Raw genomic sequence first — 71739 nt, 5'->3', positions numbered from 1 at the left:
ACTGATGGTGGAGCACGATGCCCTCCTACACCCAGTTAGCTATAAAGAAGGCTGGATGCTGCTGTGGAGGCCATACAAGATGAATTTCCAGAAGTCCTCGAGCAGTCCTCTTTCCTTGCCCTATGCGAGTTCCAGAGCTTGGGGGTGTTACTGAGAAGCTTGCTGATATGATCAAGGACGCCCTTCAGGGAGCCAAGGTCACAAGAGAAAAGAGCTTGGGTCCAGCTCCGGAGGGAGGAAGATTCTTCTGAAGAGGAGTTTGAGCCTGCCACTAAGAAGGTCAGGGTGGAAGAGCTTCCAAGAGCAGCGCCTCAGCAACCAACATCTCCCGCAGAGGGAACCTCTACAGGGACTTCGGAGGGGACGACCGAGACGTCCGAAGGGACGACTGAGACATCCGAGGAGACTTCGGATAGTGGTTCCGAGGAATCCCAGCCTTCCAAGGCCTAAGTTTTTTATGTATATCTTCTTTTTGAACTTTATTCATATCGGAACTTGTTACCCTTCGGGGTTATATTTCATATGCTGCTTTTCTTACTCGCCTTTCTTTCCAATACTTAATACGCGTTTAGGCATGAATTTTTGTTATACCCACAAAGGTATTATCATAACTTAAACATCCAAAGGTTGAAATAATTTCAAACTCTTTAACATGAAGTCTGGTTTTTCAAAACCTTACATGGTATGGGTTCGACCCTTAACAATAATAACTCGATAATGTAAATTCTACTGGAATATAAAATCCTACACAAGCAAAGCTTCAAGGTGCTTTTAAACCTACTTGTCATATGACAAGTGAGAATCGTACTTCAACTATCCTACATAGTAAACCTTCAGGTTTTGCGCATGCCAAGTTCTCGGGACTTCAAAACCATCCATAGTCTCTAGCTTGTAGGTTCCTCTACCCTGAACACTCTGACTCTGTACGGCCCTTCCCAATTCGGGGCAAGTTTCCCTTTTTGTCCTACACCAGATGCTTCTATCTTCCTCAAGACTAGATCGCCTTGTTTGAAAAACCTTTCTTTAACCCTTAGGTTGTAGTAGAATGAAGCCTTTTTCTGATATTCTACTATCTTTGCATGTGCCTTATCTCGCACTTCATCGATTAAATCCAGGGCTAACCTCTGCCCTTCTTCATTTTCTTCTGCATTGAAAGCCTGAATCCTTGGAGAGGAATGTGATATCTCTACTGGAACTACTGCTTCTGCCCCATATGCCAACATGAAGGGAGTTGCTCCTGTCGTGACTCTACAGGTAGTCCTGTAGGCCCATAATTGGAAGTATTCATCCACCCAATTATTTCTTGACTTCTCGATCCTCTTCTTTAGTCCATCCAGGATTATCCGATTTGCTACCTCCGCTTGCCCATTGGCTTGGGTGAGCCACAGAGGTGAACCGTAACTCAATTTCATTTTCTTCACAATATTCTTGAATTCCTCATTGTTGAATTGTTCCATTGTCAGTGACGAGGATACGGGGAATTCCATATCGGCACATAATGTTTTCCCACAGGAATTGTGCAACTGCTTAGTTGTGATCTTGGCCAAGGGTTTGGCTTCGATCCACTTGGTGAAATAATCAATGGCTACAATCAGAAACTTCCTTTGTGCGTGGCCATGGGAAAAGGCCCAAAATATCCATTCCCCACATAAAAGGAATGGGCGAGTTGATAGAGGTCAGCATCTCGGGGGGTTGTCTAACAACAGGTGCATGCTTCTGACAGCGGTCACATTTCTTCACGTATTCTTTGGCATCAGCCATCATTTCTGGCCAATAAAAGCCTAAACGAGTTATCTTATGAGCCAAGGCCCTGCCCCCCAAGTGTTGTCCACAAATACCTTCATGCACTTCTGCAAGAGCCAAGCGTGCCTCATCGGGCCTGAGACATCTCAAGTAGGGAACCACAAAAGATCTTTTGTAAAGAATCCCATCTATCAAAGAGTACCTTAGTGCTCGAACAGTTAACTTCCGTGCCTCAGTTGCATCACTTGTAACCAACCGGTTTGAATGTGAGCCTTGATAGGATCAATCCATGACGTCCCCAGGCCTATGGGAGCCACAAGCTTAACATCTATGCTTCGTGTCTTCAAAACACGGAAGTACACACTTCCTGAACTTTCTTCAATCTCAGATGAAGCAAACTTTGATAGCGCATCTGCCTTAGCATTTTCTTCCCTTGGAATGTGTTCAACATGGCATTCATTAAATTGGGTCATCACAGCCCTTACTAGGCGGACATACTTAGCCATCGTATCATCCCTTGCCTCAAATTCTCCCTTTACCTGGGATATGATCAGCTTCGAGTCTCCACGGACCTTTAAGTTTTTGACTCTAAGTGTCCCAGCTAGACCAAGGCCAGCTATCAGGGCTTCATACTCTGCCTCATTGTTTGTGGTTGGGAAGTCTAGCTTCATAGCATACTCAATTAAGAACCCATCAGGGCTTTGCAAAACCAACCCTGCTCCACTGGAATTTTTTTTGATGCTCCATCAAAATAGAGAACCCAATATTCTTTCTTATCATCCTTCTCCTGTCCCCATTATCGACTCCCTTGTCTTGAGGTATGGTATCTTCCTCCCCCGACTTCTTGGTTGGGTATGGTACATTCCACCACGAAGTCAGCTAGTGCCTGGGCTTTTATGGCCGTACGTGGCTTATACTTGAGATCGAACTCTCCCAACTCTATTGCCCACTTAATCAATCTCCCACTTGCCTTGGGACTGTGAATGATATTTCTCAGTGGCTGATTGTTAGCACCTCAATCTGATGAGCCTGAAAGTAAGGACGCAGTTTTCTCGAAGCCATTACCAAGGCTAGAGCAAATTTCTCAATAGTTGAATAATTAATTCAGCACCATGCAGAATTTTGCTGACATAATACAGGGTTTCTGGACTTTAGCTCCTCCTTAACCAACACCGCGCTCAAGGCGCTCTCTGAAACAGCCAAGTACAAGAATAAAACTTCACTCAGAACTGGCTTGGCCAACAACGGGGCCTGGGCCATATACTTCTTTAACTCTTCAAATGCCTTCTGGTTTTCCTCACTCCATACAAAGTCTTTGATGCTCTTTAGTGACTTGAAGAATGAAACACTTCTCCCGACTTGGAGATGAATCGTCCTAGCGCAGCAACCCTTCCTGTGAGCTTCTGAACATCCTTGACAGTTTTTGGTGGTTCCATGTCCAGGATCGCCTTTATTTTATCAGGGTTAGCCTCAATTCCCCTCTTTGAGACCATCAATCCCAAGAATTTTCCAGATCCTACTCCGAAAGCACACTTCGTAGGATTCAACATCATCTTGTGGTACCTCAGGACCTCAAAAGCTTCCCTCAAATGGGTTATATGATCAGTCTTTACTAGACTCTTGACTAACATGTCATCAACATAGACTTCCATAGTCTTACCAATAAGATCCTTAAAAATTTTATTCACCAACCTTTGATAGGTGGCTCCTGCATTCTTGAGACCAAACGCCATAACAAGATAACAATAAACACCAAAGTCAGTGATAAATGATACCTTTGGAATGTCATCCTTATGCATTTTGATCTGGTTGTATCCGCTAAATCCATCCATGAAACTCAGCATCTCATGTCCAGCAGTGGCATCAATCAAAGTATCAATTCTTGGCAGCGGAAAACAGTCTTTGGGGCATGCATCATTCAGATCAGTGAAGTCTATACACATCCTCCACTTTCCATTAGCCTTCTTCACCATTACAGGGTTTGCTAACCACTCCGGAAATTGAATCTCCTCAATGAAACCAGCCTCTAAGATTTTCTACTTCCTTTTATAGCCTCTTGTCTTTCTGGGGCAAAATTTCTTTTCTTTTTTTTACTGTCTTCCGGCTTGGATCCACGTTTAACCTGTGAGTAATCAATTCCGGGTCTATGCCTGGCATATCAGCTGCTGACCATGCAAACACATCACTATTTTCTTGCAAAAATTTCACCAACTGCCCTCTAAGGGGCTCCTCTAATGTGGCTCCAATGAAAGTCATCCTCTCAGGATTTTCGGGGTCTAAAGGAACGAAACCAAGTCTTCTGCTGGCCTTCCTCTATTCTCATCATTTTCTCGACATCCATATCTTCAATAGGAAGAACCTGCCCCCCGACTCCATCTGCTCAAAGAGGCCACATAACAGCTTCTAGCCATTTTTTGATCTCCTCTCTCTTCTCCAATCCCGTTTCGGGTGGGAAACTTCATGACTGAATGGTAGGAAGAGGGGACTGCCTTGAAGGCATGTATCCCTGTTCTCCCCATGATAGCATTATAAGTTGAACTAGCCTTTACCACCACGAAATCCAGCATCTGCGTTGCTTGCCTTGGTTCCGTACCTATGGTGGTTGGCAATTTGATTATCCCTTCCACAGGACATTCTACTCCAGCAAATCCATATATCGGCATGTCGGTTGGTGTCAACTGGGAGTCGTTATACCCCATCCTTAGAAAGGTGTCGTGGAGCAAGATATCCACAGAAGCACCATTATCCACAAGGACCCTCTTAACCGGGCTATTTCCTATTATCGGTGTTATGACCAGCGGGTCGTCATGAGGGAACTTCACACCCTCTAGGTCGGAATCATCAAAAGCCAATGTTACTTCTGTCCTGGCCCTCTTCGGGGCTTCTCCAACAATATGCATAACCTCCCTAGTATATGCCTTTCTGGAATTTTTGGACAATCCAGCAGCAGTTGGACCTCCAAAGATCGTGTTTATCACAGGTCCTCGAGGGCGTCGCGGTCCTCCAAAAATTGCATTTATAACCGGCCCTCTAGGTTGGGGATTCCGCCCCTGATCGTCTTGGTCCCTCCTACGATCTTCAAAGTTCTTCCTTCCATTATTATTTCTGTCCCCTCCATCTCCAGTATACTTTCAATCTTCCTTTTCGAATCAAAAACTCAATTTCGTCTTTCAATTGCCTACACTCATCGGTGTCATGGCCAACATCCTTGTGAAACCTGCAATACTTGCTCTTATCTAGCTTGGCGGGATCAGCCTTCAAGGGCTTAGGCCAGCGAATATCTCTATCTTTCTCAATCTCCATCAAAATCTGACTTCTAGGAGCATTCAGCTTAGCGTATTCAGTGAACTTTTGCCCAGGTCCTCCCTTCTTGGGGGTTGAATCAGGGTTTTGTTCGGTTCTAGGATATTTGTCCTTTGCAATATATTCTAAATCAGTTTTCCGCTTCTTGCCTCCAGTGGGCTCATTACTTACTACGGTCTTCCTCATACTTTCTTCAACCTTGATATACTTCCCTGCCCTCTCTTGGAGCTGCAACATGCTTTCAGGGGGACGTTTGGCCAAGGACATCTTGAAAAACTCGTCCCTAGTTCCTTGTTGCAGTGCTATCATGGCTACCTTATCATCAAGGTCCGGGACTTTTAAAGCCTCCTTTGTGAAACGATTCAGGTAATCTCTCAAGGATTCCTTAGCTCCCTGCACAAGACTCATAAGAGATGCTGAACTTTTCTCATGGACTCTTCCACTGATGAATTGCTTAATAAAAGCCTGACTTAATTCTCTGAACGATCCAATAGAGTTTGGGGGCAGCGACTGTACCATCTTTGAGCCATACCCGACAGGGTTTGAGGGAAGGCCCGACACTTTATAGCATCATTCACGGGTTGCAGCAGCAGTGCATTAGAGAATGTCCTAACATGATTAGCGGGGTCTCCCGTGCCATCATAGGCTTTGATAGTGGGCATCTTGAATTTCCTTGAGATATGGGCATTCATTATCTCTTCTGTGAAGGGTGGAGTTGGATCATCAGGATCTCCAAGGGGAAGGAGATTGCTTGGATCAGTTCTTGGGACGAAGCCCTTCTTCGTACCGGACCATCCAGGTCTATGACAGGAGGAGGATTTCTCCCCTAGGAGGTATCTGGGGTCTGGTGGCCTGGTGAGCCTCCAAATCACGCCTCAGCCTTTGGATCTCAGCCTCATGAGCCCTGATCCTTTCCTGCACTTCTTGGGGATTCGCCCCTGGGGTGCTTTGGGGCGTTGCCTTCCATCGGCCATTGGCTCTTTCCAGGACGCCTCCTTCTCGGGGCCACTTCATCATCCGAAGATTCGGAGTCTCTCTCAGTGTAAGGACCAGAAAATTCCCGATCCTGGGATAGGAGCCAAACCTCGTATATAGGGGGGCGACTGCCCTCGTGCTTCACTTCGCCCAGCATATCCACTTCCTCCAACCTCAGGGTGAAGGGGCATCCCATAAGGGGGGTTAGTAGTAACAATAGTTGAATATTCATACCCGACGGGTCGAGAATTCACAGGTATATGTACTTGTTGAACTTGAGGATTCGTACCTTGAATAGTCGGGGGAGTTGTCCCTTGTGGCTGAGGTTGAGTTGCCCCTATCTGGGCTTCCCCTTGAGTAGATGCATAAGTTGAATGGGGAGGAATCTCCACGGTTGACGAAATCACCTGGGTTGTCCCATGGTGTTCCTTCCTCCAGAGCTCTATTGTTCTCCGTGTTCTCGCCATGGTTGTTGTTGTGCTTCCCACAGACGGCGCCAAATGTTATGGATTAAAACTAATATATATAATTGCTGTATTAATAAAAGGAACGTGAGCTTCAAGGCTCGATTTGACTGCTTGTGTTTCGTGACTCAATCTGCCTTAACAAGATGCCTACGTACCTTGCTGATTGCCAAGGATCAAGTCAAAAAACGTAGTTCTGATGTGTGGGGTGAGGCCCCTTATATAGATGTTGGGAGTCCTTGAATTGGACTTGGTATAGGAGACTTGGTGGGCAAGTCTCATAATTAGAATGGACTTTGGAGTCCTAGATAGTAGGAAACTGATTCCTTATCCTTTTAGGTCCCCTTGAGGCTAATCTGTAAGGATTTATATCCTTATCGGGACTCTTCTCAATAGCTGATTTTTCCCTTATTAATTAATTACGAAATTAATTAATAATCAGGGTTTTTGGGCCTTCTTGTTTCATCAGGCCTGATCTGGTCCATCAGGCCTGATCAGCATGTTAACCTTTCTGGTCTGAATGTCATACATCTTTTTATTGGGCTCAGCAGCCCATACCTTGTATATTAATGCAATATTTAATTATATAATCAGGATTATTTATCCCTATCAACTTCAATTCAATATTCATCAATGGTTTGTTTCCAGGTAGTGGAGGAGTCACATCGGTCTCGCTTAAAACCCACAGCCTTACAAGTTCGATGAACCCGTTTTTGACAAAATCGCCCCAAATCAAAAATAAAGAAAATCCGTATTTATTCCTTTTAAAATTTATTAATTTAAGAAGTTTGTTCTAGTAATTTCTATAACATTCTAGACACCATAAATTACATGCCACGATGGGTGACGTATATATAATTTATATTCGTCTTTATGTTAACATTACCTACAACCAATAATGGAGACCAGGGATTTAATTTCATATTAATTCCTTCTCCCACTTAAATTTTTTTTATTAAAATTGAGGAATTTTAAAATTAAATGGGGCCCTATGTTGTTATAATTATGTCTAAACATGCATTCAAAATACACACATAATTTAGCAACATAAACATTTAATTAAAGCAATAAATAAAATTTATGTCCATGTCGTCCTAATTAAGTTAAACATACAATTTTAAAAGAATTACACACATAATTAACGACACACATAATTAATAAATTAAAGCAATAATTAAAATTTAATGGAAAAATTAAAATAAATTTTCCACTATTATGGCCCTTGAAAAAAATCCAGCTCTAAAAAAAAATCTGCCCCAAGCGTGCCCGACGCCCCCAGCAGCCCCAGCAGCCCCAGCAGTCCCAGCAGCCCCAGCAGCCCCTAGAGCTCCTATGGTTTTGTAAATCTTGCACTTCTCTCCATACAAGTAGTGCCTCCAATCTTTAGGGAAAAACTATTGCCACGAGCCCAAGCTCATGGGTGGGGATATCGAATTTTATATTCCCTTAATTATCTTGACGCGTACGCGATTACCTTGTTGTGCTGTATAAGAAGCACCCTAATTCCTTATGCGAAGCGTCACTACATTTCACAAAATCTCATTTTCCATCCGGCAACGCCAACATAGGGAACGTCACCAACCTTTGCTTCGGTTCTTAAAAGTTGTTCTCGCATTTCTCTGTCCATTCGAACTTCTCAGTCTTACGAGTAAGCCGCGTTAAAGGGGCTACTATCTTTACAAACTTGAACGAACCTCTGGTAGTGACCGGCCAATCCTACCTCTGGTAGTCGACCCAACCAGGGTCATCAATTCATCAGTGGTCCTTTATCCAATCTCGTCAGGATCCTCCTCAGCAACTATCCCTTCTAGGACAACATCCTCAACCGCTACATCCTCAATATCAACATCATCCGGTCCTGCGTTAGGACGCTCTATTGGATCCACAATCTGATCTCCAATTAGTAATAAAACATCATCGCGTTGATGTTCCTCAACTTCAGGGTTCGGAGTCCCGCTACCATATACGATAACGAACTACGCTTCTATCGCTACATTTATAAGGGTTCCCATAAGGGTTTTAACTGTCAGTACTACGTTAGGTAGTCCGACTATGAACTTGGCAAGAGTTCTTATTATCTTAGTGAACTTATATCTTAACGTCCCATCATCTCTGAGGTTTATAACGCTTAGCTCTGATACCATTTCTGTAACACCCCCAGATCCGGGGTCGGGGATCCGGGTCGTCACGAGTTCCATTCCCTTAATAACACCCAATCTTAATAATTACTCAACTACTCTGTACTATGACCCCACAATAAACACACACACCACACGTTATAGTCTCAGAGATGAACATCCAAAAATAACCACAAGTCATTTTATTCACAATTATCTGCCAATACACCTTAAAAGGTTTTCTGAATAATTTACATTTCTTTGCCATTATTACAATTCATAATATAATAAATCTGGTACATCAAAAGTTGAAAGCCTAGCCTATTGGTAGTTCCTACCTCAGCTACGGCGGCATCAATGCTTCTAGAAAACTGCGGACGTCTCCTAATCGCTTGCGAATCGGGAGCTTGGTTCTGTTCATCTTTTCTATCTGTTGTTGTGTGATGAAAGAAGAAAGCAAGGGTGAGCAGCAAGCCCACCAAAATAATATGTATAATGATTAATAGTATATGAGCCTTCTCATAGTACTCATGAAAGTCTTGGTCAAAAGAAATGAACCAAGTTGATATCTTAATGCGATGAAGTCGCAAAATATTCAGTATATATACATATATACTTTTCAAAATCTTGGAAGTCCTCTTTCATACATAATATACACAGAGTTCCAGTTTATAACTGTATAAAAATATTGTTAGCAAGGTGATCTCATATATCTAACCTTGTCTCAACAGTTTTTTTTCTGAAAATCTTTGTCATGCATAAGATAATCATTTACTAGATATAAGTTTAAAAGATGAAGTTACAAGATACTCCAATATACTTATATCTTTTCCAAATACTACTTGAACTACCACCGTTCAAGTTATAATTAGTTTCAAAAGTTCATCACGTAGATGAGACTACAAGACCAGATTTGAATAGATTAAATCTTTAAAATATCATCAAAATAAAATGAAGTTACGAGATACTTCATTTGATGCAAACATCATTTTGAAAACTTGACCCTGCCAACACTCAACAATCGCCCAGCCGTAGCCTTTCTATCGAAGTGCTCTGGGTAGTGTTGCAGAAATATCCAATTGGATGATGAACTCATTACGGGAGTTTGCCGCGCCAGGAAGACCACTTACGATGATCAGTCGTAGTAGTACAACCCCACCATTTTCTACATGTAGAGGAGAACCTGTCGGATTTACTTGTCAACCGAACACTGAACTCCTAAGGAATGGACCGCCTTAGCGAACTTCCAGGCCATTTGGGCCAATATAATAAGGCTGGGCCGGCGCCACTCGACCACTTACGCCACTCCTAGTTCAGATGAAATCCATGACTCTGAAACGTAAAGCTCGTTCCCCCTTTCCCCAAGTAGAAACTTGTTGATACGGCTCCACCAAGAAGTCGTATCTAGTTGGAAAGGAAAACTCACCGATATTTCCCAGGCGATGCCTGTTAATGGATTAACTTGTTCCAAGAATTTTACTTCCCGAGTGTTGGGTAAGTAATCGATTCATTTAACAAAACAGCAACCTTGTTGCGAATATAAAATACACCACAGAGCCGGATCCCTTAGGTTTTTGAGCGAGTATTCAAGTTCCCTTAAAATGGAAGATCTTGAATTTGAAAACAAGTTTTGGGATCCGCTCTACCTTTTAAATTCATTTTGAAGACTCGAAAACATTTTTAAGAATGTTTGGAGTAAAGCTGATTTAATGAAGTAAATCAGTCCCCATTATATTTAGAAAATGTCTGAATATTATTATTTAAATAATATTCCCATAAAGAATAATCTTTATAAAAATAATCGAAGTAGAAGTATTAAAACTTATACTTGAAATGGATATCAAATAACCAAAGATATACTTATATGAAAGTACTAATCTTTATTTGAATAATCGAAAATCAGTTTGACTATTGACACCTTATTCTTTAATAAAATAAGGAATATATTTCAGTAATAAGCGGAGTCATAATATCTCGAATGAATATTATAAATAATATTCATTAAATAAAATAAAGGAGTCATACATCCTCAAATGAATATTCAAATAATATTCAATAATAAAATAAAGGAGTCATAAGTCCTCGAATGAATATTCAAAATAATATTCATTAAATAAAATAAAGTTATCGAATAAACCTTATTCGATTAATAGTTTTGAAAACTAAAACCATATATTTATATAAATATATATGTATATATACATATATACAAAATCTACTCGGGATCCTCGACTCCCGGTTTAAAAATATTTCCACCTTTTGGGTCCCTATACTAAGGGTATATGCAAGTTACCGCTATCCTCTAGCATAGGTATTATCAACTGAATCAACAATTATATATGGAAAGAATATGAAACAGGCATGCATATATATACCATAGCAGCATGCTTCAATATATTGCAACATTTGCTAATATAAACATCATGCATCTATCGCAAGATAATGCATATACATATATTACATCACAACAACAGTTATAACGGGTAGAAAACTTGCCTGAGCGACTGGGGGTTACGAATGGCTCGGGACGAGTCTGGTAACCTATAAACAACAAGTAAGTTGGAATTAAACCAAAGTCACTTGTAAATCTATACTTTAACTAACTTAGACTCTAACGCTTGTTTTGCGCTTACTGATTCTCTTAAGTCACTCGAGTACCCTCGGCTCCACCATTTTAATAATTTAACCTTTACGAGTTTTAAGGCGATTCCTTCGCGAGTGTCTTACCAACTGCCTAACACACTTACCATAAATGTTTCATACATTAATTAATCCTTTTTGGTCTTTAACCTATGTTTCAAAGTAAGGCGAGGGGAAAAGTTTCGTTCGCGAAACGCCATTACTTGAAACGGTCGTTTCTCCTAAACCGTGCATCGGAATCGAATGAACTACATATCAAAACGAAGCTCGTAACATGAGCTATCTAAACATGGCAGTGGTCATAATCTAGCAGGGGGTTCTCGGGTCCTAATGTTATGCACAAAAACAGTCCAAAGAAAATCGGACGTTACGACGGCTATGTTTACGCGATTACCAATGTTTAAACTACTCCAATTAACCACCAACCAACTCATAACCATCAATACAACAAAACTTCACCTAAACCATACCACATCAGTCCATAATCTCCAAGGTTTTCAACTCAAATAACCACAATCAAGACCTATGAACTATAATCAAGCTTCAATTACCAAAACACTTCCAAATGAAACCAAACTACTAATAATCACAATCCATGCTTCTCATTTCACAACACCAACCATTAAACTTACTAACAAATAAAGTAAAGGCTAGGGTTTGAAGTTTATACCTTCCTTGGGAGGTGTTAAGTTGCTAGGAAGCCTTAGGGAGCCTCCTACAAGCTTGATCTTTCCAAAGAAATCAAGAACACAAAGTTAGGCTTTGAAGTTTCTAAAAGTCCGATTTAAAGAACTGTAAAAATGAGGGTCTTACCATACTTATTTGGACGAGACTTGTGAACAAGAGTTGTAGGCCATCTCAATACCTTTCAATGAGCTATAGAACATAATATTTGAGTGAGAAATGAAGGAGATACAACAGTTTTAGTGTTCTGGTTCTGTTTTGGCCGAGAGCATGAAGAACAATGCCTTGGTTTCTTTTTGATTTTGATGAAAAATGATTTGCTTGGCTTGGTTGGTCTGATTTTTGTGTTTGTTTTAGTAAATTACCTAGTTGCCCTTGATTTTGTGTGGTAAAAAAGCCACCACATCTCCTTCCTTCCCATGTCATGCTTGTGTCATCCTCATGATGTCATCCTGCCCTCCTTGTCCTCTTCTCATTGGTTGGGTGACATCATCCTCTCTAATCCCTTTGATTAACTTCCTAATTGTTTGCCTAATGACCGCTGATCTGTTATACGGTTTCGCTTAACTTTCGTTTTCATTTATCGTTTGAAGGATCATACCCGGGATCTTATTACTTAGGTTCCCTTAACCTTTCTCAATATATTATATTCCTTTTATGATCCTCTCCTATAATCCTTTAATTTAAATCTTTTTATCCTGTTACCTTTTTCTCAAGTCTTTCCGTATCTAGTGTATTTCCGGGAAAAATCAAAGTGTTTGGATTTGGATTCTGACGATCTTTACATACACTTATATCCCATATAAAGTACTAATAAAATCTCAGAATATCCATATCAGAACCCCTACATAGTGTGGCATGAAAAGTTTTCTCATTTAGCAAAAACACTATTCATAAGGATTTCAAAAATTTCCCAAAAATTGGGATTATTACAGTCTCCCCTCCTTAAAAGGATTCCGTCCCGGAATCAGATAGAAAATGAATAGGGATACTCTCTTAGCATTGCATTTTCTAACTCTCGAGTAAATTTTCCCACATTGTGGTTCTACCATTAAACTCTTACTAGTTTGATAACCCTTCTCCTAAGCACTCGTTCCTTTTTACTCTATACCCTTCCTGGTTGCTCCATATAGGTTACGTCTGGTTGCATGTCTATGCGCTCATATGCCCCTATTTGTCTGGCATCCGAATTACACTTCCTTAACATTGATACGTGGAACACGTTATGAACTTGCTACAGGTTCGGGGGTAGGGCTAGCTCATATGCTAACTTCCCAAACGTCTTAATATATCCAAGGGTCCAACAAATTGTAGACTTAGCTTTCCTTTCTTTCCGAACCTCATCAATCCTTTTCAAGGGTTTCCAAGGGGATACCTATAACATTACTAGGCCCCCTATTTCATACTCTTTGTCCTTTTTGAGTCAAATCAGCATACCTCTTATGTCCATCTTGGGTTACTACCAGCCGTCCTCTGATTAGATCTATTATATCCCTGGTCCTTTGGACTACTACGGGTCCGAGCATCTTGCGCTCTACAACTTCATCCTAACATAAGGGAGATCGACATTATCTTCCCTCAAGGATCTCATAAGGTGACACCTCGATAATGACATATGATCTATTGTCGTGATATAACTAAATCCGCGTTAAGTGATCATTCCAAATTCTTTCAAGTCTATTGCACAGACTCTCATTATAGCGTTTAGCATTAGAGCTTTTGCTTCTCAATACCCATTCTTTTCTAGTTCGTAATCGCTACAACCTTCCGTTCCTAATATTATACTAGTTATACTTTTGCTCGTTAGCGTTCTATAACCTTTTAATGACCACGACAATCTTAGTATCACGAATATGTTTCCATTCCGCATACTACCACCACTTTATTACTCCTTTTTCAGTTGTTTCTATTTTCCAAAATTTGATCAATCAAATAGAAGTAAAGGAATTTATTGAGAGATCACTATGATCATGAACACTTGTTATATTGCATAGTTAGTACAGAAGGTGGCCAGCCTTTAGTACTTGACAAGCAATTAAACAATAGATGGTATCCTACTAGGCTTCTATCACACAGATAGATAGTCATTCGGCAATACCTCCCCTTCTGGAAGGGTTGTTCTTCTCAGATTACATGAAATGAAAAGAAGAGAAAAGAACGAACTGAAGAGAATTGTATATATAAAAAAAATATATATACTGCCACAAAATATCTGGCTTGGAACCTACCTCTGAATTATAGAAGTTTGTCATAGGAGAACAAAACATAAACGTATTTATATCAGCATCAAGTATTATAGCATCGTATTTCCCATGCCTAAATATTTCTATTCCGTTCATCATTCTATGGACCCATGCTCTTCCTCGAGCTTATACACAATCACCTTTGAAACTCCCTCGACATCGAAAATCGAATCTGGGATCTCATTCTAGACCTCATCGTTACTAGAACCCATTTCTATACCGCAACCTTCTTCGTATAATAATACGACTCTCTATTGATAAGAAAGAATAAATATTCACTAGGTAGATACTCTACTTAATTAGTCTATCAATGATAACTTATACACTACCACGACCCGATTAGTGGTACTCAATCTCAACATCCATTCCAATACAACTCTCACGGATGTAATCAGCTCGTTACTCGCAGAATCATTGCTGCCTTACTATGGTCCACCACTGACCCACTGTCATCATTCACTTTCCATGAAATCTTAATAGCTAACCATACGGAGTCCATACATGTCATATCAAATCCTTCTAAGGAGGTAACATAATCACCATTCATGATTCATGGAGTACACTCCTGATTCTGACATACATACATGACATGAAGCAGATAAAATTTGCAGAAGAGTTTCGCTCAAAGCAACGATAGCAGGTTAATACCATTCTTAATCATATGCCTTCAATAGAAGACTTAACTCAAAGGTTTGTTTAGTCCTTTTTGAAATATGGTCCTGGCTTATCTCAAGATAGTATCTTCTGAGATAGATAGCCCGCTCATGGCGATTACACGAATTAAACCTTTACTAACTACTATTACGGCTGGGTATTGCACAGTCATCAGAAGGAATGTCAATCTTCCAAACCATAATACAACCTTCAGCTTTTAACCATCATCACTGTATCCTTTGGCACAAGCGCCTACAATTATCCTTTTACCGTTAAAGTGTCGGCCACCTCTTTGGCCTTTCCTGATAGTAATAGTTCCTTACAGTCAATGTCATTTTAACCACCTCCAAATAAATTTTCTACCTTATTTCAATCACAGCTTATGTGAAAATGCTTTTCTTTAATATCTGATGAGTAAATAAAAAAAAATATCACCATTTTTTCATAAGTTATTGCCTCAATCTTTAGAGGCTAATCACTGTCAAGACTGACTCTTAATCATACTTAGAACATCTTTTATCTTAAGTCCTAATTGCCCTGAACAATTTTGACCATTACTGGTTCGATCCATACTTTCTCGTGGTTTAACATGTGCCCCACTTGGCAACATTATAATTACGTCATATTTTCTTTATCAACATTTCTATTCTTGAGAATTTTGAATATTACCTTTCTCCTTGTAAAACCTCTAAGGTTATCCTTCAATCGTTCCTCCTGTATTCCCTAGATTCAGGGCATATCAAGATACCATTTATTAATACCAGAATCATTGTCTATATACTTCTGAAAAATTTCTCCACTGATTCTTAAAGGTTGTTGTTACCTTAACCCTTTCCCAATCATTCTGTCAAAACTCATACTGTTCCTATTAAGGGTGAAATGCCAACCTTTATGCATTCCCCTAGGATTCATTTTAAGTTACCGATGTTCTATCCTTAATTCCACCTTTAAAAGGTACCTGCATCCTTCCATGGATAAATCAAGTCATATATCCCTGATAAGGGTGTCTTATTCAATCATTCCCACCTCGATTGTCTATACCTAACTTCATAATAGCATCCTTATTCAAATTAAGGTCAATCCATATGGCCTCCAAAAGATAACAATGGTCATCCGCTTTTCTTTCCTGATTTGGTAATGATAACATGGATGTTCTGGAAGATATTGGTCATGTTCAACGTGAACTTCTTCTTAATAATTCCTTATTTACTTTTGTTGTTTATCTCAACAGTCATCTCAATGTTGGGATATCTTTCATATCTGGCGTCTCCCTTTCTGGGTATCATGCCACCGGTCTTACACTTTACCTTCTTGAAGGTCACTTCCTTCACTCAATTTTCTTAATTTCTTACTTTCTTGTCTCCTCAGTCTATCCGCGTCTCATTATTTATCCTTCGAATTATCTCAAGGTTTCCTCGAATCTTCCCAACTTATAGGGGATAAAATATATGTATCTCTTATACCTTCAACCATCAATTTAACTCATGGTGAATCACTCTCATCGGGACGATTACATACTTTTCTATTTCTATTTCTACGAGTCTTTAGGGTTTCCTCATACCCAACTCCCTTATCATTCCTCAAACTCTCTTGCCTTTATATTCCTTTCTCTTATCGTTATTTCATGAACCAACACAACATAAGCATTGATTTCAAACATCCCGTCATTCTGGATTCATGTCTTCAGAATGAATCTTGATAACTTTTACAACTTAGATTCATAATTCATCATACTCGTCTGCCTTTGTTCTGGCTCTTAAGCTTTTACACTATCTCCATAACCTTGGGAAGTACTTTCCTGAAAACAATTGACTGAACTTAAATCAGTTTATTATAATCTCTTGCTCCGTGCCTTCCTTGGCCTTTCACCAGCGGGTGGTCTCTCTCTTAGGAGGGTAAGTGACAAAACAGTCTTTTGTGATTCGTCAATCATTTAGAATCTCAAATGATTCCTATATTTCCTTTAGCCAGGCTCTTGCCTCGACTAGGTCAACCTGTTCCTTGGAACTCTGAGAGCTTAGCGACTTAAAGGTCATGAAAGAATTTTCCACCGCACTGTCTCCTCAGGGTGGTGGTTGGGGATAATAGTCTAAGTTCTCTTTAGACAGGTCCATGAATTGCCATATAGGGGTACCATCTCGGGTCTCCTGTCCTTACTCGACTTTTGTTTCCTCAGTCTAAATATTTCTTCCTACTCCCCATAATTGGGGTCATCTTACATAATTTAAATCCTCATTTTCCACTTCATCATGTTATGGGTTCCTTTTGTCTTGGTGGCAACCTCCCTGACTATCACGTTCAGGGTTTGCTCTAACTCTTATTCCTCAAACTAGCTTTCATCTAAGATTTCATCTTTAAGCTCTTAAACATTTGGAACCCAAATTCTATAGGAATACCTCATTATTCCCTTATCATCTCTCTCGGTATTAATCTCATACCTATTTGTTGGCTCTCTGCCTTCATTCATCACTTTTACTGGCACAATATGTTCTTTTCCAATAATTCGGGCTGTATTGCTATCTCAAACAACTTTTCGGTACCGGCTCCGGTTACCTTCACTACTATTTCCATTTTCTCAAAATCTCTTATAAACTCTCCAAAAGACATTATCATCTTGAGTCTCTCCTTTTTACTAAGGGCATCAGCCACCATATTGGCTTTCCCCGAATGATAAAGAATCTCCGAATCATAATTCTTGATTAGTTCTAACCGCCTCCTCTGGCGTATGTTGAGCTCTTTCTACGTAAGAATGTACTAGAGCTCCTATGGTTTGTGAATCTCACACTTCTCTCCATACAAGTAGTGCCTCAAATCTTTAGGGCAAAACTATTGCCAGGAGCCCAAGCTCATGGGTGGGGATATCGAATTTTAAATTCCCTTAATTATCTTGACGCATACGCGATTACCTTGCTGCGCTGTATAAGAAGCACCCTAATTCCTTATGCGAAGCGTCACTACATTTCATAAAATATCATTTTCCATCCGGCAACGCCAACATAGGGAACGTCACCAACCTTTGCTTCGGTTCTTAAAAGTTGTTCTCGCATTTCTCTGTCCATTCGAACTTCTCAGTCTTACGAGTAAGCCGCGTTAAAGGGGCTACTATCTTTACAAACTTGAACGAACCTCTGGTAGTGACCGGCCAATCCTACCTCTGGTAGTCGACCCAACCAGGGTCATCAATTCATCAGTGGTCCTTTATCCAATCTCGTCAGGATCCTCCATGGGATCCTCCTCAGCAACTATCCCTTCTAGGACAACATCCTCAACCGCTACATCCTCAATATCAACATCATCCGGTCCTGTGTTAGGACGCTCTATTGGATCCACAATCTGATCTCCAATTAGTAATAAAACATCATCGCGTTGATTTTCCTCAACTTCAGGGTTCGGAGTCCCGCTACCATATACGATAACGAACTACGCTTCTATCGCTACATTTATAAGGGTTCCCATAAGGGTTTTAACTGTCAGTACTACGTTAGGTAGTCCGACTATGAACTTGGCAAGAGTTCTTATTATCTTAACGTCCCATCACCTCTGAGGTTTATAACGCTTGGCTCTGATACCATTTCTGTAACACCCCCAGATCCGGGGTCGGGGATCCGGGTCGTCACGAGTTCCATTTCCCTTAATAACACCCAATCTTAATAATTACTCAACTACTCTGTACTGTGACCCCACAATAAACACACACACCACACGTTATAGTCTCAGAGATGAACATCCAAAAATAACCACAAGTCATTTTATTCCACAATTATCTGCCAATACACCTTAAAAGGTTTTCTGAATAAATTTACATTTCTTTGCCATTATTACAATTCATAAATATAAATAAATCTGGTACATCAAAAGTTGAAAGCCTAGCCTATTGGTAGTTCCTACCTCAGCTACGGCGGCATCAATGCTTCTAGAAAACTGCAGAACGTCTCCTAATCGCTTGTGAATCGGGAGCTTGGTTCTGTTCATCTTTTCTATCTGTTGTTGTGTGATGAAAGAAGAAAGCAAGGGTGAGCAGCAAACCCACCAAAATAATATGTATAATGATTAATAGTATATGAGCCTTCTCATAGTACTCATGAAAGTCTTGGTCAAAAGAAATGAACCAAGTTGATATCTTAATGCGATGAAGTCGCAAAATATTCAGTATATATACATATATACTTTTCAAAATCTTGGAAGTCCTCTTCCATACATAATATACACAGAGTTCCAGTTTATAACTGTATAAAAATATTATTGCAAGGTGATCTCATATATCTAACCTTGTCTCAACATTTTTTTTTTCTGAAAATCTTTGTCATGCATAAGATAATCATTTACTAGATATAAGTTTAAAAGATGAAGTTACAAGATACTCCAATATACTTATATCTTTTCCAAATACTACTTGAACTACCACCGTTCAAGTTATAATTAGTTTCAAAAGTTCATCACGTAGATGAGACTACAAGACCAGATTTGAATAGATTAAATCTTTAAAATATCATCAAAATAAAATGAAGTTACGAGATACTTCATTTGATGCAAACATCATTTTGAAAACTTGACCCTGCCAACACTCAACAATCGCCCAACCGTAGCCTTTCTATCGAAGTGCTCTGGGTAGTTTTGCAGAAATATCTAATTGGATGATGAACTCATTACGGGAGTTTGCCGCGCCAGGAAGACCACTTACGATGATCAGTCGTAGTAGTACAACCCCACCATTTTCTACATGTAGAGGAGAACCTGTCGGATTTACTTATCAACCGAACACTGAACTCCTAAGGAATGGACCGCCTTAGCGGAACTTCCAGGCCATTTGGGCCAATATAATAAGGCAGGGCCGGCGCCACTCGACCACTTATGCCACTCCTAGTTCAGATGAAATCCATGACTCTGAAACGTAAAGCTCGTTCCCCCTTTCCCCAAGTAGAAACTTGTTGATACGGCTCCACCAAGAAGTCGTATCTAGTTGGAAAGGAGAACTCACCGATATTTCCCAGGCGATGCCTGTTAATGGATTAACTTGTTCCAAGAATTTTACTTCCCGAGTGTTGGGTAAGTAATCGATTCATTTAACAAAACAGCAACCTTGTTGCGAATATAAAATACACCACAGAGCCGGATCCCTTAGGTTTTTGAGCGAGTATTCAAGTCCCCTTAAAATGGAAGATCTTGAATTTGAAAACAAGTTTTGGGATCCGCTCTACCTTTTAAATTCATTTTGAAGACTCGAAAACATTTTTAAGAATGTTTGGGGTAAAGCTGATTTAATGAAGTAAATCAGTCCCCATTATATTTAGAAAATGTCTGAATATTATTATTTAAATAATATTCCCATAAAGAATAATCTTTATAAAAATAATCGAAGTAGAAGTATTAAAACTTATACTTGAAATGGATATCAAATAACCAAAGATATACTTATATGAAAGTACTATCTTTATTTGAATAATCGAAAATAAGTTTGACTATTGACACCTTATTCTTTAATAAAATAAGGAATATATTTCAGTAATAAGCGGAGTCATAATATCTCGAATGAATATTATAAATAATATTCATTAAATAAAATAAAGGAGTCATACATCCTCAAATGAATATTCAAATAATATTCAATAATAAAATAAAGGAGTCATAAGTCCTCGAATGAATATTCAAAATAATATTCATTAAATAAAATAAAGTTATCGAATAAACCTTATTCGATTAATAGTTTTGAAAACTAAAACCATATATTTATATAAATATATATGTATATATATATACATATATACAAAATCTACTCGGGATCCTCGACTCCCGGTTTAGAAAATATTTCCACCTTTTGGGTCCCTATACTAAGGGTATATGCAAGTTACCGCTATCCTCTAGCATAGGTATTATCAACTGAATCAACAATTATATATGGAAAGAATATGAAACAGGCATGCATATATATACCATAGCAGCATGCTTCAATATATTGCAACATTTGCTAATATAAACATCATGCATCTATCGCAAGATAATGCATATACATATATACATCACAACAACAGTATAACGGGTAGAAAACTTGCCTGAGCGACTGGGGGTTACGAATGGCTCGGGACGAGTCTGGTAACCTATAAACAACAAGTAAGTTGGAATTAAACCAAAGTCACTTGTAAATCTATACTTTAACTAACTTAGACTTTAACGCTTGTTTTGCGCTTACTGATTCTCTTAAGTCACTCGAGTACCCTCGGCTCCACCATTTTTAATAATTTAACCTTTACGAGTTTTAAGGCGATTCCTTCGCGAGTGTCTTACCAACTGCCTAACACACTTACCATAAATGTTTCATACATTAATTAACCCTTTTTGGTCTTTAACCTATGTTTCAAAGTAAGGCGAGGGGAAAAGTTTCGTTCGCGAAACGCCGTTACTTGAAACGGTCGTTTCTCCTAAACCGTGCATCGGAATCGAACGAACTACATATCAAAACGAAGATCATAACATGAGCTATCTAAATATGGCAGTGGTCATAATCTAGCAGGGGGTTCTCGGGTCCTAATGTTATGCACAAAAACAGTCCAAAGAAAATCGGACGTTACGACGGCTATGTTTACGCGATTACCAATGTTTAAACTACTCCAATTAACCACCAACCAACTCATAACCATCAATACAACAAAACTTCACCTAAACCATACCACATCAGTCCATAATCTCCAAGGTTTTCAACTCAAACAACCACAATCAAGACCTATGAACTATAATCAAGCTTCAATTACCAAAACACTTCCAAATCAAACCAAACTACTAATAATCACAATCCATGCTTCTCATTTCACAACACCAACCATTAAACTTACTAAAAAATAAAGTAAAGGCTAGGGTTTGAAGTTTATACCTTCCTTGGGAGGTGTTAAGTTGCTAGGAAGCCTTAGGGAGCCTCCTACAAGCTTGATCTTTCCAAAGAAATCAAGAACACAAAGTTAGGCTTTGAAGTTTCTAAAAGTCCGATTTAAAGAACTGTAAAAAATGAGGGTCTTACCATGATTATTTGGACGAGACTTGTGAACAAGAGTTGTAGGCCATCTCAATACCTTTTCAATGAGCTATAGAACATAATATTTGAGTGAGAAATGAAGGAGATACAGAAGTTTTAGTGTTCTGATTCTGTTTTGGCCGAGAGCATGAAGAACAATGCCTTGGTTTCTTTTTGATTTTGATGAAAAATGATTTGCTTGGCTTGGTTGGTTTGATTTTTGTGTTTGTTTTAGTAAATTACCTAGTTGCCCTTGATTTTGTGTGGTAAAAAAGCCACCACATCTCCTTCCTTCCCATGTCATGCTTGTGTCATCCTCATGATGTCATCCTGCCCTCCTTGTCCTCTTCTCATTGGTTGGGTGACATCATCCTCTCTAATCCCTTTGATTAACTTCCTAATTGTTTGCCTAATGACCGTTGATCTGTTATACGGTTCGCTTAACTTTCGTTTTCATTTATCGTTTGAAGGATCATACCCGGGATCTTATTACTTAGGTTCCCTTAACCTTTCTCAATATATTATATTCCTTTTATGATCCTCTCCTATAATCCTTTAATTTAAATCCTTTTTATCCTGTTACCTTTTTCTCAAATCTTTCCGTATCTAGTGTATTTCCGGGAAAAATCAAAGTATTCGGATTTGGATTCTGACGATCTTTACATACACTTATATCCCTTATAAAGTACTAATAAAATCTCAGAATATTCATATCAGAACCCCTACATAGTGTGGCATGAAAAGTTTTCTCATTCAGCAAAAACACTATTCATAAGGGTTTCAAAAATTTCCCAAAAATTGGGATTATTACATAACTCTAACAGTTTTATTTGCCCTATATAATTAAAAGGAATAACTTGAGCTTAAATTGTTGTGTTGTCAATTTCTGTAGACATATAGGAACTCAACATAATTGATGACTATTCAACTTCTATCTTAATTGTGGATGCTTGGTAGAATGGTATTAGTACAATGAAAGTTGGCTTTTATCAGTTTCGTGTTATTCGATTAATATCATCACTGTCACATGCTAAAGGTAATAATAATGGCTATAGAAGGTAGTAATAATGAAGTTGTGATCTCATGAGTGTTTTATTATTGATAAATTGAAGTGTTAGTTAAGTGGTTAATTAAGTAGTTAATTATAGTTAATATTTAATCAACAATTTTAAGTGTTATTATCTTAACATTGAGAAGTAATCATACATTGGTGAGTGAGTTTAATTAGATAATAATTTAGTCTGAGTCTCTGAGGGAACGAACTAGAAAGTATTCTATATTACTTGCGAACGCGTATACTTGCGTGAATATTAGCGCGTGTTTTCGCCCTAACAAGTTTTTGGCGCCGCTGCCGGGGACTCGGCGTATTTGTTTAGTTTATGTACTTACCATCATTGGTCATTAGGACTCAGTTATTAGGACGTAGTAGTTACTTACTCTTTTCGGTTGTGTTTCAGGTACTTTAGCAAGCGTTTATGCAAACTCGTTCTCGTGCTCGCAAGAGGACTTTAGACACAGCTGAGGAGACAGACGAAGTTCTTGATATTCCGGAGAAGTTAGATTTTGAGGATTCGGATTCAGGAACTGAGCAGAAAGAACCAGTAAACATGGGAGATCGTATTGTTCAAGCTGATCCAGCTCTTATGGATTTTTCTCGGCCTAAAATTGATGACATTCAGTCAAGCATCCTTCATCCGGCTATTCAAGCTAACACCTTTGAAATCAAGCCGGGCACTATTCAGATGGTGCAGAATTCTGTTTCTTTTGGAGGAGCGGCAACTGAAGACCCCAACATGCACATAAGGAATTTTATCGAGATCTACAACACTTTTAAGTATAATGGCGTGACTGATGAGGCTATCAAGTTGAGGCTTTTCCCATTCTCACTAAGGGACAAGGCTAAAGACTGGTTACATTCTGAACCAGCTGGGTCCATCACTACATGGCAAGATCTTGCGCAAAAGTTTCTGGTGAAGTTTTATCCGATGGCAAAGACTGCTGCTATGAGGAGTGCTCTTACTCAGTTTGCGCAGCAACCTACAGAATCTATGTGCGAGGCTTGGGAACGCTACAAGGAAATGTTGAGAAAATGTCCACATCATGGAATGCCGGATTGGATGGTGATCACTGGTTTCTATAATGGTTTGGGGGCCCAATCTCGGCCCATGCTCGATGCAGCAGCTGGAGGCGCCTTATGGGCTAAAAGCTATACTGAGGCGTATAATCTTATCGAGACGATGGCTGCAAATGAGCATCAAAACCCAACTCAGAGGATGATGTCAGGCAAGGTAGCAGGTATTCTGGAAGTTGATACAGCCACCGCTATTGCAGCCCAGCTCCAAGCGCTATCAATGAAGGTTGATTCTTTGGCTACGTATGGAGTTAATCAAATAACTATGGTTTGTGAGCTTTGTGCAGGTTCTCATACTACGGATCAGTGTTCTCTTGTCAATGAATCTGTTCAGTATATGAATAATTATCAGCGACAACAGCAGCCTGTGCCAGCGACCTATCATCCTAATAACAGAAATCATCCAAATTTCAGCTGGGGGAATAATCAGAATGCTATTCAGCCACCATATCAGCAAGGAGTGAGTAAACAGTTTAACCCACCTGGATTCCAGTAACCACAGCAGTATGCTACAAGGCAATCATATCCTCAACAGGGAAGTACAGCTGCACCCACTAGTGCTGATTTTGAGGAACTTAAGCTGTTGTGCAAGAGTCAGGCGGTTTCTATCAAGACCTTGGAAAATCAAATCGGTCAATTAGCCAATGCAGTGCTCAATCGTCAACCTGGCACTCTTCCCAGTGACACGGAAGTACCAGGCAGGAAGGAAGCTAAAGAGCAAGTCAAGGCTATTACCTTAAGGTCTGGAAAAGTAGCTGATGCTGAAAAGGCAAAAGAAGTAGAAGCTGAAATTAGAGGTGAAGAATCTAAGCAAAAGGAAAAAGCGGCGGAACCAAGGAAGACTACTGTTGAACACACTCTGCCTGAGGCTAATACAGGGGAGAAACAGCTCTATCCTCCACCACCTTTTCCTAAGAGATTGCAGCAACAAAAGCTGGATAGACAGTTCGGGAAGTTTCTGGAGGTGTTCAAGAAACTTCACATCAATATACCTTTCGCTGAGGCTCTGGAACAAATGCCTAGTTATGCGAAGTTTATGAAGACTATTCTTTCAAGGAAGGTGAAACTGGATGACCTTGAAACCGTTGCTCTCACGGAAGAATGCAGCGCTGTTCTGCAGCAAATATTACCACCAAAACTGAAAGATCCAGGAAGCTTCACCATTCCTTGCACCATTGGCAATCTAACTTTTGACAAGTGCCTTTGTGATTTGGGAGCAAGCATTAATCTGATGCCGTTGTCGATCTTTAAAAAGCTGGATCTGCCTGATCTAAAACCCACGTACATGTCACTACAATTGGCTGACCGTTCCATTACTTACCCAAGGGGCATAGTTGAGGATGTGCTCGTCAAGGTGGATAAGCTCTTCTTTCCTGCAGATTTTGTTATTCTAGATTTTGAGGAAGATAAGAAGATTCCCATAATCTTGGGGAGGCCTTTCTTGGCTACTGGCCGTACCTTGATAGATGTGCAAAAAGGGGAACTTACTATGCGGGTCCAAGATCAGGATGTGACCTTCAATGTATTCAAGGCAATGAAATTCCCTACAGAAGATGAGGAGTGCTTAAAAGTGGATGTGATTGATACTGCGGTTACTTCGGAACTCGATCACATGCTAATGTCTGATGCATTGGAAAAGGCCTTAGTGGGGGATTTTGACAGCGATGATGAAGATAGCAATGAGCAATTACAATATCTGAACGCTTCTCCATGGAAGCGAAAGCTGGACATACCATTTGAATCTCTTGGTACTTCTGACCTCAAGAACGCTGAAGGGAAGCTCAAACCATCAATAGAGGAAGCACCTACCTTGGAGCTCAAACCATTACCTGAACACTTGAGGTATGCTTTTTTAGGTGATTCGTCTACGTTACCTGTTATTATTTCATCTGACCTTTCAGGTAGTGAGGAAGACAAGCTCTTAAGGATTTTGAGAGAATTCAAATCGGCTATAGGATGGACCATAGCAGACATCAAGGGGATAAGTCCTTCATATTGTATGCATAAAATTCTGCTAGAGGAAGGTAGTAAGCCAACTGTGGAACAGCAGCGACGACTGAATCCCATCATGAAGGAGGTGGTGAAGAAAGAAATTCTGAAATGGCTAGATGCAGGCATCATTTATCCTATTTCTGACAGCTCATGGGTGAGCCCCATACAATGTGTACCTAAGAAGGGAGGTATCACTGTGGTCGCAAATGAAAAGAATGAGCTCATTGGAGAGTATGCATGGATTATAGAAAATTGAACAAAGCCACAAGGAAGGATCACTTCCCCCTTCCATTTATTGATCAAATGCTTGACAGATTGGCGGGTCATGAGTATTTTTGTCTTCTGGATGGTTATTCCGGGTATAATCAGATTTGTATTGCACCAGAGGATCAGGAAAAGACTACCTTCACTTGTCCATTTGGCACATTTGCTTTTCGCAGAGTTTCGTTTGGGTTATGTGGCGCACCGGCCACCTTTCAGAGATGTATGATGGCTATATTCTCTGACATGATTGGAAATAACGTCGAAGTGTTCATGGATGATTTCTCCGTCTTTGGACAGTCATATGATGAATGTTTGAATAATCTGCGCACCGTACTCAAAAGATGCGTGAAAACTAATTTGGTGCTTAATTGGGAAAAATGTCATTTTATGGTGCGTGAAGGCATTATCCTTGGGCATAAGGTCTCTAGCAAGGGTCTGGAGGTGGACAAGGCCAAGGTGGGAGTCATTGAAAATCTTCCCCCACCTAATTCTGTGAAAGGAATCCGTAGTTTTCTTGGTCATGCGGGTTTTTATCGGCGATTCATCAAGGACTTTTCAAAGATATCTAAGACGTTGTGCAATTTGCTTGAGAAAGATGTGCCTTTCAAATTTGATGATGAATGTTTGGCAGCATTCAAGACTCTCAAGAAGAGTTTGATCACGGCACCAGTCATTACAGCACCAGATTGGACAGAACCATTTGAGATGATGTGTGATGCGAGTGATTATGCGGTAGGTGCAGTTCTGGGACAGCGCAAGAAAAATCTCTTCCATGTGGTCTACTATGCGAGTAAGACTTTAAATGGTGCCCAATTGAACTACACCACTACTGAGAAGGAGCTTTTGGCTATAGTCTTTGGTTTTGAGAAATTTCGATCGTATCTACTTGGTACGAAAGTAACAGTATTCACTGATCATGCAGCTATTCGCTATCTGGTTTCTAAGAAGGATTCGAAGCCGAGACTCATTCGTTGGGTGCTTTTACTTCAGGAATTTGAGTTAGAGATCAAAGATAGAAAAGGTACTGAGAATCAAGTAGCTGACCATCTCTCTAGGTTGGAGAATCCCGATTCTACTTCACAAGATAGGACGTTAATCAATGAATCTTTTCCGGATGAGCAGTTGTTTGCAATTCAGGAGGAAGAACCATGGTTTGCAGATATTGTAAACTATCTCGTCAGCAACATAATGCCTCCTAATTTAACATCCGCCCAAAAGAAGAAGTTTCTGCATGAGGTGAAGTGGTATATGTGGGATGAACCATATTTGTTTAGACAGGGAGCTGACCAGATCATCAGGAGATGTATCCCGTTCTGTGAGACGGAGGGGATATTACGAGACTGCCATTCCACGGTTTATGGTGGACACTATGGAGGTGAGAAGACGGCAGCTCGTATTCTGCAAGCAGGTTTTTTCTGGCCTACTTTGTTCAAGGATGCTCATCAGTTTGTTTTAAGGTGTGATCGTTGCCAAAGAGTGGGAAATTTGTCAAGGAAGGATGAGATGCCATTAAATGTGATGCTTGAAGTCGAGGTCTTTGATGTGTGGGGAATCGATTTCATGGGGCCTTTTATCGCATCTTGCAATAATCAGTACATCTTGCTGGCAGTCGATTATGTCTCAAAATGGGTCGAAGTTAAAGCTTTACCGACAAATGATGCAAAGGCAGTGCTAAATTTTCTTCATAAGCAAATTTTCACAAGGTTTGGAACACCTCGGGTAATCATAAGTGATGAAGGATCGCATTTTTGCAACCGTAAGTTCACTTCTATGATGCATCGTTATAATGTGAATCATCGAGTAGCTACTGCCTATCATCCGCAAACAAATGGTCAAGCGGAAGTGTCTAACAGAGAGATAAAGCGTATTCTAGAGAAGGTTGTTTGTCCGTCAAGGAAGGATTGGTCTTTAAAGCTCGATGAAGCTGTTTGGGCTTACAGAACAGCATATAAAACTCCACTTGGGATGTCAACGTTTCAGTTGGTGTACGGTAAGGGATGTCATCTACCGGCGGAGCTTGAGCATAAGGCCTACTGGGCATTGAAGAAATTGAACCTGGATTTAGATGCAGCTGGTAAGAAAAGAATGCTTCAGCTTAATGAACTTGATGAATTTCGACTTCAAGCGTACGAGAATAACAAAATGTATAAGGAAAAGGTGAAGAGGTGGCACGATAGGAAGCTACATCCTAAGTTATTTGTGCCAGGGCAACAAGTTCTTTTATTCAACTCTCGGCTCCGACTTTTTCCTGGAAAGTTGAAATCAAGGTGGTCTGGACCTTTTATTGTCAAAACTGTGTTTCCACATGGAGCGGTGGAAATTTTTGAGAATGATTCGGACCAAGCATTCAAGGTTAACGGTCAGCGGTTGAAGCACTACTATGGGGACATGGCAAACCGAGAGGTGGTTAGTGCCATTTTATTGACTACTTGAGAAGGGTACGGAACGTCAAGCTAATGACAAAAAAGAAGCGCTGCGTGGGAGGCAACCCATGTATTGTTGTTACAGGAACCCTTAGAAGTTAATAACCTATCCAAAAACACAAAAAACTCAGAAAACAGGGGCTGAAATTTTTTTTTTCAGAGACCCTCTGCGCGCCCGCGCAGGGGTCGAGTTCCAGAAAATTTTTTATAGTTCAGAAAAAAAAAACAAAACAAAACAAAAACAAACACAAAAATAGTTTTAGCCCATAAACCCACGATTTGTTCCCACTACCCCATCATTTTATCCCTTAATTCCCAAACCCTAATCTAATCCACACCCTATATATACATACACCTATCCTACATATCTCCCACAAAACTTCCTACACTTAAACCCTCTCACAAACATCAAAAATCAGTTCTTACACACTTTTATTCACGAATCAATGGCACCCAAGAGAGCACGCACTATTGACAGCAGCAGCACAGTTCCTACTGCTGATTCATCGAGGGGTACTGCTGCAAGGCCTCGGTTAACTGACAGAGCTGCGGAGGAGGAGTACACTAGGCTGTTGGGGAAGCCGATTCTGAAGGAGAGGGGGTTTTTACCATCAGGGAGGGATGGTGAGTTGTTGCCCATGATTGCAAAGAAGGGGTGGATAGCTTTTTGTGAGTCACCCGAGGCAGTACCGATGAGCGTTGTTCGCGAGTTCTACGCGAACGCGAAGGCTGAAAAGAATGGGTTTTCTGTAGTCCGTGGGCTGACGGTTGATTATCATCCTGCGGCGATTCGCCGTGTGATTGGACAGCGAGAGAGAAAGCCCGAGGAGGAGAACTGGAATGAAAAGACTGCTGAGGATTTTGACTTGGATTTGATTTGTGCGACTCTCTGTCGACCGGGCACAGTTTGGACCCGCAGTACAGGCAATAATGAGTATCGTCACTTTTCGGCGATCGCCATGAACAGGTATGCCCGTGCATGTAATGCATTTATATGTGTTAATATTTTGCCTTCTTCACATGCACACGAGGTCACAGTTGAGAGAGCACAATTGTTGTGGGGAATTCTGCATGATGAGTACTATGTGGACCTTGGTGAGTTTATCTACCAAGGAATTCTAAAGTTTTTGAGGGGAGCAAAGCATATGAACATCCCTTATGCATCCACGGTTACGAAGCTATGCCGAGCAGTGGGAGTGAACTGGCCGGCTCATGAGCAGTTGCAGTTGCCAGCCGCTCCGATTGATTCTGGCACTCTGAATGAGATGCAGGAGTGGACCGGTGGTGAGCCTGAGGAGCATGGGCTGGGTTATCGTCTTCCAGGAGGGCGTCCAGCACGAGGTGCTACTATGGCTAGGCCAGGGCGTGGTGAGGCTGGTTCTTCGAGAGCTCAGGAGGGTGCTGGGATGGGTGATGCCCAGTATAGGAGGCTTTCACGGCGGATGGATGCCATGTAGGAGACGCAGAGCAGGTTTGCTCAGGAGCTCATCCTTGCGTTAGGGACTGCTTTTCGAGGCCTTGGAGCTGATATCCAGTGGCCAGTTTTTGGTGAGGACTCTGCATACCCGCCGCCTGATACTCCACCCACTGAGGGTGATGATGATGATGACTCCGAGTAGGTATACCCTGTGTTCCTTTCTACTACTTTCACTGAGGACAGTGAAGATTTTTATTTTGGGGGTGGTAGTTAAGGAATATTGTGTGTGTGTCATTTAGTTGCATATTCATGATAGTTTAGTTCATATAGTTGCATAATTTATGCCATTTAGTTTTTTTTATGAATGTCATGTAGCTCATGCATTTACCATGATCCCTTTTGCAATAAGTTATTGACTGAATTGTGATATTGATGCGAGTGTAGTGATAGCATTAAAGTGATATTAAGTTGTGTAGGTTGATATGCATGCTAGAAACAATTGTAAGTCCACTAAGTCTTAAAGAATGCGTAAGGGCTAGATTGTTGTTATGATTTGGTTGTTTTCAAGGTCAATCTACTTATTATGCTTAGAATTCGATTATAGGTTCTCAGTGATAAAGACATGAAAAAGAAAAATTTTGGAGAAAAAAATATGGAAGTTGTTGCTAGTTGTGGCTAGGCGTCAAACGGCTAGTAGTCGGCTCGCATATGTTGCGAGTAGTCTAGGGTTGAGCAAGATGGAGTGAAACGCACTTGCTCAGAAGTTATTAAAAAAAAAAAAAAAAATTTTGCATAATTGATCAAGAGTGGGCTCTTTGGTATTCGAGTTATTAAGTTCTTAGGGGACTTTGTGCCTAGTGACCTAAGGCTTTTAGAGTCTGGGATCCACTAACCTAACGCTCGTTACATGGATATCATTGTATAAGTCTTTTGTGGACCTCACTCATTGCACGGTCAAATAAGCATTTGAGTTGTAAATAAAAAGCACGATTCCGTAGTAAGCTCCAGAGTTCTTGTAGTGTTGTATATCACTTTGTGCCTAGAATTTTTATTCTTTGTATAATCGTAGGATTGCCTTGAGGATAGTCTAGTCATAGTAATTGGTCTAGTTCCGAAGCATATCTGTTAAGCATTTGCACACACCACATTTCTGGCTGTATGTTCGTTTGCATGAGTTTATTGATCTTTAGTTGTCTAACTGCATTCGTTGAGATGTGGCAATTTGGTTGATTAATTGTAGTAAGGGGGATCGTTGCATTTTCATATAGATTGCATTCATGCATATTTTTATTTGTTTTTGAGTCTGTGACGCTTGAGGACAAGCATCGATTTAAGTTTGGGGGTGTGATAAGTGGCATTTTATACCACTTAGAACGTCTTAAAATGGCTTAAATTGGTGTCATGAAATCAAGTATTTTGTGTATTTGATGCATTTTTCTAGTGTTTATGCATTTCAGGGTATTAGTTGCATTTCGGGGGAGGAATCATCAAGAATAAGCCTTGGCATGTGTTCACCATTGCGAGAGGAAAGGAATGGGCAGATTACGGCGAAGAAACAGAGCAAACCTGGATTTTTTCCAGTAGAGGCCTGCGCGCCCGCGCAGCAATGCTGAGCGGCCGCGCAGCAACCTGCGGACCCGCGCAGCTATGCTGAGCGGCCGCGCAGGGTCGGGGAAAAAGATAAATTATTTTAGACTTCTACTTCTGTTTGGCTTCCAACTTCTATGTAATCTGAGTTTTATGGGACTATTATATAGGTAGATTTGAGACGTTTTCACAGAGAGTATTAAGGGGATTATGTTTTAGATTGTGTTTTACGCAAGAAGCGAAGGAGATAAGGAAGAAGACCGATTTAGCACACCGCAACGAAGAGGAAACATATATTCTTGTGATTCTTGTTTCGTTGTAACGTTGGATGCTAGTTTTCTTGCTTTGACTTATTTACTCTTGTGACGTACTCTGTTTTAATATAATTAGTTTAGTTATTATTTTCTTGTGTTTGTTTATCATGATTTCATATGAACCCATGATGGCGATAAGTTCTATTATGGGCTAATCGTGATCATGGGGTTGCAACGGATTTATTATGGAATTCTTTAGTTAATTTTTTAATACTTTAGTGTGTGATGATTGCATGATATCTAGTATTGGTTGTGCGTATTCGTCTTATGTGCGTCGCGAACATATAAGATAGGGTGTTAATCTCTTGTGAAGCGATGGTGGATCTTGAGATTTAGAACTTGCCATGCTAGCATAGGTTCATGTACGTTGTGCATGATTAGTGGGTAACTCTAACAGTTTTATTTGCCCTATGTAATCAAAAGGAATAACTTGAGCTTAAATCGTTGTGTTGTCAATTTCTGTAGACATATAGGAACTCAACATAATTGATGACTATTCAACTTCTATCTTAATTGTGGATGCTTGGTAGAATGATATTAGTACAATGAAAGTTGGCTTTTATCAGTTTCGTGTTATTCGATTAATATCATCACTGTCACATGCTAAAGGTAATAACAATGGCTATAGAAGGAAGTAATAATGAAGTTGTGATCTCATGAGTGTTTTATTATTGATAAATTGAAGTGTTAGTTAAGTGGTTAATTAAGTAGTTAATTATAGTTAATATTTAATCAACAATTTTAAGTGTTATTATCTTAACATTGAGAAGTAATCATACATTGGTGAGTGAGTTTAATTAGACAATAATTTAGTCTGAGTCTCTGAGGGAACGAACTAGAAAGTATTCTATATTACTTGCGAACGCGTATACTTGCGTGAATATTAGCGCGTGTTTTCGCCCTAACAATGCCTTCCTTGAGTTTTTGGATGAACCAGCAGTAGTTGGCCCTCTAAAGATAGTATTTATCACAGGCCCTCGGGGTCGTGGTCCTCCAAAGATTGCATTTATCACCGGTCCCCTAGGCTGGGGATTTCACCCTTGATCGTCTTGGTCCCTCCTACGATCATCAAAATTCTTTCTCCCATTGTTATTCCTATCTCCTCCATCTCCAGTGTACTTGCTCAACCTTCCTTTTCGAATGAGGAACTCTATTTCATCTTTCAATTGTCTACACTCATCGGTGTCATGACCAACATCCTTATGAAATCTGTAATATTTGCTCTTATCTAGCTTGGTAGGATCAGCCTTCAGGGGTATAGGCCCGCGAATATCTCTATTTTTCTCAATTTCCATCAAGCTCTGGCTCCTAGGAGCATTCAACTTAGCATATTCAGTGAACTTTTTCCCAGGTCCTCCATTCTTTGGGGTCGAATCAGTGTTTTGCTTAGTTCTAGGATACTTTTCCTTAGCAATATATTCCAGATTAGTCTTTCGCTTCTTGCCACCAGCGGGCTCGCTATTCACTACTGTCTTCCTCATGCTTTCCTCCACTTTGATGCATTTCCCGGCCCTATCTTGGAGCTGCAACATACTTTCAGGGGGGCGCTTTTCCAATGACATCTTGAAGAACTCGTCCCTAGTTTCCTGTTGCAGTACTATCATAGCTACCTTGTCATCAAGGTCTGGGACTTTTAAAGTTTCCTTGGTGAAACGATTCGGTTAGTCTTTCAAGGACTCTTTCGCTCCCTGCACAATGCTCATGAGGGATGCTGAACTTTTCTCATGCACTCTCCCACTAATGAATGGCTTAATAAAAGCCGGACTTAGTTCTCTGAAGGACCCAATAGAATTTGGGGGCAAACTGCTATACCATCTTTGAGCCAGTCCCGACAGGGTTTGTGGAAAGGTCCGACACTTAATAGCTTCGTTCACGGGCTGCAACAACAGTGCATTAGAGAATGTCCTGGCATGATTAGCGGGATCTCCAGTGCCATCATAAGCTTTGATGGTGGGCATCTTGAACTTCCTTGAGATATGGGCGTTCATTATTCTTTCAGTGAATGGTGGAGTAGGCTCATCAGGATCTCCAAAGGGAAGGAGATTGCTTGGATCAGCCCTTGGGACAACAGTCCTTCTTTATAGTGGACCGTCCAGGTCTATGATTGGAGGAGGATTTCTTCCGCTTGGAGGTAGTGGGGGTCAGTAGGTCTGGTGCGCCTCCAAATCGCGCTTCAGCCTTTGAATCTCAGCCTCGTGAGCCCTGATTCTCTCCTGCACTTCTTGGGAATTCGTCCCTCGGGTGCTCCTAGGGCACTGGTTACCATCAGGAATCGGCTCTTTACCATCACGCCTCCTTCTTAGGGCCACATCATCATCTGAAGATTCAGAGTCTCTCTCAGTGTAAGGGCCAGAGAATTCTTGATCCTCTGGGACAGGAGCCAAACCACGTATATATTGGGGCGTCTTCCCTTGTGCTTCACTTCGATTAGCATGTCAACTTCCTCCAACCATAAGGGGGGTTAGTGATCACAACAGTTGAATACTCATACCCAACGGGTCGAGAATTCACAGGTGTATGTAGCTGCTGAAGTTGGGAATTCGTCCCTTAAGGAGCCGGGGGAATCGTCCCTTGTGGCTGAGGTGCAGTTGCCCCTACCTGAGCTCCTCCTTGGAGCTCAAGGCCTTTAATGGCTGCTCTCGTGTTTCATAGCTTAACCATGTCTTTACGAGATGCCTACGTATCTCTGTGAATTAGAGAATCAAGCCAAAAAATATAGTTCTGATAGGAAGGGTGAGTCCCCTTATATAGACGTTGGGAGTCCTTGAATTGGACTAGGGTTAGGAGACTTGCTGAACAAGTCTCAGACTTTGGATAGACTTTGAAGTCCTAGAATCAAGGAATCAAACTCCTTGTGGGTGTAGGTGCCTTCAAGGCTATCTTTTATAGATTTATATCACTGATTGGACTCATTTAATGAGCTGTTAATTTTTCCTATTTATTAATTATGAATTTAATAAATAATCAGGGTTGCGGGCCTCGTTAATTGGACTTCGTTATTGGACCGTATCAGGTCTAATTAATTCAACATTAATTATATTCCTATGCTAATTTTAGGCCCATATCAATATGTTACTCGAGGCACCTTAGTATCACATTTTATTATAATAATTATATATATATAATTATAAAAAAATATGAAAAATATGTGCACAATTGCATACTTTGAGTGGTGGTTAAGAATTATCTCCTAGGTCCACTTGACTCACTCCAAGATACTCAATTATAATGTTATAAAACATTGTAATGTTATACGTCATATTAGTAAAAAAACTTATGTACTGAGTTGTCTTAAAAAATAAATAAAATAAATTATTTAGTAGTAACAATTTTTGTTAAACAACTCAAACTTTCATTTCAAAATTATATGCTTATGATTGAGAATATCTTTTTTTTTACAGAAGAATATCTTTTAAAACAATCTTACAAATTAAATTATAAAATCTAGTATTTAGTAGAATATTTAATGATAAATGAATGAGCCCATTTCATTTTGTATTAAAGTCTAAGAATTAGTATTAGAATTCGTATTTTTATTTTTCAAATTATTTTAAAAATGACAAATAAAAATATTTGGAGCACATGAACTCGATATTTTTTATACCACAACACTAAATTTTGAAGCGATGTATAGTGCACTTAAACTAGTGATTTTTTTTAAAAAACAATAATTGAAAATTCATTGTAGTGAGAGACTGAACAAAAAAATGATATATTAGTGAGGTTAAAGATTTATCTTGATTTAAAATCGTGTGAGTATGTATCGTATTATACCAAGTTAGTTGAAAATATTTACTTAATATTTCAATCTATTTTAATGAGAGAATTGATTAGAGAAATTTTTTTAAATAATTCATTTACTTAATAGCCTAAGCATATGTTTATATTCTCAACATATTAAGTACATTAAGTATTACATAAAATTGGTACACGCGGCATATCACATTGAAAAATAACTCTCTATAAACATATTTGGTAATTTTAATGGAGGGGTTAATAACAACATATCTCTCTTTTTTGTATATCGAATTTGACAATATTGTAGTTAGGTGGTTGGTTGAACGAAAAATTAAATTCTTTATATATTTAAGGTGTACTAATATTCTACGAAGAATATGACATACCCTTCTCTACATTTCTTATCATTGTTATCAAATCCTGAATATGAACATTTAAATTTTCTAATTTAGTAATTTAAAATTTTATAAATAACATTCAAATTTTTTTAAAAAATATATTTTTCATAATGCAAGTTTACCTCATCTAATGATATAATAATCAATATTACTCAACCGTTATTTTATTATATAGAAATATTTATTACTAACATATATTAATTATGTTTAGCTAGTTTAGTATTAAATTGAAATAAAATAATATTCGAAAATTCATAATAGAATATAATTTTCACAAATTTGCAAGTTTACCTTATCTTATCATATAATGATCAATGTTACTCGACGCCGACGGCGCCTCACGGCGTTGTCTCACATTTTATTATATATATATTTTTATTAGGAACGTATATTAATTATGTGTAATTAATTTAGTAATTTAAATTTTTAAGATTCAAAAATTCCTAAAAAATATAAATTTCATTATACGAGTTTAATTTATTTAATCATATAATAATCAATATTACTCGACGACGTCTCACAGCCCCGTCTCGCATTTTATTACATAACAAAATTTATTAATAACATATCTCAATTATGTGTAGCTAATTTAGTTTTAAAATTTTATAAACTAAGATCCAAAAATTCGTAAAATTATATAATTTTCACAAATTTGCAAGTTTATCTTATCTAATCATATAATAATTTGTTACTCGACGAAACCTCACGCCCATAAGCGGCCGACCTAATGCAGGCCGTGCAGTTGCATTGGACCGAAGGGGCCCCAATATTTTATAGCCCGCTATATATATATATGTCATATCTAAATATGTAATATATATTTGAAAACTCAAAACGAAGTCCCTAAATTCATAAATTCAAAACATAGCCGAAGTTTTCTCATTTATTTTAGTTAATTAGAGGCCCACGTGAATTTGACTTTATTTATTAAATTTATTATTATTAATTCAATGATTTTCTTATTGTATTGTTCTCTATGATATGTACGTGGCTGTTGCGGTGCTGCTTTCTTTAGGTTATATATAAGTTATAAAATTCATTTTCTTGTTATTCTCAACCTATGTTATCTCTCATTAAAAACTTTCTAAACATATAAAATAATGTATTAGTTTAGACTTCGTAATATTTGTATAATTTTGAGATATTTGGGTTACTATTTATTTTTTGTAATAAACTTAAATGTATTGGATCTTAAATTAACACGTGAGATTAGCCTTCTAGCGTAAAATTGTCTAGGTTCCAAACCTCTTAAAACATTATTTTTTGAAAAACATTTTTTTCACATTTTTATATAGGGTCTCGAAAAAATGTCTGCACTAGACCTAGATATACTCAGGACTGGCCCTGCTCACGGCCCCGTCTCGCATTTTATTATATAGAAATAATTTATTATGAACATATATTAATTAAGCGTAGCTAATTTAGTAATTTAAAACTTTATAAAATAACGTTCAGAAATGCTTAAAGAATATAATTTTTATTATGCAAGTTTACCTTATATAATCATATAATAATCAATTTTACTCAATGGCGCCTCACATCGCCGTCTCGCATTTTATTATATAGAAATATTTATTTATAACATATATCAAATATATGTCGCTAATTTAGTATTAAATTTATATAAAATAAGATTCAAAAGTTCTATTATTAATTATGTTTAGCTAGTTTAGTATTAAATTGAAATAAAATAATATTCGAAAATTCATAATAGAATATAATTTTCACAAATTTGCAAGTTTACCTTATCTTATCATATAATGATCAATGTTACTCGACGCCGACGGCGCCTCACGGCGTTGTCTCACATTTTATTATATATATATTTTTATTAGGAACGTATATTAATTATGTGTAATTAATTTAGTAATTTAAATTTTTAAGATTCAAAAATTCCTAAAAAATATAAATTTCATTATACGAGTTTAATTTATTTAATCATATAATAATCAATATTACTCGACGACGTCTCACAGCCCCGTCTCGCATTTTATTACATAACAAAATTTATTAATAACATATCTCAATTATGTGTAGCTAATTTAGTTTTAAAATTTTATAAACTAAGATCCAAAAATTCGTAAAATTATATAATTTTCACAAATTTGCAAGTTTATCTTATCTAATCATATAATAATTTGTTACTCGACGAAACCTCACGCCCATAAGCGGCCGACCTAGTGCAGGCTGTGCACTTGCATTGGACCGAAGGGGCCCAAATATTTTATAGCCCGCTATATATATATATATGTCATATCTAAATATGTAATATATATTTGAAAACTCAAAACGAAGTCCCTAAATTCATAAATTCAAAACATAGCCGAAGTTTTCTCATTTATTTTAGTTAATTAGAGGCCCACGTGAATTTGACTTTATTTATTAAATTTATTATCATTAATTCAATGATTTTCTTATTGTATTGTTCTGTATGATATGTACGTGGCTGTTGCGGTGCTGCTTTCTTTAGGTTATATATAAGTTATAAAATTCATTTTCTTGTTATTCTCAACCTATGTTATCTCTCATTAAAAACTTTCTAAACATATAAAATAATGTATTAGTTTAGACTTCGTAATATTTGTATAATTTTGAGATATTTGGGTTACTATTTATTTTTTGTAATAAACTTAAATGTATTGGATCTTAAATTAACACGTGAGATTAGCCTTCTAGCGTAAAATTGTCTAGGTTCCAAACCTCTTAAAACATTATTTTTTGAAAAACATTTGTTTCACATTTTTATATAGGGTCTCGAAAAAATGTCTGCACTAGACCTAGATATACTCAGGACTGGCCCTGCTCACGGCCCCGTCTCGCATTTTATTATATAGAAATAATTTATTATGAACATATATTAATTAAGCGTAGCTAATTTAGTAATTTAAAACTTTATAAAATAACGTTCAGAAATGCTTAAAGAATATAATTTTTATTATGCAAGTTTACCTTATATAATCATATAATAATCAATTTTACTCAATGGCGCCTCACATCGCCGTCTCGCATTTTATTATATAGAAATATTTATTTATAACATATATCAAATATATGTCGCTAATTTAGTATTAAATTTATATAAAATAAGATTCAAAAATTCGTAACAGAATATAATTTTCACAAATTTACAAATTTACCTTATCTAATCATATAATTATAAGTGTTACTTGACGGCGTCTCACGGTATCGTCTCGCATTTTATTATATATTACTATTTTAAAAAAAAAGTTCATACAATTATAAAAATATTAAAATCTTTATTATTTAAATATGTATACAGAACTGTCTTAAAAATGTATATAATTGAATAACTAATGATTCATTTACTAAAACCATTTTTTGATTAACCAATCAAACTTTCACTTCATTTTTTAAATATAAAATGAATGATTGTTTGCATGATATATATAAATATCAGTAATTTTATAATTAATTAAGATATTAATTAGAAATTTTCTAATTTAAAACATTGATAATGGGGAAAGTATAGGCTACTGAGAGTAACAAATAAAATTTTTAATTTTGAAAAATGATGTTAGTGGGGAAAGTATAACATTAAGTGTTGAAAAAAATATTGGTTTGCTTAATTAGAGCACAAAACTTATTATAATTGGTTTATTACATTAATTACTTTCTTATTTTGCTACAATAATAGTTTAATTAGCATAATTAATACTCTTTTGGAGCAACAAATTTGTAATTTGAAATATAAGGCCATGTAGGAAATAATAATCTTCATGGTATGCAAATTTCATAGCCAATATATTAAATAACTTTCCTTTTCGGTTGTTAATTATCAATGGGTTAAGGAACTAATGTGTCCAAGAATAGGCTATTGAGAGAAATAATTTAAATTTTAAATTTTGAAAAATAATATGAATAGGGAAACAATAACACATGATGCTGAAAAGATATTATTTTGCTTAATCAATGCACAAAATTTACTATAATTGGTTTAGTACATTAAATACTTTCTTATTTTAGCATAATAATAGTTTAAATAATAGAATCAATACTCTTTTTGGAGGAATATATTAAAATTTGAAATATAAGGGCAAGTAGGAAATAATAATTGTACAACACAGAGGGGGTGAATGTATTTTGGATATTTTAGCCTTTTTCAATCTATTTTGGATGGTGAACAAAGCAGATTAATGTGTAGAGATATTGTGTTTAACATAATTAATAAATCATGCAAAACAAACACAGTATTTTCAAAACTCACTTAAATTTGTATTAAAATTAAGCATGTCTTGCTATAAATTTCTGGGTTCTTTTGTAAGTAAAGAACTCAACTTCTATCTTGACAGAGTTACAAGAAAATCTAGATCTGTTTGTTACAACTAAAAACAAAGGACCAATGTTTACTTATAGATTAGTAAACACATGTTTATACATCATGCAATAAGATGTACAAAACCCTACTTTAAGTTATCTCTAAAGCTTTCCATTTCTGGCTTAGTGAATCTTTGCAAATCGTGTAGGTCTGTGACTTTCCTTTGTCAGTTAATCTTCGCCTTTGATCTTGCACTCTTCAAGCTGCTTTTGTAGACTTTTCAATTTAAATGATTAGATCATTTGTTGATTGATAATCTTTAATATTTAACTTGTCTGCATTCTGTACTTGAGGTTTATATCGAGATCTCCGGTTTGTTATATAGAGAACAGATATCTCGATAAGTATAATGGTTTATCGAGATCTCTTAGTTCTCTATAAGTGACTTTGACTTGTCGAGGTCTCTGAGTTCTCTATAAGTGAAATTGGCTTATCGAGGTCTACAAAACTCTGCATGTAGAAATGACTTGTCGATATCTCTGAGATCTTTATTGGCATTTTGTCTTGTTAAGGTCTCTGAGATCTCTAATCAGAAATTGACTTGTCGATATCTCTAATCTTCATATCTTCATTTTGACTTGTAGATATCTCCGAGTTCTTTATATGCAAAGTTGACTTGTCGATATCTCCAATCTTCATATATTCATTTAACTTGTCGATATCTCTGGGACTTTTCTATATGCCATTTTGGACTTCTCGATAAGTCATTCTAGAGTTCTCGAATGACTTGTCTATATGACTTGATGTGTGACTTGTAGATATCTTGACTTCGAACATTTTTCCTAAAACAGATTTATTCAACTCCAAGCTTCTTCACCTTTTCTCTGAGGCATGATCTTATTGATCTTCATCCAGAGTTTATTCTTAGGCTTGAGACTGTTCACAGAAAAATACTCCAGTCTGATCTTTATCATTTTTACAAGCTCAAGTAATACAATACAAAATACAAATTTAGACTATCATACAACTAAATCTTAGGGTTGTCAATATGACTTAGTCTTGTTATAGTACATGCATGTCTTGCACAACAATCTCCCCCAATTTGTGAAAAGATTGTTTATCACGAATTCATGCCTGGTAACAAGACTAACCCCAAGTTACAAAAAAAATACACACAAATTGACAGATTGATTAATACAGCTTTTATACACTGAGTTATTATATGAGTTCAATAATTCATCACACAAACTTCTCATAACCTGATTCTTTTCTAATGAGGTCCTTTAGATTTACAAGAACTTGAAGTTCCTCTATGATTTATGTCCCCCTTAGAGCTTCCACAAGCTTGAGCCAATCATCCAATGAATAATTATTCAAGTAATTTACTCTGAATCTAGATAATCTTCCAGCTTGTATGTTTAGAAAATTTCCATCCTTAGATATCCTGCTCATCCCCTTTTCCTTGAGTTCTTGATCTTTGCTCAAACATTTCTACCTCTTCGGCATATTTCCTCTCCCTTTCCTCTCTTTCAGCTTTTTCTTTTGCTCTTCTTTCTTCTCTTACTATTAACCACACACACACTACAGCCCTCCATGCCTTTGTACTTGTGTCCTTATCCTTCATTAAGCTAATCACCCTCTTGATTTCTATGGTTGAAAATATGTCCATTAGTCCCCTGTTAAGTAGAGTGAATGAGCCATCTTGAAAATAAATTCTGACTTCTCTCAATGATACAACCCAAACTCTGACAGTTTCTTTAGCTAATTGTTGGAAATAGACATCATCTGTGATGCACCAATTTAATGGTAGAAAATCAGTCTGATCAAACCAATTCCAGATTGCCCTCTCTTCAAATTGCAGTTTCTTTGGCTTTCTCCTAACAGTTTTGAAATGATTTTTGATAGGTGGTTTAAATGAAGGTAGGTTTGAGATTTTCTTTAGGGTGGTTTGGCTGGAAGTGATTGGTATTTTTAGTAGAGTGTTTGCAGTCTGTTTAAACAAAAGTTTTTGTTTAAAGTTCAAAGGTGGTTGAGTGTTTGAGTTTGTAGGCTTAGAGGTTTGAACATTTTGGATTTGGATTGGTAGGATATTTTTCTTTGAGCCTTCAATATCTTCCTTTTTCTTTCTTCTTCTTTCACCTCCCCTTTTCATGTCATCCCTCTTCGTCTCATCCTACATCTTATCTTCTACTTTGCTACCAGTTTCTTTAGAAGAGTGACTTGGATTTGAGCTAGAAGGTTTTTGCTCATCATGCTTCTGCTCATCGTCATCTTTGTCATCTTTCAAATTGAATTGGGAGTTTGGCAACATGGTATCAGCATTTTGAAGATATCTTCCCAAGCATCTGATCATCTCCTCATCCTCAATTTTCTTGTTTTTCTTGGACTTTAGATCAGTTTCAAGGGTCATTATCAGTTTCAAATTTCCTCTCACATAATTCTTTGGAACTGTGAAGAACTTGCACTTTTTGGTTATTGAACAAATTTAGGCCACCCTTTGCTTGGATAGAGATAGACTTCAGGAAAAGAAGCTATATGAGCCTTCTTAAGTTCATTTAGCAGTTGGGTGTCCTCTAGAATTACTGGATTAACTCTGTCGATAATTACATCCAGCTCAGATGCTCTCATGGTTTGAAGATTTGAGAGAGACACTTGAACTCCTTTTGCAATCCAGCTCAGATGCTCTCATGCTCTCATGGTTTGGAAAAGACATATGTCCAAGCCATAATCATTCACATTTGCAACTATGCTTTCTCTAGAAAGTTTTCAACTTTGACAATCACAACTCTGATAAAATTGATGTTGTTGGTCAGGGCTCTTTTGTAGGTAATGTAGTTGTTGTGAAGAGACGCCCTTAATATGTTAACAGCTCATTGAATTCCTTTTCTTGACAGTGTCCTTCTACAGCTTTTTGTAATCTGTCTTTTCCAACATCTTTAGATATTTGAGCTTGTGAAGAGCTTTGACCAATGTGAGTTGATGTCAATTTTCCAGTCTCTTTAGATTTACTATCTTCTTTGGACTGTTAAATCCTAGTTTCTATCTCCCCCTTCGTCTTGTTGGCAGGCATGAGTAGTGGATTGGGAATTTCTGGCCTCACAGTTTCAGGAAGAGCAGGTAAAGGAATATTCAAGGCACCCATGATAGTCTTGGGTTCCGAAGGCATAAAACGCAGCGGATAAACGTAAATAAAATAAAAATTTCGAAACCCAAAAACAGGATCCATGTATAATTATGGGCAAATTATGGAGATAACGAATCATACCTTTCAAGAGCTTAACTTTCACGAACTCAACGGAGATCCTAGCTATCACGCTTTGTGTCTACCTCTCGGAGAAACACCTCTATGTTATCTACATGAGCACCTTCAAGAACGTCTCACGAACTTGACTACGGAATGGATGTACTAGCCTCCTTCTTGATGATCTGAATTGCCTCTGCCTCTCTTTGCTGCTAGGGTTTTCTCAAAAACGTACAAGCCTCTTTAACCTATCATTATGTATTTATAATGGCTGATTAAAAAGGCCCATGACAGCAAAGCCCAACCCTAGTAGGTATTGAATTAAATAATAAAAACGAATTTCTATTATTTAATTAATAACTAAGTCATACTTAATTATTATGGGCAAAAACATTCCTTTTAATTCGAATTTATATTATCTCAATTAAGTCTTACTTAATTATAATAAAATTCAAATAGTCATCAATTAATTTAAATCCATAATTTAAATTAACTATTCCATTAAGTGCTCTATTTGTGCGACCCTATAGGCTATTATTTAATTGGCAATAATTTTATTCTCTAATAAAATTATAAACAATGAGCGGTATCTAGTAATACATCATTGTTACCCAATTAAACAATAATTAAATCATGATTAGATAAAACCTTTCGTGATTAATGTTTTTCGTGTAATATAATCTCTTTAACCATACATATTATAGATTAAACTCGAGGCATGTATTTAGTCATCCTCTTCAACATTTAATCCGAGTTTACTTGATCCATGAGTAGATTATCAAGACAAATCATTATTTGAGCATGACCATACTTTTATAATCTCACTCAATCAAGAGGTCAATAATATCTCTCCTAATTATAGGAGGGTTAAATCCTTTATCTATCATTCATATTTCTCATACGACTCATGATATACCCGATGTCCACTTTTATCATCACCCGATCAAAAGTAACTTTTAATGTAGTCAAAGTATATTAATCCTCGTATAGAAATATAATGATTTCAAGTCAAATGATCGTTACACCATTATCACTGTGAGTCTTTCTTATGACTTTATTAAACATGAAGAATCTCACTGTGGGTCTGTCCAGTACCATGTACTCTCACATGTACCTATGTATTGACTTTAGTATCCCCATACTTATAACCAATGAGATGTGGTTATCTTGTCAAATAACATACTAGTCTATCTATGTATTATTATTGTCCTATATAATAATACTCGACTAGGGACCTTTAAGAATATGATATATTATATAATCTCAAGTTCAAGTCATGTACTTAAACTATACAATTTGTATCATGATTCTAAGGACATTTATTATGCTAACAAAATATCGCAGTAATTAAGGTCATAATAAATACATTTATTGAATGATCAACTGACATAAAGATTTAAAAGAATAATGTATTGCCTCTAGGGTACCTACACTAACAATCTCCCACTTGCACTAGAGCCAATCACCCATTTATCTAATACCCATGGAACTAGTGTGACCATCGTGCTTCTGCTGCGATAAGCCTTTGGTCAGTGGGTCTGCAATGTTATCATTTGTGTGCACTTTACATATGTGTATATCACCCCTTTCATTAATCTCTCGAATAAGGTGAAATCTCTTGAGTATATGTTTAGCCCGGGAGTGTGATCTAGGTTCTTTAGCCTGTGCAATGGCTCCATTATTATCACAGTATAGATCAATGGGATCTGCGATCGATGGAACCACTCCCAAATCAGAAATGAACTTTCGAATCCAAACGGCCTCCTTAACTGCTTCACAAGCTGCAATGTATTCAACCTCCATTGTAGAATCAGCTACTGTTTCTTGCTTTTAACTCTTCCAGCTTACAGCACCTCCGTTTAGACAAAACACAAAACCAGACTGTGATACAGTATCATCTCTGTCTGTTTGGAAACTTGCATCGGTGTAACCTTTTACAACGAGTTTCTCTTCTCCTCCATACACCAAGAATGAATCTTTAGTTCTTTTTAGGTACTTAAGAAGATTCTTAACTGCCGTCCAGTGACCTTCACCCGGATTAGAATGGTATCTGCTCGTCATGCTCAAAGCATACGAGACATCTGAGCGAGTACATACCATTACATACATGATAGATCCAATTGCTGAAGCATATGGAACTTTATTCATGTGGTCCTTCTCATCCAATGATTTCGGACACTGTTCCTTAGAGATCATTATCCCTTGAGACACGGGGACATATCCCCTTTTTGCATTTTGCATTCCAAAACGATGCAAAACCTTATCAATGTATGTGCTCTGACTTAGACCGATCATCCTTCTAGATCTTTCTCTATAGATCCTCATTCCTAGAATGTAGGATACCTCTCCTAAGTCTTTAATGGATAAATTGCTCCCTAACCAAGTCTTAACAGCCTTTAGAAAAGGTATGTCATTCCCCATTAGTAGTATATCATCAACATATAGTACTATGAATGCCACATAGCTCCCACTAACCTTCTTGTAAACACACGGTTCATCTTCGTTTTGAACAAAGCCATACTCTGTGACTATTTCATCAAAACGGATATTCCATCTCCTAGAGGATTGCTTCAATCCATAAATGGATCGACGCAATTTACATACCTTGCCAGCATTCCTTGGATCGACAAAACCCTCAAGTTGTGTCATGTACACATCCTCTTCAAGGCTTCCATTAAGGAAGGCTGTTTTGACATCCATTTGCCAGATTTCATAATCATGGAATGCTACAATGGCAAGTAAAATCCTTATAGACTTGACCATAGCCACTGGTGAGAAAGTTTCATCATAGTCAATACCATGAATTTGTTTGAAACCTTTTGCAACCAGCCTAGCTTTATAGGTCTGAACATTTCCATCCATGCCCTTTTTCTTCTTAAAAACCCATTTGCACCCTATGGGTTTTACCCCTTCAGGTGGATCAACCAAAGTCCATACTTGGTTTTCGTACATGGAATCTATCTCGGATTTCATGGCTTCAAGCCATCTCTTAGAGTCTGGACTGTTCATAGCATCTTGGTATGTGAGAGGCTCATCTTCATCTATGAGCATCAAATCACCACACTGAGTAATGAGAAATCCATATCTCTCTGGCTCATGGCGAAATCTGCCAGATCTACGAACAACCTGTGTTTGTTGAGCATTATCATTATTCTGCTCTTGTTCCACTTCAGGTTCAATGCTATTTTGCGGTTCTCGATCTTCATCGAGAACTATAGTTCTCCCACTGTTTCTTTTGGAAACAAAATCTCTTTCCATGAAGACAACATCTCGAGTAATAAACACTTTCTGCTCAGAAGGACTATAAAAATAATACGCCTTTGTTTCATTAGGGTATCCTACAAAAATGCACTCTTCGGATTTAGGTCCAAGCTTGTCAGATTCTTGACGTTTCACAAACGCCTTACATCCCCAAACTTTCATAAAGTTCATGCCTGACCGTTTCTCCTTCCATATCTCATATGGAGTCTTTTGAACCTTCTTAGTAGGAACACGGTTAAGTGTGAAAGCCGTTGTTTCTAGAGCGTAACCCCAGAAACTAATTGGAAGATCTACATGACTCATCATCGATCGCACCATGTCCAACAAGGTGCGATTTCTCCTCTCTGAAACTCCATTCCATTGAGGTGTTCCTGGCGGAGTGAGTTGTGATACAATACCACACTCTTTCAAATACTCTCTAAATTCGGTGCTTAAGTATTCACCCCCACGATCGGATCGTAAGATCTTAATACTTGCATCTCCACCAATTTGCTTCTCTACTTCAACCTTGTATTCTTTAAATTTTTCAAAAGAATCGGATTTGTTCTTCATAAGATATACATATCCATATCTACTGAAATCATCAGTAAATGTTATGAAGTAGTAGTAGCCTCCTCTAGCCATTACACGCATTGGGCCACATACATCACTATGTATTAGCTCCAGACTTGTAGTGGCCCTTTGACCCTTACCAGTGAAAGGGGCTTTAGTCATCTTACCAAGCAAACAAGATTCGCATTCTTGGTATGATTCAAAATCAAACTTATCCAAGTATCCATCCTTATGTAATTTGGATATGCGTTTCTCATTTATGTGGCCTAGACGGCAATGCAAGAGGTATGTTTGATTTGCGTCATTCATTTTAAGTCGTTTGTTTTCTATATTACAGACAGGGTTATCTAAATCAAGAACATATAAGCCATTAAATAAACGCGCAACACCATAGGTTAAATCATTCAAAGCAAAAGAGCAACTGTTGTTCTTTATTGTAAACGAAAAACCTTTCTTGTCCAAACAAGAAACAGAAATAATGTTTCTGCGAATCGCAGTCACGTAAAAACAGTCTTCTAGTTCTAAAACAAGCCCAGAGGGCATAGATAAATAATAAGTCCCTACAACTAAAGCAGTAACTTTTGCTCCATTGCCTACTCTTAGGTCCACTTCTCCCTTAGCCAAAGTTCTACTTATCTGCAGGTGTAAGTCATATGTCATAGACCTATTTGTATATTCGAGGATTCAACTCAACTCAAATAAGAATGTAATAAGTAAATAGTGGATCGACCGTCAGAGAGATCTCGCAAAGTAATATCTGTCAAAGAATTCAGAGACAATGTTCATCTACAGACTTGAGGAGTTAATTCACTGGAAGAAGTTCAAGAAGTTGATCATGCCTCAGTGATATAAATCAAGATCGTGGATTTAATCAAGTGACAGAGATCTCGTCAGGGTATCAATAAATTACAAGGATTTAATCTGAAGAAAATCAAAGTGTCAGAGTCAAGACATGAAGAAACGTCACGGAAGTTAGTCACTCATGAACCAGACAGTACATCGAGTGTCAACATTGAAGTGACGGAATTGATTCATAAGTCTCAGTGATTTTCAGAAGATTATCAGAAGATTGGATGCTGCTCAAGGTTAGTATTAATTCTCTATTAATTAATTAAGTCATATAATTTAATTAAGAAAATAAATTATATCTGCAAAGATTAATTTATTGATTAATTAAATTAATTGATTAATTAATTCAGAATTAATATTAAGGATTTTCAAGTTTTTAATTGGTTTAAAATCTATTTAAATTGAAACAAGGCAAACTGATTGTATTAGTATGACAATCGGTATGACAATCAATAGTCATACCGAAAGTCATGCTAATTCATTTAATTGTCTTGTTAAAATTTTTATTAGATTAAAAATCTGTTATTAATCTTTGCAAGACAATCTGAATTGTACTTATGTGACAATCGGTATGACAATCAATTGTCATACCGAAAGTCATGCCAGTTCAAATAGATTGTCCTGCCGAAAGTCATGCTGGTTCAAATGATTGTCTTGCTAATTCAAAAGGATAGTCTCATCGATTGTCATGCAAGCTTACAGGATTGTCATTGCAGTTCATTTGCATTCGGCTGTTTACTTAAAAAGAAACAGAAGCAGCAGAAGTTAACCCATCCAATACATAAGTCAAAAACAAGAACACAGAAAGAAAAAGCAGCCGCCTCTGAAACATTCCATTTTTCATCTGCTTAATTCAAGATCACATTTCTAGATTGTAAAGTTAAATCCAATCAACTAGAAATCTTTATCTTGTTCTTGTATATCAATCTAGCGGATTAAAATCCCTAGAACTTAATCTCAAATCGCGTTTAGCATTTGATTCTAATTATTGCAAAAATAGAAAAAGTTCATGTCGAATTTATTCTAGATTTGTGATAATTGATTTGAGATTAATACCTTGTAATCGATACAGTTGTTGTAACACATTTCAAGTTTAATAATATTTTTATTTAACTTGAATTTTGTTTCACATTTTTTATTCCGCATTTTATTCGATTATTTGGTAACGTTTGTATTCAACCCCCCTTCTACAAACACATTGGGACCCAACAATTGGTATCAGAGCCTTCTGATTAACGAACAAATCAAGATCCTAGACTTTTGTGATTTTTCAACTCCTTGAATTTTTATTTATTCAAAAATTCATAATGACTTCACATAAAGTTGGAACCGTTAAAATTCCACAATTTGATAAAGAGAATTATATCATGTGGAAGAAGAAGATGTTATTATTTTTACAAGTTGCAAATCCCAAATATTCAAACTTGTTAAAGAAGGGTATAAAAACTCCGATGGTTATTGAACCGGAGGTAATAATAGATGGTGTGGTGACTACTGAAGCTAGAACCTATCCAAAAGAGCCTGAAGATTTTACTCCTGCTGAGAAGGAAGAAGCCTCCTTGGATGCCAGCCTTCAATTAATATTAATTGATTCCCTTGATCCCTTGATGAACAGACATGTGATGAACTGTAAAAATTCCAAACACATGTGGGAAACTATTGAGGTGATTAATGAAGGCACAGAGGAAGTTAGGGAGAACAAGTTGGAAATCCTAACCTCTGAATATGAACATTTCAAATCAAATCCAGGAGAAGGAATTACTGAAGTGTTTGAGAGGTACAATGCGTTGATCAACAACCTGAACATCAATGGAAAGTATTATTCAATCAGGGAGGTCAACAAAAAGTTCCTTTTAACACTGCCAGCTCATCTTGAACATAGAATCACTGCCATAAGAGAAGCAAGAGATCTGAGTGAGATTTCTTTGGACAGGCTCTATGGAGTGTTAAAAACCTATGAGTTGGAGCAGATTCAACAGAAGGAAGTCTACGGGAAGGATAGAATGGTCAGCACATCTACTGCACTTGTAGCTGAAGGTCAACAACAACAGCAATCTCAACAATTGGAGAGAATGGTACAGTATTCCAAGGCTGAGGAAAATATGTTAGTAGCAGAATATGATCCTCCTACTACAAATCAATCAAGTGATGATTTTTATTCCTTGGAAGAGCTGGAGCAATTGGAAGACGAGTCAATGGCCCAAATTGTCAAGAGATTCTCCCATGTCAGATTCAAGAGGAATCCCAAGCTGAAGTACAAGTCCAACTACAACAAATTCCAGAAAGGTGGATCTTCATCCTCTAACACCAGCAGTGGTGGATACCAAACAGGGATGGTTGATCGGGGCACCATTAGATGCTATAACTGCAATGAGTTGGGACACTTTGCCACAGAGTGTAGGAAGCCAAAGCAAGTAAGAAAGAACTCTGAAAGGGCTTATCTGGCAAAGGGAAGAAGCTGGGATGATACTGACAGTGAAGATGAAGATGAAGGAAATCTTGCTCTTATGGCTATTGATGGAAAAGCTTCATCGTCAAGAATAGAGGTAAAACTTTCTGATGCTGAAATGGTTTATCATCTAAGAGGTAACTTAGATTGTGCACGTCGTGATAATGAACTGTTAAGTTTACAGATCACAGACCTTGAGAAAGAGGTCAATGAATTAAGACTTGTGCACATTAATCAAGACAAATTAAAAGAACAGGTATCTTTTCTAGAGAATAGAGTTGACTGTTATAGAAAACTCGAAACTATTCTCAAAGACAAGATCACCGGTCTTGAGACTAAGGTTAGAGCCTACTTTAATTCTTGTTCGAAGGCTAAAGAGTTCTACAGTAAGCAAGCTGTTAATCAAACATCTGGAATAGGTTATGATTACAATGCTGCTATTGGAGAATTAGGCATAAACTCCCCTCCTCATGTATGTGCTAAAGGGAGGGAAGTACCACATGTGCTTAAGGGTGTTGATGAACCCCTCTATAAAGCATCAATTGCTGAACCATTTGATGCGACCTCTTCTGTTATTCAAGAAGAAATACGTGCTGAGGATCATGCTTATGAGAAGATTGTTTCCAAGTCAAGTGAGTCGAAAGTTCCAGTCAAAGTTGTGAAAGCAACTGAGACTAACTCAGACACACATGAGTTGGATAACAATAATGCCATGTCTACCATGCATAAATTGCTTGCTGTTAATCACTCTCATAAAGCATGTGGTGTTGCTAATTGTATGTCTTGTGCTTTTAATATGATGTATGCTTATTTTAATGGTAAGCATGTGTCTAATGATAAGACTACTCCTCGTCAGCATGTGAATAACAAGAAGCATGATAGGTCTAAGACTGCTAGTCCTTCTAAGGCTAGAAAGGAGACATTTGTGCCTAAGCTTAAACAGAAATTTGTTAACGCTGTTTATAAGGTCAAATGTTCAGTCATTGAGAAAGTTGAGGCAATTAAAATTAAAAATGTTGTTTTGTCTGACAAAGGACAGTTCTACAAGTATGCCGGGCCCAACCAAGTTTGGGTTCCGAAGAAGGTCTAATCCATTTGAAGTGCAGGGCAGTATACAGGTGTAACCGGTAGTGTGGATTCTTGACAAGTGGATCATCAAGACATATGACCGGAGATAGAGCCCTGCTATCAAATGTGGTTGAGAAAGCTGGCCCCCTGATTACCTTTGGAGATAACAGCAAAGGTTTATCTAAGGGATATGGCTGTTTGCAAGCTGGGAATGTTATCATTGTAATTTTGTATATAGTGCTAGGTTATTATCAGGAAGCAGTATCTAACGTATAGCACCAGTGACGAGACTTGAGAATATTACGACATATCAGACACCTGCTGCACATTACACTTGGAATTGTACTCTAGTAAGATGTGTACAAGTGTACTCCTGGTTGGTGAGTCAAAAGAGGAAGTCAGTGCACCACAGTTCATGGACTTTGCAGTTGCAGATCTATTGGACTATGCAATCTCTTCTTCACAATCTCACTTCAGGTTGGTATGAACTAGTATGCTGCTCAAGCAATCGTCAAGGACATGGTATGGCACTCTAACAGAAGTTGTAATTTTATATGAACTAGTAGAGTCGTCATATTAATAACTATCTTATCACTAAGCACAATCATATTGTTTTATATGTGCAGTGATATATTGCTTATGCAACATAACAATTAGTATCTAAAGTACTTGACAAGTATCGGTCAATGATATCTTGTTAACATTATGTTGCAGATATTTGTAAGCTTTTGACATGAATGAGAATTACTTAGACTTTACCCTAAGTGATCAATGTTTTATCAAAAACTCATTCATATTGAAAAACAAAATCAAACTTCTTTCTACATTAGTGATTTCTTATTTCATGTAAAATCTTTTAAAATCACTATTGTAAATCATTTTCTCTCTATTACCATATATTCTGTGTTACAGGTTCAGTCTCCAATGACTTTCTTTCATTGACAGTCATGAGGTTGAAAACCCACAACGTCTATCCCAGACTGTAAAGACAAACACAAAAAACAGAACCAACCAACACTCTCTTACCACTAAATGTAGTATGAATGAGCGTGAGGGAGATAGTGCCTTAGTGCACCACATAAGGAAGGTTCTGTAGTCAACCCAGTAGCTCTGTCTCATACATAGATGAGTAGTATTTAAACCGAGACAACTGCTAGCCCCCATACATCTTCTCAAAAAGATGTAATGGCTGAAAAGGCACAAAAACAGTTACTAGATTCATTCTCTCAACAGGGTGCATCTATTGAATTTTGCCTGTCGGCCAAGGTATCCGATGTAGTGTCACCACTTCAAACATAATCAATTCTTGATGCACAAGGAGAGGTTACACACACAAAGGATGAGTTGACGGAAACAAGAGTTTCGACCATTTTAAGGTCAGATTCGATTGTTCAAGGTTCGTTAGTGGACCAATTGCCTTTACAGGTGTTAGGAGAGGATACTGATCCAAAAGCCATATGTCAGTGGTCAGTGTCTACCTCCCCAGGCTTAAATCCCCTGGATGCATCTGCGGATAGTGGATCTGACGTAGGCGCAGATCGGCAACTTGTTGACAATGATTCAGATATTACCTGATGAGTCACAAGGAAATGTCTTCACAGACATTAGAAGGGAACTTTGATCTTTATGCTAAATTCGTTGGATCATTGTTTACCTTCCCAGAATTCAAATCTGGAACCCTAAAAGGGAAACTAGCAACTTGTAGATTATGACTCAGATTTATCTGACGAGTTTAACAAGGATGGGGATTTGTGAACTCCCATTGCACCACCTGTGACCTCCTTAAGGATGGCTAAGGTGATTTTCCTTGCAGGTATAGCTGATTTTTGGAGCTATGAGAGGAGTGATACACTTGTGAGAATGAGTGTAAACACAAGTGGAGAGAAGAGTGAAACACATGTGAGGTACACTAAAACACAATCACACACTCACAGTGAGGAAGAAAGAGAAACTACTTGTTATTTCTTTTCCAACCAAGTGAAATATGAGAACTCCTTCAGACGACGGCATACATTCCTTCTTTAAGGGGGAGATAGAAGCTTAAGTAATAGTTTGGAGGATTCCTCAACTAAGGGGGAGAAATAGCAGGGAGTAAGAAAAAGATCCTAAAAATGTATACTACACCACACCATTGTTGTTTCTAACTACGGATCCTATTGTACGGGAGAGGTGGTAAACACAAGGTGATTTTCTGATAAGGGAAGAAGCTGTTAGGGGAGTACCATTGGTTTTTATCTGCGGATCCTATTGTACGGGAGAGGTGGTAAAACGAAGGTGATCTTCTTTAATCAGTTGATTCTCATAGGGGGAGAAGCAAGAGATATGGGCTTCTCAACAGGAAATGTGGTTGTACAAATGAAGATGGAACTACTTGAAGATATGTTCAGTCTAGAGGAACATCTACTTGGAATCTGGAAAATGTTAAATGTCATCCAGAACTTTTCTACTATTTACTTTGCATGTATGTTTATATCTTTTTCTTATTTGTTAGTTGAGTTATCCTCTAGGTATTTGTGTGTTATTGTCTAACAAACAAATAGGGGGAGATTGTAAGTCATATGTCATAGACCTATTTGTATATTCGAGGATTCAACTCAACTCAAATAAGAATGTAATAAGTAAATAGTGGATCGACCGTCAGAGAGATCTCGCAAAGTAATATCTGTCAAAGGATTCAGAGACAATGTTCATCTACAGACTTGAGGAGTTAATTCACTGGAAGAAGTTCAAGAAGTTGATCATGCCTCAGTGATATAAATCAAGATCGTGGATTTAATCAAGTGACAGAGATCTCGTCAGGGTATCAATAAATTACAAGGATTTAATCTGAAGAAAATCAAAGTGTCAGAGTCAAGACATGAAGAAACGTCACGGAAGTTAGTCACTCATGAACCAGACAGTACATCGAGTGTCAACATTGAAGTGACGGAATTGATTCATAAGTCTCAGTGATTTTCAGAAGATTATCAGAAGATTGGATGCTGCTCAAGGTTAGTATTAATTCTCTATTAATTAATTAAGTCATATAATTTAATTAAGAAAATAAATTATATCTGCAAAGATTAATTTATTGATTAATTAAATTAATTGATTAATTAATTCAGAATTAATATTAAGGATTTTCAAGTTTTTAATTGGTTTAAAATCTATTTAAATTGAAACAAGGCAAACTGATTGTATTAGTATGACAATCGGTATGACAATCAATAGTCATACCGAAAGTCATGCTAATTCATTTAATTGTCTTGTTAAAATTTTTATTAGATTAAAAATCTGTTATTAATCTTTGCAAGACAATCTGAATTGTACTTATGTGACAATCGGTATGACAATCAATTGTCATACCGAAAGTCATGCCAGTTCAAATAGATTGTCCTGCCGAAAGTCATGCTGGTTCAAATGATTGTCTTGCTAATTCAAAAGGATAGTCTCACCGACTGTCATGCAAGCTTACAGGATTGTCATTGCAGTTCATTTGCATTCGGCTGTTTACTTAAAAAGAAACAGAAGCAGCAGAAGTTAACCCATCCAATACATAAGTCAAAAACAAGAACACAGAAAGAAAAAGCAGCCGCCTCTGAAACATTCCATTTTTCATCTGCTTAATTCAAGATCACATTTCTAGATTGTAAATTAAATCCAATCAACTAGAAATCTTTATCTTGTTCTTGTATATCAATCTAGCGGATTAAAATCCCTAGAACTTAATCTCAAATCGCGTTTAGCATTTGATTCTAATTATTGCAAAAATAGAAAAAGTTCATGTCGAATTTATTCTAGATTTGTGATAATTGATTTGAGATTAATACCTTGTAATCGATACAGTTGTTGTAACACATTTCAAGTTTAATAATATTTTTATTTAACTTGAATTTTGTTTCACATTTTTTATTCCGCATTTTATTCGATTATTTGGTAACGTTTGTATTCAACCCCCCTTCTACAAACACATTGGGACCCAACAGCAGGCCCTGCACATTTATACAAATGTGAGAAGCACATCCAGTATCAAATACCCAAGATGTAGAAATAGACAAATTGACTTCTATAACATAAATACCTGATCCATAAATCTGAACTGCTTTCTTTTTCTTCAGATCCTCCAAGTAAATTGGACACTTTCTCTTCTAGTGACCATCTTTCTTACAGTAGTGACATTCACCCTTGGCCATACCACCTTTAGGCTTTAAAGCCTGTTTGGGACCTGACTTTGGCTTGGGTGTAGAATGAGATCCAATCTTCTTCTTACCCTTCCATTTGCTCTTCCCTTTGGCCCTACCTTTATTTCCCACCATCAGTATGGGAGCAGGTTCAGCTGTCTTCATGTTGGTCTCATATGTTCTCAACATATGCAACAATTCAGTAGGTGTTTTGTCAAATTCATTCATATTGTAGTTCACGACAAACTGAGTGAATTTGTTGTTCAAAGAATTCATGATTAGGTCAATACCAGTTTCCGGACCAATCGGGAAACCCAAAGTTTCAAGGTACTCAATGTAACCAATCATATTCAGAACATGTGGGCCAACTGGTTCACTCGCCCCTTGTTTGCAATTAAAAAGTGACTTACTCGTATTGAACCTTTCTTGACGAGTTTGGCTTGCAAACATGCTTTACAAGTGCTCATTGATAGTATATGCATCCATATGCACATGCTGTCTTTGAAGCTCAGCACTCATAGTTACCAACATAAGACATGCAACATCATTTGCATCATTCTCATCCCTTGTGCGTGCTGCTCGTTCATCAGCAGTAGCACCCTCAGAAAGGGGGCCTGGAGGAGGAATATCAATGACATGAAGCTTGCGCCCCTGCCTGAGGACAATCCTCGAATTCCTCTGCCAGTCTAGGAAGTAGTTTCCTCCTGTCAGCTTGTCCTTCTCAAGGACTGAACGTACGGATAGTGTGTTTGTGTTGTTTGCCATTACTCAGTATCTACAATAATAAAAGCGCAAAATAAACATTAGATTGTCTGAGTTAAAATTTTATGTTCATATGATTATGATATATTCATAATATATATCCCACTATTTTTTTTATCAAATTAATAGCCCTAACTATTAATTCAGAAAGTATATCCCATAAATCTTTCTAGTGAGCCAAGATCCATATTTCGTCATGTTCTAAGTCAACTACTGGTATCCTTAAAACATGATTATTTAGGTAGACAACAGTTGTCAATTATATCATATATAATTCTTGGATAATTTGGTGAACAACAATTGATCTTATTTATCTAATAGATTTTTAACCAAACTCTATGCTTCTAAGTTCATAATAGTTGAATATAACCGTTTATATTCACCTTATTATGATGACTCAGTTAAGTTAGACCCAATGATACAACATCCGAATATAACCGTTTATATTCGTCGCATTTCACCATGATAGATAGGAGTCCCCTGCCACTGACAGCCCTTCCCCTTATCAATCTAGGATTTAATGAGTGTTCATCCATTGGAAAGCATCTGATTAAAACTTAATATTTTTACTTAGGGATTTTTAATTTAGAATGATCATGATCCCATCATAAAGAGATTCCCAATTTTTCCTTGAATAAAATACTTCAAATCAATACTCGTCAATGGTTTGATTTCCAGGTAGTGGAGGAGTCACATCGGTCTCGCTTAAAACCCACAGCCTTACAAGTTCTATGAACCCGTTATTGACAAAATCGCCCCATGTCAGAAATAAAGAAAATTCGTATTTTATTCCGTGTTTGATAAACACGAGAATCTCATGATCGTTTGTTAATTTTAAATCTTGAGTCGTTACAGATTTTATCTTGTTTAAAGGCATGGCATGGGTGATGTATCTAATACATACATGCATCATTAATCTAATTAAAATATGCATTTTCTACTCTACACATACTATTTATACATCATATGAAAAGTGCGTAAAGTAAACGTGCAATAGTTATGGCCCAATCCTATGTGATCTTTTCAGGCTAATAAAAAGATCAAGGTCAATCTATGGTGTAAAAATAACTATTACATATGTCTTCTCTATTGCTTCCATTGTCTCCTTGGCCTCCATATGATGCCTCCTCTTTCCCTTATCCTTCTTGGATGTTACATTAAAATTATACTAATGAACTTACAAAAGAACTCGAGTTACATTCGAGATAAAACAACTACAAATAGAAAATGACATGCAAGTCGTATTTATTACAAACCAAAAGAATAAACCATTACAACTAAGGTCTTAAGGCCATAACTATGCACCATGCTCAAGTAACCATTAAAGAACATGATATATCATATAAAGATGATATACTATTTATCACTTATCATGATCCAATCAAGAATAATAAATAAGTAAAGCATATGTATCAGAATACTAGCAAAACATGTATCAAAATACTATTCCAGAAGCATGTATCAGTATACACACGATCCATATCCCAGTTACCAAAAACATGTATCAGTATGCATATTTTAAGAGATCGCATACATATGAGTTATGGCAGATCTTAAACATACTAGTATCATCATATAGATCATTAACAGATTCATCATATCATTCATATAACATAACTGTTATCATGGCAGACTCATATAATATAACTGTTATCATGGCAGACTCATCACACATGCATACTTGTAAAAATACAGTAAACACGTAACCAAATCAGCCCCTTATACACGTAGCTCTGATGCCATTGTTGGGTTCCGAAGGCATAAAATGTAGCGGATAAACGTAAATAAAACAAAAATTTTGAAACCCAAACACAGGATCCATGTATAATTATGGGCAGATTATGGAGATAACAAATCATACCTTTCAAGAGCTTAACTTTCACGAACTCAACGGAGATCCTAGCTATCACGCTTTGTGTCTACCTCTCGGAGAAACACCTCTATGGTATCCACACGAGCACCTTCAAGAACATCTCACGAACTTGACTACGAAATGGATGTACTAGCCTCCTTCTTGACGATCTGAATTGCCTCTGCCTCTCTTTGCTGCTAGGGTTTTCTCAAAAACGTACAAGCCTCTTTAACCTATCATTATGTATTTATAATGGCTGATTAAAAAGGCCCATAACAGCAAAGCCCAACCCTAGTAGGTATTGGATTAAATAATAAAAATGAATTTTTATTATTTAATTAATAACTAAGTCATACTTAATTATTATGGGCAAAAACATTCCTTTTAATTCGAATATATATTATCTCAATTAAGTCTTACTTAATTATAATAAAATTCAAACAATCATCAATTAATTTAAATCCATAATTTAAATTAACTATTCCATTAAGTGCTCTATTTGTGCGACCCTATAGGCTATTATTTAATTGGCAATAATTTTATTCTCTAATAAAATTATAAACAATGACCGGTATCTAGTAATACATCATTGTTACCCAATTAAATAATAATTAAATCGTGATTAGATAAAACCTTTCATGATTAATGTTTTTCGTGTAATATAATCCCTTTAACCATACATATTATAGATTAAACTCGAGGCATGTATTTAGTCATCCTCTTCAATATTTAATCCGGGTTTACTTAATCCATGAGTAGATTATCAAGACAAATCATTATTTGAGCATGGCCATGCTTTTATAATCTCACTCAATCAAGAGGCCAATAATATATCTCCTAATTATAGGAGGGTTATATCCTTTATCTATCATTCATATTTCTCATACGACTCATGATATATCCGATGTCCACTTTTATCATCACCCGATCAAAAGTAACTTTTAATGTAGTCAAAGTATATTAATCCTCGTATAGAAATATAATGATTTCAAGTCAAAGGATCGTTACACCATTATCACCGTGAGTCTTTCTTATGACTTTATTAAACATGAAGAATCTCACTGTGGGTCTGTCCAGTACCATGTACTCTCACATGTACCTATGTATTGACTTTAGTATCCCCATACTTATAACCAATGAGATGTGGTTATCTTGTCAAACAACATACTAGTCTATCTATGTATTATTATTGTCCTATATAATAATACTCGACTAAGGACCTTTAAGAATATGATATATTATATAATCTCAAGTTCAAGTCATATACTTAAACTATACAATTTGTATCATAATTCTAAGGACATTTATTATGCTAACAAAATATCGCAGTAATTAAGGTCATAATAAATACATTTATTGAATGATCAACTGACATAAAGATTTAAAAGAATAATGTATTGCCTCTAGGGCACCTACACTAACAGATAGCTCCCAAATAAACTGAGTTCTGTATTTAAAGATGTTTGTGGGAGTCTACCAGGGTCTTGATGTCATTATGTTGACTCTGCACTAGACAAGTGAGAGCTTGAACCTGAGCTGTGAGTGAGTCATTAGAGGCTTGTAGAGTTGAAACTTAATATTGTAGAGATTGAAGTTGGAGATTTGATGATGTAGATAATGGTTGTTGAGAACTTGAAAAGATAGGAGCACCAAAAGTAGCTTGTACAGATTCATTGATGCCTTCCATTAACAGAGCTGAAGGTGTATACCTAGCCTGATGCAGTTGATCCAGTTTGAGCCTTGTCTCATTAGTACTAGTTATGTGATTCTGGACAACTTCATGGAGAGCAACAAAGGACTGTTTGATACTCTTAATGCTTTGCTCCATAGTGGTCATGTCAAACCTTGCCATTTGGTCAACAAAAGTCTGAAACTTGTTCTTGATTTGAACTTGAGTAAGGACAAGATCAAGTCTCTCCCTCACTATTCTTCTTATTCTGTCTTCATGACTGTCAGAGTCCATTGTGGAGCTTTACTCATTAGATGAAAAGCTTTAAGTTGAGCTTTGTAGACATCTGTCATAGCATTATATACTTCTTGTGGAGTGAGGGTCTTGGCATTGCTTTCCAGAATGGTGACATATTCTTCCCTAAATCTTGCTAAGACCCCATCCATGCTCAAACTGAAGTCCATGCTTAGCCAAGAATCAACATTTATATCCTACTCAGCATCATTCATAATCTTTTGATGCTGCTCTTCAACATCAGTTTTATAAGATAGCAAGATTGTTTGATAGTCCTAATTGGACATATTTGTGGATAGAAGCTATTGTGTGATATTGGCTAGGCCAGAAAGTTGATAAACTAAATGATCATTCATTGTAAGGGGTTGAGCTTGGGCATCTTGAAACCATTGAGAGATAAGATGAGATGGTGGTTGTGAAGGGTTTGATGTGGAAGGTAAGTATGTTTGGGTTGAAGTTGATGGTTGAAGTTCAGTAACATGACCTGTGACAGATGCCACAGTTGGACTCACAGTTGGAACTGTGGTTATGACAATATATTGTTCACCACTTGTGGGAACCTCCAATTGAGTTGGAGGGGATTTGACCAGGTTACTATCATGTACCATGGCCTCAAACTCGTGTTCTTCTTGCAAAGAGCTAGAACTTGAATGTGTCTGACTTGCCTCCCCTATAACAAGCTCATTGGCAATTGAACTCCTAGCTTCAATTGTTAAGGCAATTTCAACTAGGGTTTTGAGGGGAGTTGTTCTTACATGAGGAACCTCCAATTGAATTGGAGAGGATTTAGATAGCTCCTCCTCAGGAGTACTACCCTCAAACCTATCAATTTGTAAAGATTGTTTAGCACATGAAGGTGCTTGAGTAGATACCACAGGGTCTTCAGTAAAAACTGATGAAATCCCTGTGTTTGTGTTGGTGTCATCACGGTCTACCCTATAGTGTATCCTCTCACCAACTGGATATGGTTCCTGGGTGGTGAGCATAGGTTCATGAACCATGTCACTTGATTTTGACAACACTTGAGAGTTAGATTCAAGTGTTTGATTGTTTGAAGAAGAAATTTTAGATATTAGATTTGTGATTTCAAGATTGAGTGTTGGAAGCTCCCCTTGAATAGATGAGGGAGCTTCAAAAGATGTGCTATCTGTGTGTGTGCCATCCTTATTCCTACTTTTATACACTTGAATGTGTTCAATTGTTTGTACAGACTCTTTACAGGGTGCACTAGGGAGAGTGCTATTTTCAATAGAGACATCATGTTGAGAGGATGCCCCTAGAGTCTATTTTATGCCCTATTTTGCAACTACATCCTTTTAAGAGGATGCAGAGGTAGCTTGAGTGGTCAACTTAGTTTGCTTTGCCTTCTTTGGTTTCTTGACCAAGGTTGACTCTGGTTCAGTTTGATCCTCCCCACTCTCATTTATCACAGTCAAAGGTTCTTACTTTCTCTTCTTTTTACTCACTTCACCCTTTTGAGAGGATGAAGTGGTTGGTTTCCTAGCTTCTGCTGGTAAAGAAAAAGGGGTCTCAGTTTGGGAAGGCCCATGTTGGTGTTCCTGTGTTTGTGCTTCCACGGGTATAGGAGCCATAATTGTGCTAATTGTTACTGTAGACCTCATGTCAGGCATTGGGTAAAGGTAAGTCCTGAATCTCTCCAACATAAATAGAGTGATTCTAAGACTTACAGATACCTTGTTCTTTGTAATGAGTGAGCCAAATAGAAATTTGGACACTTATTTATAGTTGCCTATTTTAGTTCTATCTATACCATTAAGCATATAAATGTCATGCACTTTATGATTTAAAGCAAATATTATAAATCTAGGAAGAAAAATTCCTTACCTCGTAATGTCAAAGGCATTGTTAGCCTGGTGCTTAGCTCCTCCATTATCAGGTGTCCTACATTGAGGTGTCTGTTGTGAGCCATAGAGAACACCAGCTTCTGAACAACACTTGAAATGTTGTCATACCCTGTCTTCCTACAGGTGAATGCCCTCACAATTAAATCAAAAAGGAAAGACCATTCCCTCCTCGGGTACTTCTTATTCAGGCTGGCCAAGTTGATTCTTTCACTGTAGTTTATGAAGTCCATGAACTCAGCTAGCTCATCTTGTGTTGAAACCTCCACCAAGTTGTCAGTAGGAATTCCCAAATCCATGTTGACATCATCTTCAGAAAACTCCACCTATTGGCCTTGAATGGAGCAGTTAACCACCATAGACAAAGCTTAGTTCTCATGCACCACTGTCCTTATCACAGCTGTGTTCCAGAAGTCCCTAAGAACATCCAAGTATAGTGGATTTGCAGTTAGAGAACCTGCAAAGTAAGTTTCAGAAAGAAACTTCACAAAGCTCTTGAAACTGTCAGGAGCTTGATTGCATCTGTAAAAGCAGGATAGTTGGTGCCCTCATTTGGGATGAAAGGTGTAACTGTGTTTGATGCTATTTGAAGAGTTTGAATTTGAATGGGTAAGAAAAATTAGAGAGAAAGAGCTTGAAATGAGAGAAAACGGTTTGGATTTGGAAAAACTAGGTCACTTAGAGATCTCGAAGGCGTAAAGAGGTGTATGTCGAGATGTATGGGTATTTATAGTAAAAGGTAAATGACTTATCGAGAACTCAAAATAAATGTTTAGAATTTGCTTATCGAGAAGTCATATTGAGATAATAGATACATATCGATATGTTATTTTCCTGACTCTTATCGAGAACTAGAAAATGACTTATCGAGATGTCAAATAAATACCCAGTTTGTCCTGAATTGACTGAATTGTTTTCAATTTTTATTTGAATAAATTAAAATATAATCAGAAGGATTTTATCAAAAGTATTTTGCCAAAATAATTTATTAAATTAAATTATCTCAGTTTTAAGTTATTGATAAGTCTAAAATTTATACTTGTAGAGAGCTCTTGTGAATTATCACTTACCGAGATCTCTACAATGGCTTATCGAGAAGTCATAATAATGCTTGTCGAGATGTCCTTCGAGAAGTCAGAAAAATGACTTATCGAGAACTCATTCAAGAAGTCTTAAAATGACTTGTCGAGAAGTCAGTTAGACTTATCGAGAACTCGGTTCTCTATATACTTTTGTTCTTTTTGAATATGTCTTATGCTAATTTCACATATTGAATAAATTAATATTGAGATAGTTTTCTTAGAATTAAAAAAATCCAAGCTAAATTTTGAATTGAAAATAAATATGTAGAGATTTTTGAAATATTTATAACTCATATTCCAGTTAATTTCCAATTAAATCAAATTAATTTTGACTTATTAGAAATCAATCTGCTGTAAAACATTAGTTGAGTTCTTGCATTTAGGATGAAGAATTTAGCATTCCAATTTCACCTACAAGTCTAGTGAAATTAGTTTCATCCAAAGGTTCAGTAAAAATGTCAACTAATTGTTTTCATGTTGGAACAAAAATGAGCTCAACGGTACCATTTGTAGCATGTTCTTTAATAAAATGGTACCTTAAATCAATGTGCTTTATTCTAGAATGATTTACTGGATTAACCACAATAGATATAGCACTGGTATAATCACACATAATTGTAACACTAGGCCATAATCCATTAGCTGTTTTCTAATCCAAAGCATTTGAGCACAACAACTTCCAGCAGCTATGTATTCAGCCTCAGCTGTGGATGTTGACACAGATTGTTGTTTCTTGCTATACCAGGATGTAACATCCTCCAAATTCGGGGTCTAGATCTGGGGGATTACTTGCCACTAATTACATTATTAAACATGTACGATAATAATATAAACATATAATAACCTCTTTCTACTATTACTCAGGATCTTTTAAGGTTAAGGTATGAAAGCAAGAACAACTCACCAACTTTATTACAAATAACCCAAATTAATATTCTTACAAGCCTTCTTTATTACAAACCAGTTATCTACACAAGTTTTAAACTAAGTTTCTTTTATTCAAACAACATCTGCATCTATTTCTACTACACCTGCTCGGGCATCTTAAAACTCTCTTCTGGAATTGGAATTAGCACCCTTGGTGCCAGAGGGTCCCACCGTCTGACCAGCTTCTTGACCACTCAAGTATGGATGAGTTTCATTCTCGGCCTTAACTGAAAAATAAGGTGAATAAAAATAATAGGGGTGAGCCATAATTGCTCAACAAGCCTGCAACACATATATATATATATATATATATATATATAGTATAAAGGGAATGTTAAATGAACCGGTAATCTGATTATTCGAGTAACCACATATTTCTGCAGGGAAGAAAGAAGGCTACTATCGGCGATTACCAATGAATTAGACTGGATACAAAAACCAGTATATGCACTATAACCTGCTGATCAATCAGAATATAGCGCGGATCTATACCCAATTGCATAGACCCACCAACATATAGGGTACCCATGCACTATGGCCTAATAATCAAGGGTCCTATTAATACCCGGCCCACATCGTAACCATCCAGTCCATGGATCAACATCTGGAACAATCGATATGCTTTGATGTATTGCAATATCGGAATATATGTATATATGTATGTAAACTATTGGAATATGAATAGAGGATTCAATGAATTAGGATAAATCAGGAATCAAAATGAATTATGAATAAAGGAACAACAGTTGTGTATCAGTGTTTGTGAATAGAAGTGAACAGTGTGTAGCTGCCGTCAAAATCTGAAAACAATTCACTATTCTGAACTTAGAATAGGAAAAAAACTTGCCTGGTATACGATCTACATCGGGTAGTCCACAGTTCCCTAACTCTGGCTTGATCCGCCTTGTTGGTGTTCAATCTATCAAAGAAAGATTTTCATTTAGTTGACTTTCATCGTAGTCGTATCTCAGACTGAGGCCACGTAGCCCTTATCGTCTACCCATACGATTCTATCTGACCCGTATATAATTTATCAAGCAATCAGGGCTCAAGTACTCACATAAACCACATAACACGTAAGGCACATAGTTACTTTAGACTCAAAAATATTTTTAGAATCGAAATCGGATCTATACTCGAATTACCAAACCATGTCTAACTTGTTTCCTAATTTTTTGGGATTTATTAGACTCGTGTATAAAAATATTAAGGTCTGTAATTAAATAAATATCGTAAGCCGACTCGCTCCTGAAATAAATTAAGATTTAAACTATTTTTAATGAATTCAGGTCATTTTTCTGAGTTTATGGGCTTTCGTTTGGATTAAATAGATAAACGGTTCAATTATTACGCAATAAACAAGAATAAATCAATTAATGTTCAAAATAATTAATTATTCAAATATAATTGAACCTCAAATATATTTTTAAATAATTATCTAGGAAAAATCAGATTTAAAAATAATTTTCCCTAATTTTGGAATTAAATAGAATTTGTTACAAATTATTGAATTAAACTGATTAATCAATTTAAGTAAATATATAATAATAAATAAGAAATAATTAAATAAATAAATAAATAAATAATTACATTTTAGAATTTCTAAAATAAGAAAATAATTCAGATTATTTATAAAATAAATCAAATAACTAATCAAATTAATTAATTGATTTATTAAATAATTAAAACTAAATTTTGAATTTTATAAAATAATAGTAAAATAAAATAATTCAGAAACAGAAATCAAAACTCGGGAATTGGGTTTTGAAAATCAAAATCGGGTTTCTTTTTCAGAAAAACGGAACAGGTCCGGTTGTCAAGAACATCCCGTCGGTGTTCTTCACAACCCAGAACCCGGCGGAGTTCCGACAACTGGATTCCAGCCAATTCGTAATGAAATGATGCAATTGACAGAGGGTTTTTACTCCCAAGCCTCCCGGGAACACAACTCCGTTGTCTTCTTCAACCCTAGTTGCCTGGATCGTCTTTTCCAGCTAGAAAGGCAACGAACGCCGGCGAGCTTCGTTGCAACTCCGACGAGCTCGATTGCCGTTCAAACACGTTTCGTTTGGATCGATTCTTCATGGGTTTTCACTCAAATTCGCACCAGGAACACAACCATACCAACATCACATCCTGATAACCCCTACAACAATTTCTCCGACCAAAACACAAACAATTCCGGCCAAAATCCAAACTAACTATTTTGTACATTAAAATTACAATTAATAGCTTAAAATAAAGCTTAGAACTTGTATAATCAAACCCCTATCATCAAAACAACCTCAGGTTACTGTAAAACCAAAAACGATTAAAACAAATTTCACATAAACCCTAAAGTATGAACTACTAATTTGAGCTATCATTTGATGCAATTCATAGTGCAAATCAATCATAAACAGTTATATCAAGTTATCCCAATGATCAATTTCACCCCAAAAGCCCAGAATCAAAAACTCCCAATTCACAGTCAAGAACCCTAAATTATGAATTTAAAATCCAAAAATCAAAACATGAAACTGATACTGTTAATAGAAAGTAGAGATCACCAGCTTTGATTTGGTTACTCACATGTATGATTTGGATAACAGAATCACGTTGAAAACTCTGCTTGAATCCAAGAACTTGTTCTTCACCCCCAAAGCTGATTTTTCAGATTTTATTATTTTTAATAATTATTTAATAATAAATTAGCTATTTATAGTAGTAATAAAAATACTCATAATTAAAATTAAGGCCCTAATTATACATCTAGTAAAATTAATTGGCCCTTAATTTATAATTTTTGGGTATAAATTTTGAATTTTTAAATATCCAATAAATACAAAATATATGCCAAAAATTTCCAAAAATTAGGAATAATACAAAAATGCAAAGAAAAATGATACTTGAAAATTTTATAGTCCTATATAAATAAAAATATGATTTTTGTGGGGCTTTTGACACCTAGAGGGGCCCGGAAAAGTCGTTTTTCGTGAAACGAGAAAATTTGTAAAATGACTGGATGTTTAGAATATCGCTATAGTATAAGCCATACTATGCGAAATAAGGCCAATAATTTTATATGAATTATCACCTATTAAAACACTATTTGGGCCGTACAACTTTTGATATAAAAGCATTTAACTTATAATAAAACACCTGATAATTACCCAGAACACATTCTGACAAAACAGAATACACGTAGCATATAACAGTTAGAATTTTATAACTCAACATACTTAATGACATAATAAAATATATAAATCATCTTTATTAAGATATAATACAAACGTAATTTCTCAGTCGTTACACATGATACAAGTCTTTTTCAAGAAATTGACAGCTTCCACTAGTGCTCCTTCTGTCACCCTGCATTAAGCAAAATCTCCATCTGTGTATCCAACAGCTTCAAATCTTATTCCCTTAGGATACCATAATCCCAAGTTTGGAGTCCTCATTAGGTATTGATGAGCGTGCACTTTATCTTAATATTATCCCTACATTTTGGTTATTTTGCATTAATTTGGATTTTTATTTAATAAATATTAATATTTTATTGTAGGTATCAAGGAGATATAATAAAGGAAGGTTTGGAGTTTACAAAATCAGATTTGGAGTTTAATTTGATTAAAAATCGGATTTTATGAGCCAGCTGTATAGTCTACATTTGGGCCATATCTGGAGTTCTAGAAGTCCGATTCTGACGATTCAACAGCCCATGAAAAGCTTATGAGAAGAGCTTAAATTCAGAATTGGTTTTAAAATTATAATCCAGCCGAATCAGTCCAGAATCAGAGCCCAAAAGTCAACTACGAATTTTCACTTTCTCGGAATTCAATTCTAATTGGGAAATCTCTTTATATTTGCTTTAATTCATTAAAAATACTTTTATTATATATTATTAGATTAGAGGAGACCTAATACATAGAGGGAGACAAGAGACAAGTAGCCGCACAAGGAAGGAGAAGAAGAAGCCTTCAACGGAGAAGAATTCAGCCATTGGAGACATCTATTTGGCTTTATTTTCTCTAATCTTTTTGTATCTCTTATTATGAACATGTGTTGGTTATTTTGGGATTGTTTTGATACCTTTATTATGAACTAAATTATATGAGTTAGGATTTTCATGGAACCCTAGTATGTGATTGTTGGTGTTTTGATAAAAAGTACTGTATGTAGTTTGTGGTTTATTCGTTCAAGTGCTTTTCATGCTAATACTTGCTATTGTCTGATCAACTCTAGTAGGTTAACGAGTTAATTATAATACTGAGAGGGTTATAGTTAATTGACACAATACTTGAATGGTGCATGATTATATCTTTTGATTATAATATTATTATGGTATAGACATATATTGTGACCATGCATAGCTTTGTGAATTGGTGCTTAAATAAATTCTGAAGAGTAAATTGGCATAGACATATGTTAGTTTATTTTATAGAAATTATACCGTTATGATTTCCAGAGGACCTATGACCATTGAATTCTAGCTAATGAGCCGTGATCTTGTTGTAGTATTATACTACTTTATTACCAACATGAACATATTAAAGGAAGTAATTATCTTGACTTGGCTTCTCGTATTTGAACATCCAACTCTCTTTGCTAGCTTATTATTAATTAGTTAATCTAGTTATTAAAAAATTAATTAGATAAATCAAAAAAAAATTCATGTATTCTATAACCCAATTGTTGGATATTAATTGCAATTTATACAAACATACAGTCCTTGAGGAACAATATCTGGTATTTACTACTATATTATATGTTTGCGATTGTGTACACTTGCACATCAATATTTTACGCAACAGGTATCTAAAACTTCTCTTCACAGCCATCAAATATGATTCTTTTATATTGTCTTGAAATCTTGCACACAGAAATGTTCCAAACATAATGTCTAGTCTACTAGCAGTCAAATACAGCAAAGATCCAATCATTCCTCTATAACCTGAAATGTCTACACTTTTTTCTTTCTTATCTACATCCAAATTTATAGTTGTAGGCATAGGTGTTGATGCATGTGAACAATCAACCATACCAAACTTCTTCAATAGATCTTTAACATACTTGTTTTGGCTGATAAAGATTTCATCACTTCTTTGCCTGACTTGAAGTCCAATAAAGTAACTTAACTTTCCCATCATACTCATTTCATATTCACTCTCCAGGAGTTTTAAAAATCTTTGACATAGCTTTTCATTAGTAGAACCAAAAATAATTTCATCCAAATAGATCTGAACTAGGATCATATCACCACTATGTTGTTTGTAGAAGAGAGTATTGTCAATTGTACCTCTACTGAATCCATGTTTAAGCGAAAAGTTTGACAGATGGCATACCATACTCTAGGTGCTTGCTTTAGTCCATAGAGAGCCTTTAGAAGTTGGTAGACAAAATATGGAAATTCAGGATCTTCAAAGCCAGGTGGATGTTGCACATAAACTTCTTCTTCCAACTCACCATTTAGAAATTCACTCTTTACATCCATTTGATACACCTTAAAGTTTGAATGTGCAGCAAATGCAAGAAAGATTCTCATTGCTTCAAGTCTTGAAACTGGAGCAAAAGTTTCATCATAATCAATTCCTTCTTCCTGTGAGTAGCCTTTTACAATCAACCTTGCTTTGTTTCTTGTCACAAACCCATTTTCATCTATTTTGTTCATGAACACCCACTTTATTCCAATTACACTTCTATTCTTTGGTGCATGAACCAACTTCCAAACTTTGTTCCTTTCAAACTGATTTAGCTCCTTTTGCATAGCAGATATCCAATCAGGATCAAGTAGAGCTTCCTCAGTTTTCTTAGGTTCAACTTATGCCGGAAAGCATGCATGTAGACATTCATTTGCAGTTGCACTTCTAGTTCTCACTCCAGCATTTGGATCACCGATAATTGCTTCTCTTGTGTGACTCCTATCCCATTTCTTGGTGTGAGTTTGTTGACTTGAATTTTCTGCATTTTCTTTATTATTGGCATGACTTGAAGAACTTTCTCCTCTTTCTCCCCCTGAGTTTGTGCTATCAAATTCAAGTTTTTGAGATGAGTTTCCATTCTCATGATTCACTAGTTTAGTTGACTCTTCATCCATTCTGTTGTTTGTGTTGACTTCAGCTTCATCTTCAGAATCACTATCATTGTTGAGATTTTCAAATTTAAGGGCCTCAACTTCATTTTCATCAAGGCATTCCAAGACTGGACATTTTTCATCATCAAAAGTCACATATGTGATTTCCATAATTTTCTTTTGTTCAAGCACATAGACTTTGTTGGCAGTTCTCTCCAATGAGTATCCCAGAAAAATTGCTTCAAAAACCTTAGAGTCAAATTTTCCCACATATTCGGAGTTGTCTTTCAAAACATAACACTTGCTTGCAAACACGTGAAGATGTTTCACAGTAGGCTTTCTTTTATAAGATTATAAGATTGAGTAGGGTGATTTGCCAAGATTCTTGTTAATAAGATATCTATTTTGAGTATAGCATGCAGTGTTGATAACTTCTTCCCAAAAACTTGTTGGCAGTTTGGCATCTTGCATCATTATTCTAGCAGCCTCTACTAGTGTTCTATTCTTTCTCTCAACTACTCCATTTTGCTGAGGTGTTCTGGTAGCTGGGAATTCTTGAATAATACTCTTGTCTTTGCATAATTCAGTTAAGGTTGTATTTCTGAATTATATGTCATTGTCACTCATTAATCTTTTCACATAGTTCTGATCTTCAGCATGTTTCTCAATCTTCTTGATGTGTTCAATTTTGATGTGTGGAGTTTCATCCTTAGAATGCATAAATTTTACCCGTGTGTATCTTGAGTAGTCATCCACCATCACAGGTGCATATTTCTTCCATGAAATTGATAAGACACTAACAGGTCCAAATAAGTCCATGTGAATAAGTTGCAAATGTGCACTTATGGAATTCACAGTTTTACTCTTGTGACTTGACTTTTTCATTTTGCCTTTTTGACAAGCCTCACAAACTTCATTTTTAGCAAACTCTAGATTTGGCATGTCTCTCACTAACTTCTTTTTCACCAGGGTGTTGATTTCCTTGTAATTCAGGTGAGAGAGTTTTTTGTGCCACAAATTTCTTTGCTCTACAGATGCCTTGATGTAGAAGCAACAAATTCCTTCCTTGTTTGCTGAGTGTAAATCTGCAACAAACAGGCTTCCCTTTCTTACTCCTTTCAGAGAAACTTCGCTAGTCTTTTTGTTGATGATTAAGCATTCTTCTTTGTCAAATGAAACATTGAATCCTCTATCTTTGAATTGACTGACACTTAGGAGATTCACCTGTAAACCAATAGCCAGTGCTACTTCTTCAATGACAATATTTTCAGAAATTAACTTGTCATATCCCAT

General features: G+C 36.9%; 1 non-coding gene across 1 annotated transcript; it reads right to left on the bottom strand.

Annotated features, from left to right (window-relative positions):
- Positions 1-23826: 23826 nt before the first annotated feature.
- Positions 23827-23933, bottom strand: LOC141675541 (small nucleolar RNA R71). Its single transcript, XR_012556189.1, has one exon. It is a non-coding gene; the product is annotated as a small nucleolar RNA R71 (small nucleolar RNA).
- Positions 23934-71739: the final 47806 nt, after the last annotated feature.

The sequence above is a fragment of the Apium graveolens genome, chromosome 7, assembly GCF_009905375.1.
Source record: "Apium graveolens cultivar Ventura chromosome 7, ASM990537v1, whole genome shotgun sequence".
NCBI classification, from domain to species: domain Eukaryota; kingdom Viridiplantae; phylum Streptophyta; class Magnoliopsida; order Apiales; family Apiaceae; genus Apium; species Apium graveolens.
Note: the sequence above shows the minus strand (reverse complement) of the source record. Positions and strands in the feature narration are given on the sequence as shown.